Source organism: Rutidosis leptorrhynchoides, chromosome 7 (assembly GCF_046630445.1).
Source record: "Rutidosis leptorrhynchoides isolate AG116_Rl617_1_P2 chromosome 7, CSIRO_AGI_Rlap_v1, whole genome shotgun sequence".
Classification (NCBI taxonomy): domain Eukaryota; kingdom Viridiplantae; phylum Streptophyta; class Magnoliopsida; order Asterales; family Asteraceae; genus Rutidosis; species Rutidosis leptorrhynchoides.
Window position 1 is genome coordinate 100,051,957 of NC_092339.1, and position 72,089 is coordinate 100,124,045.

The 72,089-nt window shown below is 34.7% G+C and overlaps 1 protein-coding gene and 1 pseudogene across 1 annotated transcript; one reads left to right on the forward strand and one right to left on the reverse strand.

The window, feature by feature from the left end:
• The first annotated feature begins 17,252 nt into the window (after nucleotides 1-17,252).
• LOC139859468 (G-type lectin S-receptor-like serine/threonine-protein kinase SD2-5) lies at nucleotides 17,253-28,163 on the forward strand. Its single transcript, XM_071848254.1, has 4 exons — nucleotides 17,253-18,432; nucleotides 20,278-20,283; nucleotides 26,582-27,313; nucleotides 27,718-28,163. The coding sequence occupies exons 1-4, from the start codon at nucleotides 17,253-17,255 to the stop codon at nucleotides 28,161-28,163; spliced, it is 2,364 nt and encodes a 787-aa protein (XP_071704355.1).
• A 626-nt stretch (nucleotides 28,164-28,789) lies between these two features.
• Nucleotides 28,790-36,142, reverse strand: LOC139859469 (uncharacterized; annotated as a pseudogene).
• Nucleotides 36,143-72,089: the final 35,947 nt, after the last annotated feature.

Here is a 72,089-nt window from a genome sequence, read left to right on the forward strand (position 1 = left end):
CTCAATATCACCTTAAAACGACCCTAACATCATGACTTTCGAAAAATTTATTGCCATTCGAGGTCGTCAGGATGCCGCAAAAAGACATTTATCTCATTATTAATGTTTTTTGAACATTTTCAATATATATCGTATTATTACTTTTGAGTATACATGACTTAGCATGGTATATATAGTTTTAAGGTCTATTATTTCACTCACAATATAATTATGTATAACTCATATAATTTTGAGTCTAATGTCACTTCATTAAACATGCTTTTTAAATCATTAATATGCGCCGCCAGATGGAGTAACTTTGGCGGCGTATCACCTTTGGTTTCAGATTGTGCTGAAATTCTCAGGATCACCCTAAAACAGCCCAACGAGCACGACTCTCTGAATGTGCTTGCCGTTTCTGATCGTCTAGATTCCAAAAAAGACATATTTCCTTGTAAATTCATACCACGCACCAAACACCACAGACAGTTCGTGGTGCTTGCTGTTTTTTGTCTTTGGCCAAAATGTTAGATCTATCGTATCGTTTCACTCGTAGCTCCGATTTAGTTACCGTTTTTTAAGTCGTGTATTTTTTCAAGATCTATCCGATGAAAAACTGCCATAGGCGGTTTGTCCCAAATATTTTTCAAAACGAGGCCTTGAAAGCCTTCAATTTTGCCTTATTTTGTTTAATTTTAGACGCTCTTTTGATCGTTTTCAATTTCTATCATATTATTTCTTTTTGTATGCATGACTTAGCATGGTACATATTGTTTTAAAGCCTATTATTTCACTCACAATGTAATTATGTATAACGCATATAATTTTGAATCTAATGTCACTTCATTAAACACGCTTTTTATATCAATAATATGCGCCGCCAAATGGAATACCATTTGGCGGCGCATAACCTTTGGTTTCAGATTGTGTTGAAATTCTCAAGATCAACTTAAAACGACCCTAACATCCAGACTCTCGGAAAGTTTATTGCCATTCGAAGTCGTCAGGATCCCGAAAAAAGACATTTTTCTCATTATTAATGTTTTTTGAAAGTTTTTTCAATATATATCGTATTATTACTTTTGTGTATACATGAATTAGCAGGGTATATATAGTTTTAAGGCCTATTATTTCACTTTCAATGTAATTATGTATAACTCATATAATTTTGAGTCTAATGTCACTTCATTAAACATGCTTTTTAAATCATTAATATGCGCCGCCAAATGAAGTAACATTTAGCGGCGCACCACCTTTGGTTTCAGATTGTGTTGAAATTCTCAGGATCACCTTAAAACGGCCCAACGAGCAAGACTCTCTGAACGTGCTTGCCGTTTCAGGTGGTCTAGATTCCGAAAAAGACATATTTCCTCGCAAATTCACACCACGCACCAAACACCACCGACGGTTCGTGGTGCTTGGTGTTTCTGTCCTTGGCCAAAATGTTAGATCTATCGTATCTTTTGACTCGTAGATCAGATTTAGTCAATGTTTTTTTTAAATCGTGTGTTTTTCGAGATCTATCCGATGGTAAATTGTTATGGGCGGTTTGTCCCAAACATTTTTCAAAACGAGGCCTCGAAAGCCTTCATTTTTGCCTTTTTTGTTTAATTTTAGACGCTATTTTGACCGTTTTGAATTTCTATCAAACTATTTCTTTTTGTATGCATAACTTAGCATGGTACATATTGTTTTAAAGTCTATTATTTTACTCGCAATGTAATTATGTATAACGCATATAATTTTGAATCTAATGTCACTTCATTAAACACGTTTTTTATAACAATAATATGCGCCGCCAAATGGTGTACTATTTGGTGGCGCATAAACTTTGGTTTCAGATTGTATTGAAATTCTCAACATCACCTTAAAGCGACCCTTACATCAAGACTCTCGGAAAATTTATTTCCATTCGAGGTCATCAAGATGCCGAAAAAGACATTTTTCTCATTATTAATGTTTTTTTGAACATTTTCAATATATATTGTATTATTACTTTTGTGTTTACATGACTTAGCATGGTATATTTAGTTTTAAGGCCTATTATTTTTCACTCACAATGTAAATATGTATAACTCATATAATTTTGAGTCTAATGTCACTTCATTAAACATGCTTTTTAAATCATTATTATGCGCCGCCAGAGGGAGTAACATTTGGCGGCGCGTCACCTTTGGTTTCAGATTGTGCTGAAACTCTCAAGATCACCCTAAAATGGCCCAAAGAGCGAGACTCTTAGAACGTGCTTGCCATATACAGTTCTCTAGATTCCGAAAAAGACATATTTCCTCGCAAATTCACACCACGCACCAAACACCACTGACGTTTCGTGGTGCTTGTTGTTTTTTGTCTTTGGCTAAAATGTTAGATATATCGTATCTTTTGACTCGTAGCTCTGATTTGATCGCCGTTTTTTAATCGTTTATTTGTTTCGAGATCTATCCGATGGTAAACTGCCGTAGGCGGTTTGTCCCAAATATATTTCGAAACGAGGCCTCGAAAGCCTTCAATTTTGCCTTTTTTGTTTAATTTTAGACACTCTTTTAACCGTTTTGAATTTCTATCATATTATTTCTTTTTGTTTGCATAACTTAGCATGGTACATATTGTTTTAAAGCCAATTATTTCACTCACAGTGTAATTATGTATAACGCATATAATTTTGAATATAATGTCACTTCATTAAACACGTTTTTTATCAATAATATGCACCGCTAAATGGAGTACCATTTGGCGGCGCATAACCTATAGTTTCAGATTGTGTTGAAATTCTCAAGATCACCTTAAAACGACCCTAACATCAAGACTCTTAGAAATGCTATTGCTATTCGAGGTCGTCGATGCCGAAAAAAGACATTTTTCTCATTATTAATGTTTTTTTGAACATTTTCAATATATATCGTATTATTACTTTTGAGTATACATGACTTAGCATGGTATATATAGTTTTAAGGTCTATAATTTCACTCACAATGTAATTATGTATAACTCATATAATTTTGAGTCTAATGTCACTTCATTAATCAAGATTTTTAAATCATTAATATGCACCGCCAGATGGAGTAACATTTGGCGGCGCATTACCTTTGGTTTCAGACTGTGCTGAAATTCTCAAGCTCACCATAAAACGGTCCAACGAGCAAGACTCTCTAAACGTGCTTGTCGTTTCAAGTCATCTAGATTACGAAAAAACATATTTCCTCGCAAATTCACACCACGCACCAAACACCACCGACGGTTCGTGGTGTTTGGTGTTTTTTGTCTTTGGCCAAAATGTTAGATCTATCATATCTTTTGACTCGTAGCTCCGATTTAGTCACCATTTTTTTAGTTCGTTTATTTTTTCAAGATCTATACGTTGGAAAACTGCCGTAGGCGGTTTGTCCCAAATATATTTTGAAAAGAGGCCTCGAAAGCCTTCAATTTTGTCTTTTTTGATTAATTTTAGACATTTTTTTGACCGTTTTGAATTTCTAAAATACTATTTATTTTTGTTTACATGACTTATCATGGTACATTTTGTTTTAAAGCCTATTATTTCACTCACAGTGTAATTATGTATAATGCATATAATTTTAAATCTAATGTCACTTCATTAAACACGCTTTATTTATCAATAATGTGCGCCGTCAAATGGTGTACCATTTGGCGGCGTATAACCTTTCGTTTCATATTGTATAGAAAATCTCAAGATCACCATAAAACGACCCTAACATCAAGACTTTCGGAAAATTTATTGCCATTCGAGGTAGTCAGGATGCCGAAAAAGGATATTTTTCTCAATACTAATTTTTTTTTTTTTTGAATGTTTTCAATATATATCGTATTATTACTTTTGTGTATACATGACTTAACATGGTATATATAGTTTTAAGGCCTATTATTTCACTCAAAATGCAATTATGTATAACTCATATAATTTTTAGTCTAATGTCACTTCATTAAACATGTTTTTAAATTATTAATATGCGCCGCCAGATGGAGTAACATTTGGCGGCGCATAACCTTTGGTTTCAGATTGTTAAGAAATTCTCAATATCATCATAAAACAGCCCAATGATCAAGACTCTCTGAACATGTTTGTCGTTTCAAGTCATCTAGATTCCGAGAAAGACATATTTCCTCACAAATTCACACCACGCAACACCACCGACAGTTCGTGGTGCTTGGTATTTTTTGTCTCTGGCCAAAATGTTAGATCCATCGTATCTTTTGACTCGTAGCTCCGATTTTGTCACCGATTTTTTAAATCGTGTATTTTTTTGAGTTGTATTCATTGGCAAACTGCCGTAGGCGTTTTGTCCCAAATATATTTCGAAACGAGGCCTCGAAAGCCTTCAATTTTGCCTTTTTTGATTAATTTTAGACATTCTATCATATTATTTCTATCATACTATTTCTTTTTGTATGCATAACTTAGCATGGTAGATATTGTTTTAAAGTCTATTATTTCACTCACAATGTAATTATGTATAACGCATATAATTTTGAATCTAATGTCACTTCATTAAACACGCTTTTTTATCAATAATGTGCGCCGTCAAATGGAGTACCATTTGGCGGCGCATAACCTTTGGTTTCAGATTGTATTGAAATTCTCAAGATCACCTTAAAACGACCCTAACATCAAGACTCTCGGAAATGTTATTGCCATTCGAGGTCGTCAGGATGCCGAAAAAAGACATTTTTCTCATTATTAATGTTTTTTTGGACATTTTCAATATATATCGTATTATTACTTTTGAGTATACATGACTTTGCATGGTATATATAGTTTTCGGGTCTATAATTTCACTCACAATGTAATTATGTATAACGCATATAATTTTGAGTCTAATGTCACTTCATTAAACATGTTTTTTAAATCATTAATATGCGCCGCCAGATGGAGTAACATTTGGCGGCGCATCACCTTTGGTTTCAGATTGTGCTGAAATTCTCAAGATTATCATAAAACGGCCCAACAAGCAAGACTCTCTGAACGTGCTTGCCGTTTCAAGTCGTCTAGATTCCGTAAAAGACATATTTCCTCTCAAATTCAGACCACTCACAAAACACCGTCGACGGTTGGTGGTGTTTGTTGTTTTTTGTCTTTGGCCAAAATGTTAGATCTATCGTATCTTTTGACTCGTAGCACCGATTTAGTCACCATTTATCTAAATCGTGTATTTTTTTCGAGATCTACACGTTGGCAAACTGCCGTAGGCGGTTTGTCCCAAATATATTTTGAAACGAGGCCTCGAAAGCCTTCAATTTTACCTTTTTTTTATTAATATTAGACATTGTTTTGACCGTTTTGAATTTCTAAAATATTATTTCTTTTTGTATGCATGACTTAGCCTGGTACATATTGTTTTAAAGCCTATTATTTCACTCACAATGTAATTATGTATAACGCATATAATTTCGAATTTAATGTCACTTCATTAAACACGCTTTTATATCATTAATGTGCGCCGTCAAATGGTGTACCATTTGGCGACGCATAACCATTAGTTTCAGATTGTATTGAAATTCTCAATATCACCTTAAAACGACCCTAACATCAAGACTTTCGGAAAATTTATTGCCATTCGAGGTCGTCAGGATGCCGAAAAAAGACATTTATATCATTATTAATGTTTTTTGAACATTTTCAATATATATCGTATTATTACTTTTGAGTATACATGACTTAGCATGGTATATATAGTTTTAAGGTCTATTATTTCACTCACAATATAATTATGTATAACTCATATAATTTTGAGTCTAATGTCACTTCATTAAACATGCTTTTTAAATCATTAATATGAGCCGCCAGATGGAGTAACTTTGGCGGCGTATCACCTTTGGTTTCAGATTGTGCTGAAATTCTCAGGATCACCCTAAAACAGCCTAACGAGCAAGACTCTCTGAATGTGCTTGCCGTTTCAGATCGTCTAGATTCTGAAAAAGACATATTTCCTCGCAAATTCATACTACGCACCAAACACCACAGACAGTTCGTGGTGCTTGGTGTTTTTTGTCTTTGGCCAAAATGTTAGATCTATCGTATCGTTTCACTCGTAGCTCCGATTTAGTTACCGTTTTTTAAGTCGTGTATTTTTTCAAGATCTATCCGATGAAAAACTGCCGTAGGCGGTTTGTCCCAAATATTTTTCAAAACGAAGCCTTGAAAGCCTTCAATTTTGCCTTATTTTGTTTAATTTTAGACGCTCTTTTGATCGTTTTCAATTTCTATCATATTATTTCTTTTTGTATGCATGACTTAGCATGGTACATATTGTTTTAAAGCCTATTATTTCACTCACAATGTAATTATGTATAACGCATATAATTTTGAATCTAATGTCACTTCATTAAACACGCTTTTTATATCAATAATATGTGCCGCCAAATGGAATACCATTTGGCGGCGCATAACCTTTGGTTTCAGATTGTGTTGAAATTCTCAAGATCAACTTAAAACGACCCTAACATCCAGACTCTCGGAAAGTTTATTGCCATTCGAAGTCGTCAGGATCCCGAAAAAAGACATTTTTCTCATTATTAATGTTTTTTGAAAGTTTTCAATATATATCGTATTATTACTTTTGTGTATACATGAATTAGCAGGGTATATATAGTTTTAAGGCCTATTATTTCACTCTCAATGTAATTATGTATAACTCATATAATTTTGAGTCTAATGTCACTTCATTAAACATGCTTTTTAAATCATTAATATGCGCCACCAAATGAAGTAACATTTGGCGGCGCACCACTTTTGGTTTCAGATTGTGCTGAAATTCTCAGGATCACCTTAAAACGGCCCAACGAGCAAGACTCTCTGAACGTGCTTGCCGTTTCATGTGGTCTAGATTCCGAAAAAGACATATTTCCTCGCAAATTCACACCACGCACCAAACACCACCGACGATTCGTGGTGCTTGGTGTTTCTGTCCTTGGCCAAAATGTTAGATCTATCGTATCTTTTGACTCGTAGATCCGATTTAGTCAATGTTTTTTTTAAATCGTGTGTTTTTCGAGATCTATCCGATGGTAAATTGTTGTGGGCGGTTTGTCCCAAACATTTTTCAAAACGAGGCCTCGAAAGCCTTCATTTTTGCCTTTTTTGTTTAATTTTAGACGCTATTTTGACCGTTTTGAATTTCTATCAAACTATTTCTTTTTGTATGCATAACTTAGCATGGTACATATTGTTTTAAAGCCTATTATTTTACTCGCAATGTAATTATGTATAACGCATATAATTTTGAATCTAATGTCACTTCATTAAACACGTTTTTTATAACAATAATATGCGTCACCAAATGGTGTACTATTTGGTGGCGCATAACCTTTGGTTTCAGATTGTATTGAAATTCTCAACATCACCTTAAAGCGACCCTTACATCAAGACTCTCGGAAAATTTATTTCCATTCGAGGTCATCAAGATGCCGAAAAAGACATTTTTCTCATTATTAATGTTTTTTTGAACATTTTCAATATATATTGTATTATTACTTTTGTGTTTACATGACTTAGCATGGTATATTTAGTTTTAAGGCCTATTATTTTTCACTCACAATGTAAATATGTATAACTCATATAATTTTGAGTCTAATGTCACTTCATTAAACATGCTTTTTAAATCATTATTATGCGCCGCCAGAGGGAGTAACATTTGGCGGCGCGTCACCTTTGGTTTCAGATTGTGCTGAAACTCTCAGGATCACCCTAAAATGGCCCAAAGAGCGAGACTCTCAGAATGTGCTTGCCGTATACAGTTCTCTAGATTCCGAAAAAGACATATTTCCTCGCAAATTCACACCACGCACCAAACACCACAGACGTTTCGTGGTGCTTGTTGTTTTTTGTCTTTGGCTAAAATGTTAGATATATCGTATCTTTTGACTCGTAGCTCCGATTTGATCGCCGTTTTTTAATCGTGTATTTGTTTCGAGATCTATCTGATGGTAAACTGCCGTAGGCGGTTTGTCCCAAATATATTTCGAAACGAGGCCTCGAAAGCCTTCAATTTTGCCTTTTTTGTTTAATTTTAGACACTCTTTTAACCGTTTTGAATTTCTATCATATTATTTCTTTTTGTTTGCATGACTTAGCATGGTACATATTGTTTTAAAGCCGATTATTTCACTCACAGTGTAATTATGTATAACGCATATAATTTTGAATATAATGTCACTTCATTAAACACGTTTTTTATCAATAATATGCACCGCTAAATGGAGTACCATTTGGCGGCGCATAAACTATAGTTTCAGATTGTGTTGAAATTCTCAAGATCACCTTAAAACGACCCTAACATCAAGACTCTCGGAAATGCTATTGCTATTCGAGGTCGTCGATGCCGAAAAAAGACATTTTTCTCATTATTAATGTTTTTTTGAACATTTTCAATATATATCGTATTATTACTTTTGAGTATACATGACTTAGCATGGTATATATAGTTTTAAGGTCTATAATTTCACTCACAATGTAATTATGTATAACTCATATAATTTTGAGTCTAATGTCACTTCATTAATCATGATTTTTAAATCATTAATATGCGCCGCCAGATGGAGTAACATTTGGCGGCGCATTACCTTTGGTTTCAGACTGTGCTGAAATTCTCAAGCTCACCATAAAACGGTCCAACGAGCAAGACTCTCTAAACGTGCTTGTCATTTCAAGTCATCTAGATTACGAAAAAACATATTTCCTCGCAAATTCACACCACGCACCAAACACCACCGACGGTTCGTGGTGTTTGGTGTTTTTTGTCTTTGGCCAAAATGTTAGATCTATCGTATCTTTTGACTCGTAGCTCCGATTTAGTCACCATTTTTTTAAATCGTGTATTTTTTCGAGATTATATGTTGGCAAACTACCGTAGGCGGTTTGTCCCAAATATATTTTGAAACGAGGCCTCGAAAGCCTTCAATTTTTCCTTTTTTGATTAATTATAGACATTCATTTGACCGTTTTGAATTTCTAAAATATTATTTCTTTTTGTATGCATGACTTAGCATGGTACATATTGTTTTAAAACCTATTATTTCACTCACAATGTAATTATGTATAACGCATATAATTTTGAATCTAATCTCACTTCATTAAACACGCTTTTTTTATCAATAATATGCGCTGCCAAATGGAGTACCGTTTGGCTGCGCATAACCTTTGGTTTTAGATTGTGTTGAAATTCTCAAGATTACCTTAAAACGACCATAACATCAAGACTCTCGGAAAGTTTATTGCCATTCGAGGTCGTCAGAATGCCGAAAAAGACATTTTTCTTATTATTAATGTTTTTTTGAAAGTTTTCAATATATATCGTATTATTACTTTTTTGTATACATGACTTAGCATGGTATATATAGTTTTAAGGCCTATTATTTCACTCTCAATGTAATTATGTATAACTCATATAATTTTGAGTCTAATGTCAATTCATTAAACATGCTTTTTAAATCATTAATATACGCCACCAGATGGAGTAACATTTGGCGGCGCATCACCTTTGGTTTCAGATTGTGCTGAAATTCTCAGGATCACCCTAAAATGGTCCAACGAGCAAGACTCTCTGAATGTGCTTGCCGTTTCAGGTCGTCTAGATTCCGAAAAAGTCATAGTTCCTCGCAAATTCACACCACCGACGCTTTGTGGTGTTGGGTGTTTTTTGTCTTTGGCCAAAATGTTAGATCTATCGTATCTTTTGACTCGGCTCCGATTTAGTCACCGTAGGCTGTTTGTCCCAAATGTTTTTCTAAACGAGGCCTCGAAAGCCTTCAAATTTTCCTTTTCTTGTTTAATTTTAGACACTCTTTTGACCGTTATGATTTTGTTTCATATTTTTTTTATGCATGACTTAGCATGGTATATATAGTTTTAAAGCCTATTATTTCACTCACAATATAATTATGTATAACTCATATAATTTTGAGTCTAATGTCACTTCATTAAACATGCTTTGTCCCAAATATATTTCGAAACGAGGCCTCGAAAGCCTTCAATTTTGCCTTTTTGATTAATTTTAGACAATCTTTTGACCGTTTTAAATTTCTATCATATTATTTCTTTTTGTATGCATGACTTAACATGGTACATAATGTTTTAAAGCCTATTATTTCACTCACTATGTAATTGTGTATAACACATATAATTTTGAATATAATTTCACTTCATTAAATACGTTTTTTTATCAATAATATACGCCTCCAAATAGAGTACCATTTGGCGGCGCATAATCTTTGGTTTCAGATTGTTTTGAAATTCTCACGATCACCTTAAAACGACAATAACATCAAGACTCTCGGAAAGTTTATTGCCATTCGAGGTCGTCAGGATGCCGAAAAAAGACATTTTTCTCATTATTAATGTTTTTTTGAACATTTTCAATATATATCGTATTAATACTTTTGTTTATACATGACTTAGCATGGTATATATAGTTATAAGGCCTATTATTTAACTCACAATGTAATTATGTATAACACGTTTAATTTTAACTCTAATGTCACTTCATTAAACATGCTTTCTAAATCATTAATATGCGCCGCCAGATGGAGTAACATTTGGCGGTGCATCACCCTTGGTTTCAGATTGTGCTGAAATTCTCAGGATCATCCTAAAACGGACCAACGAGCAAGACTCTCTGAACATGCTTGCTGTTTCAGGTCGTCTAGATTCCGAAAAAGACATATTTCCTGGCAAATTCACACCACGCACCAAACACTACCGACAGTTCGTGGTGCTTGAGTTTTTTGTCCTTGGCCAAAATGTTAGATATATGTCGTATCTTTTGACTCGTAGCTCCGATTTAGTTACCCATTTTAAATCTTGTACTTTTTTTAGATCTATCCGATGGAAAACTGCCGTGGGCGGTTTGTCCCAAATATTTTTCGAAACGAGGCCTCGAAAGCCTTCAAGTTTGCCTTTTTTGTTTAATTTTAGACGCTCTTTTGACTATTTTGAATTTCTATCATATTATTTCTTTTTGTATGCATGACTTAGCATGGTACATATTATTTTAAAGCCTATTATTTCACTCACAATGTAATTATGTATAATGCATATAATTTTGAATCTAATGTCACTTCATTCAACACGCTTTTTATCAATAACATGCGCCGCTAAATGGAATACCATTTGGCGGCGCATAACCTTTGGTTTTAGATTGTGTTGAAATTCTCATGATCACCTTAAAACGACCCTAACATCAAGAATCTCGGAAAGTTTATTGCCATTTGAGGTCGTCACGATGCCGATAAAAGACATTTTTCTCATTATGAATGTTTTTTGAACGTTTTCAATATATATCGTATTATTACTATTGTGTATGACTTAACATGGTATATATAGTTTTAAGACCTATTATTTCACTCACAATGTAATTATGTATAACTCATATAATTTTGAGTCTAATGTCACATCATTAAACATGCTTTTTAAATTATTAATATGCGTCGCTAGATGGTGTAACATTTGACGGTTCATCACCTTTGGTTTCAGATTGTGTTGAAATTCTCAGGATCACCCTAAAACGGCCCAGCGAGCAAGACTCTCTGAACGTGCTTGCTGTTTCAGGTCGTCTAGATACCGAAAAATACCTATTTCCTCGCAAATTCACACCACCGACGGTTTGTGGTGTTGAGTGTTTTTTGTCTTTGGCCAAAATGTTAGATCTATCATATCTTTTGACTCGGCTCTGATTTAGTCACCGTAGGCGGTTTGTCCCAAATGTTTTTCGAAACAAGGCCTTGAAAGCCTTCAAATTTTCCTTTTTTTGTTTAATTTTAGACACTCTTTTGACCGTTATGATTTTGTTTCATATTTTTTTTTTGTATGCATGACTTAGCATGTTATATATAATTTTAAGGCCTATTATTTCACTCACAATGTAATTATGTATAACTCATATAATTTTGAGTCTAATGTCACTTCATTAAACATGCTTTTTAGATCATTAATATGCGCCGTCAGATGGAGTAACATTTGGTGGCGTATCACCTTTGGTTTCAGATTGTGCTGAAATTCTCAAGATCACCATAAAACGGCCCATCGAGCAAGACTCTCTAAACGTGCTTGCCGTTTCAGGTAGTCTAGATTCCGAAAAAGACATATTTTCTCGGAAATTCACACCACGCACCAAACACCACCGACGGTTCGTGGTGCTTGGTTTTTTTGTCTTTGGACAAAATGTTAGATCTATCGCAACTTTTGACTCGTAGCTCCGATTTAGTTACCGTTTTATTAAATCGTGTATTTTTTTGAGATCAATCCATTGGCAAACTGCCGTAGGCGGTTTGTCCCAAATATTTTCCGAAACGAGGCCACGAAATCCTTCAATTTTACTTTTTTTTATTAATTTTTGACATTCTTTTGACCGTTTTGAATTTCTATCATATTATTTCTTTTTGTATGCATGACTTAGCATGGTACATATTGTTTTAAAGCTTATTATTTCACTCACAATGTAATTATGTATGACGCATATAATTTTGAATCTAATGTCACTTCATTAAACACGCTTTTTTTAGCAATAATATGTGCCGCCAAATGGAATACCATTTGGCGGCGTATAACCTTTGATTTTAGATTGTATTGAAATTTTCAAGATCACCTTAAAATGACTCTATCATCAAGACTCTCGGAAAGTTTATTTCCATTCTAGGTTGTCAGTATGCCGAAAAAAGACATTTTTCACATTATTAATATTTTTTTTTGAACGTCTTCAATATATATTGTATAATTACTTTTGTGTATACATGACTGAGCATGGTATATATAGTTTTAAGACTTATTATTTCACTCACAATGTAATTATGTATAACTCATATAATTTTGAGTCTAATGTCACTTTATTAAACATGTTTTTTAAAGAAATAATTGTGCCGTTGGTCCCTTCATTTCCTGATAAGCAAGATTCGCATTCATCATACGATATTATATCAAATGATTCTAGAATTCCATCTGACTGGAGTTTGGCTATGCGTTTCTTGTTTATGTGGCCTAAACGACAATGCCATAGATACGTTTTATCCAAAACATCTTTGGATGAATCAACATTGTAGATTGAACTATCATTTAGCTTTGTTGTGGTTTCTAAGATGCCTTTACAAGGACTAGCCTTGAAATAAAACATCCCATTTTTGTGAACAAGTATTGATCCATTATCAAAACTAAAATTAAAACCATCATTAAATAAAGCATCAAAAGATATAATGTTTCTTGCCATTTCGGCACTGTAACAAACATTAGATAAAACAATACATAAACCAGAATCAAAAGAAAGCTTGTATTCTCCAATCATGTCAACAGAGGCAACATTCTTATTCCCCATGATTAGATTAAGCTCCCCGGTCTTCAGCTTCCTACTTCTTGTGAGTCCCTGCACATTTGTACAAATGTGAGTACCACATCCCGTGTCCAATACCCAGGAATTAGAAATAGTAGTATTGTTTAGTTCAATCATGAACAAACCTGAAGGTACGGCGACTCCCTTAGCCCGTAGTTCATTAAGTTCCTTCAAGTACTTAGTACAATTGCGCCTCCAATGTCCTTTATCCCCACAATGAAAGAATATTGCTTCTTCAGGAGACTTGGTTTGCGGGATCTTTGAAGTAGAAGAGTTAGCAATGCCCTTAGGTTTAGGTTTGAAGTTGGACGTGCCAACCTTACCCTTGCCCTTGTTCTTGCCCTTTGCTTTGTTTTTCTTCTTCTTAATCCCACCTTCACGAATGGCTAGAACGGTAGTTGCGGGTTTAGCTTTGGCCATGTTAGCCTCAGCGGTTTTTAACATGCCATGGAGCTCCATGATTGTTTTCTCCATATTGTTCATATTATAGTTCATAATGAATCCTTCATATGCACTAGTCAGCGAGTTCAGGATAAAATCCATTGCAAGCTCCTGACTTATGGAAAAACCAAGGCGCTCCAACCGGTCTATGTACCCTTTCATTTGTAGTACATGGACACTAACACTACTTCCCGTTGCCATTTTGCAAGATACGAGAGCTTTCACGGTGTCAAACCTTTCTTGCTTTGCTTGTTGTTGGAACATGTCCTTGAGTTGGTTAAGCATGTCATATAACCCTAAGCTCTCCATGCCCTTTTGGAGCTCTGGAGACATGGTCGCCAACATCAAGCATGCTACCTCATTAGACTCGGAACGCCGTTTTTCAAACTCGTCCCTAGCCGCTTGAGTAGCTCTCGATCCGGGTTCTGCCGGTAAGGGTTCCTCAATAGCCCTGATCTTTCCTTCCATCCTAAGAGAAATTCTTAGGTTGCGAAGCCAGTCCATGTAGTTCAAACCCGTAAGCTTGTCCTTTTCGAGGAGCTCTTTAAGGCAGAAATTAGTGATTGATGACGGAGTAGGATTTGTGTTTGTTGCAGACATCTGTCATATTTTTATTTTTAAAGTAAGTTGTATTAGTTAGTTTGATATGTTTAAACCTTGTTAAGATAATTACCCAAGTGTGTTTAATATTCAAACAATTATAATTAACAAGGCTAAGATCCATATTTCACTTATGTTAACGACGGGTTCGCCGCGGATCGCCAACCATAAGCTATTTAGGTAGGTAACTATATTACCAATTTCATCCATTATGAAATTCTTAGGTTCTGCGGGATTTAGTGATAATCAATTATTTCACTTGGCATGTTTAATCCCTTCTACGCTAATCCTTCCTCGTGGCGGGTTTGCCGCAAACCACGATTTCAGATTGTAAACCGTCCATGATAGATACACGTGAAATCCGGCCCAAGACTCTCGGGTATCGCGAAATTCACCTCACCCTTCCCAACACCCAATTAAAGTCCGGCCCAAGACTCTCGGGTATCGCGAAATCTAACAGGTAGAAGGTTCGGATGTGTGTACTACTCATGGATAGCGTAAAGTTTACATTTAAAACGGGTTTTTGTTTTCTTTTAGCAAAAGTAGTTTACACCATTTTAAAACATTTGCTAATTATGTATTGCGTGTTGCGTTTGTTAAACTAATTTTAACCAAACCGTTTTATATGATTATTGTCCCTTTTGTTTTTTTTTTTAAACATTTTCTAGCTAGCATGGCATAGACAAATAATAAAACAATAATAATCATGACATGCAATTATCGGTAGTATGCCTCGAGTCCTATGCGTTTTTCCGGTGAGCCAACACACGGAAAAACATGGTCAACTAGGGACATAACCTTGTGTGAGAATTGGCTTCCACTAAAACCGCCATCTCCATAATATGCTCGGATGGGCCGCCTTGTGAACATCGTCTTCTTGATTTCAATCTTGGTTGCATTATCTTACAAAATAACTATTCTATTTTCTATACTATTACAAATACAATATAAATAGAAAGACGACATGCAAGTCGTTTAATAAATTATTACATTCATCCCGAATAAATAATAAATTAAATCATACAACCAAACATCCACACAAGGGTCTTATTGAGGCAAATACTACCGATTTCATACAACAATCACATACATAACAAATGGAGTTCCAACCGTCCATTTTCATATAACATGTTTCGATAAGGATTGATTTAAACAACACTTAATGGCACTTATAATATTCAATCCTTGTTTACATAACATATGTATGTAAACCCACTTCATATTTTGTAAGTATGGTTTTCATGCCAAAACCATCCAAATAAACATATTAAGTGAATCAAAACATGTTGGAGATTTATTCACCTTACCAAAGCATAAAGTCTAAAATTAATAATTTTAATTTTCTCATTTCATGTAAAACATGAAAAGAATTCATGTACTTTATTTTCCTAAACATTGAATCTTTAATAGTCAACATGCAAGTTACCATTAAAATTTTTGGATTTTGGCAGATTCATACATGTAACTTTAAATGGTCATATCTTACTCATTTCTAATCCGTTTTCGATGAATTTGTTTTTCAAATTTAAGTTCTTTCAGTTAGCTTTCAAATGCAATTGGTCTCATACAATAATATTGAGTTTAAAGCCCCGAAACAGTCCATCAAATACGGACTGTCCAGGCTGAAAAAATTTCTTAAATGAAAAAAATGAATTTAACCCATTTTACATTTTGTCAAAATCCAAGATTCAAATTAGTATTTAGGAAACATAAAACATAAATTATGATACTTGTTTTGCAGGTTTGTTATGCATGATCATCTCCAAGAATCATGCACAACGCATCCATCAAAACTAAATATCATAAGAAAAGTTTGTTAAAACTTGTACAAGATGGCTCGGATACCACTGTTGGAGTATGATACAAATTCAAAGCGAGCGGAAGCATTTTTAAAACTTTACAAAATCATACTCTTCCACGGATCATTGTACAAAACTTTAGCAAACAAAACAAAATTAACGAAATTAAACAAGAGAAGATTAGAATACAACCTTTATAGCCTTTTGAAGATCGAATCTGAAAAACTCAAAGAAGAGTTCCTCTAAACGGTAGACACCCAAAGTTCCAACCTTGTTTCAATCTATACCTTCTACTTAACGGATCTTTTCTTTTTCCTTATTTCCACCAAAACCGAACCCAATTATAGATCTCAAAAAAGAGAAAGAGAAATATCATTTTGTATGTGTGTTTTTTGTATCTCAAGTTTCTATATCTTTTCAATACCAAGATTTGGTATTATATAGAATTAAAATTGATACAATAATACATATAATACAAATATAAAGATTTTGAAAGATTTTGAAAGATTTGCAAAATCAAATCTTTATATAAAATAAGATTTACAACTCAAATAAAATCTTATTTATATCAAATCAAATCTTATATATTATATAAAATATGATTATAGTACAAATCTTTATATAAAATAAGATTTATAAATCAAATCAACTCTTATTTATATCAAATCAAATCTTATATATTATATAAAATATGATTTGCAAAATCTAATCAAATCTCTACATATTTAGATTTGTAAGTATATGTACACACATAAAAAAAACTTACTTAATTTATTAAACCATTAACTAATGATTAATAAATTAATTTCCGATTAGAAGGTATATCAAACAATTTACGATTGGCCTTTGTGTGTGACCGAATAGGATAAATGGACTTTTATTATTTAATGTCATAGGCATATCTTCGGAATATATGTACCACGGTCAAACCACGGTCGAACCATAGCCAACCCGAGAACATATTTCCAACACCACCATGCAACAAATTCAATCAAAATATAAAAAAATTTAGACTACCTGTTCTTGTTTATGTTTATGAATATGTTTCTTTCACTCTAGGTTTCAATTTTGTTTAGTCCTTAAGAATTTGACCCAGAAAAAAATGAAAGCTTTAGTATTCTTTTGTCTCATTATGATTTGTTTGTTCTTTCCTGACAAATGTGTATCAATTAATAGAAAAGTTGGCATATTGACCCCTGGTTTCAAAGCGTCTCAGACGAAATACATTGACTATAGTGGTTCGTTTCTTGTATCAAATACTTCGATTTTCGGGTTTGGTTTCACTCCTAGTAGTGATACTGGTATCAATTCATTCATTGCTGTTATCTTTCACATTGTAAGTAGAAGAATCATTTGGTCAGCAAACAGATTGTCTCCTGTAAGCAATTCTGATAACTTTGTGTTTGGTAATGATGGTAATGCTTATATAGAAAGAAATGGTGAAGTTGTTTGGACAACAAACACAAGTGGGACCCATGTTTCCTCTATGCAATTACTTGATTCAGGGAACTTGGTTTTGGTTGGGAGTAATAGGAGTTTTGTTTGGCAAAGTTTTAGTTATCCTACAAATACACTTATGCCAAATCAAGAATTAGGTGTAGCGATGAAGCTTGTAAGCAATTTTAGAAACAATTTGTCGTTTTCGCTTGAAATTAAATCTGGAGACTCGATTCTATCAGCAGGGTTTCGAAACCCGCAACCGTATTGGGCTATGGGGAAGGATAAAAGGAAGATTATTAATAAAAATGGGGGAGGTTTGGTTTCCGCCGTTATCGATGGTAATTTGTGGCGGTTTTATGATAATCAAAGCAAAGTGTTTTTATGGCAATTTGTGTTTGCTGATGGGGTTGATGGTAACGCTACATGGGCTGCGGTTTTAGATGATGATAGTTTCGTTAGATTTTATAATCTTGATGGGAAGATAACTGGGAATCTTGAAATCCCCGGTGATTCGTGTAGTACGCCTTCATCTTGTTCGCCTTATCTCGTTTGTCGTAATGGGAATACGTGTCAATGCCCGTACGCTCTCAATGCAATTAACTGTACACTGAGTGTTGTTTCTTGTAATGTGAACAATTCATATGATCTTATTAATGCGGGTGAGGGTTTGAGTTATTCAGCTCTTGGATTTGTGCAACCCGTTTCAAGAACGAGCTTAGAAGGCTGCAAAAAGACTTGTTTGTGTAACTGTTCTTGTTTGGTTATGTTCTTTGATAACAAGTCTGGGAATTGTTATATATTTGATCAAATTGGGAGCTTTTCGGACGCTGAAAGTAATTTAAGTTATGAATCTATTAGTTCACAGTAATTCAACTATGAACACCAGACTCTTAATTTCACACAAACAATAGGAATTAAAGTGCAGAAAATTAAGAGAACACGAATTAGAAGAAAACCAATAATATATTAAGCACAATCGTGTTTTTGATATTATCTGAAAACTGCAAACATAAACGTGTATTTATACTAGAAGAACCAAATCTTCCAGATTTGGTTTCTTAACAAACTACTCTACAAAATAGGAAAAGATATACAAGGATCAAAGCTAAACTTAAGGAGATTAATTCTGGAAGATAAACACAAAAACGCATCATCATATATCTTCTAAATATAAAAGAGATCTTCCAGAATCTTCAAATGGCTTTATCAACAAGAAATCATTCGGCAGTTGACTTTTGAAAACTTCAGACTCTAACATCATCTGCTCCTCAGACTCTAACATCATCAGACTCTAAAATCTGCAAAATACTTTGACTCATCAGATTAACTTTCCCAACAATCTCCCCCTATCTGATGATGTCAAAACAATTCAAGCTACTAACCCATCAACTTCTTGACCTCTCTTTCAATCAGCTTGCACTTATGCTTCATGTGTGAGATCTTCTTCATCATACTGATCTTGCTGTACAAGTGCATCAACAACTTTCTTCGAAAAGGTAAGGTCTGCAGAGATTCACACCTTGTCATCAAACTTAATAGCAGCTCAATATTAGCATCCTCAAACTGATCCACTCTAATCAACATTCTCCTTCCATTAGAAGTTTTAACCAGCAATGCATCCAAATACTCAACATAAAAATCATCTATAAACTCCATATGTTCAGGAACAGCATATGTATCAACTATCCTCTTGACCCTTCTTTCTTTCTTTCTCAAATTAAAGGCTTCACAGAAAACTTCATAATCCTTCAAACTAATAAACCCTTCTTCAAACACCAGATGCACAAACATAAAAATCCTCTTAAACACCTCACTTAAAATCACCCTGTCACCTTCACAACCTCTCAAACCAAATGCAATTCCTCTCCATTCACAAAATCCTAACCTCAATATTTGATTCAACTTCACCCTTAATCTTTTATCAGAAGCATGAGATAAAGTCAGAAACAAACACACTCCATCATACTCAGTCCTATCAATTTCAACCTTCAACACTTCTCCTTCATACCTTCTAAATCTAAACCTTTTATTCAACTTAGCTCTCAGATCATTCAAGACCGCAGGATTTTCAGAAATATCACCAGCAGATTCTGCAATCATCTCACCAACAGCTGCAACATTTTTACCCTTATCCTTAACACCACCAGCAACAATTTCATCACCAACAGTAACATTCTCAACCACATTTTCTGAAACCACAACCTCATCAACAACAATGTGCTCCCCCTCAATGTGATTCTCCCCCTCAACAGCAGCTCTCTTATTCTTATCACCAGCAACCTCTGCATCATCAACTCTCTTTCTTTTCTCCCCCTTTTTGACATCATCCACCTGAAGAGAAGATATGATTTCCCAGATTTCAGCTTGTTGATTTTTTAAAGTAACCAAATCAGAAGCAAACCCTGTAAAACAACTTTCTACCCCATCAACTTTCTTTTCCAATACATCCAACCTGTCATTAAACATCACCACAGAATTTGAATTACCAGCACCACCCTGCAACTCCCCAACCAACCTCCTCACCTCCATCAACTCTGATTTTGAAACAAAATTATTATTAAAGTTTTTAGAAAGATCAGACTGCACAACAGATAGTTTGTCATCAAACTTCTTAGTCAAATTAGTCAAAGCCTTATTCAAGCCAACCAATTCAACTGGTGCCCCAGTCTGACCTGCAGTGTCAATAGATGTGGGTATGGTTGGTATATCCTCATGACTTTCCTGTTGTGAAGAAAAGCAATCCTTGGATAAAGAAGGTGTTGAGGCCTGTACCACACCCTGTGACATGAGTGTGGCATTGGCAGCCTGTGCAAGAGTGTGTAAGGATGACATGCTCTGGAAAGGTAGTGACAGACTTAAGTCTGAGGTAGAAATAGGTTTGGCCATTTCAGTAGGTTGTTGAATTTGGTTTGATGAGTCCAGGATTGGGACCTCTGTTTGTAAGTTAACTGAGGGGGTTGCATCAGTAACTGTAATGTGGGTATCCAAGTTAACTAACCTATCAGGTTTGGTTAAGGTCAAAGCACTGCTTGCAACAACCTCTAGCAGAGGTGAAGAAACAGTACTAGCACCATCTTGCCTAGTGAATTGTAATGGTGAATTCACAGGTGCTGAATCATCTAAGGGTTCAAGTATGGTGGTATTCTCTGTATGAACTGGTGAGTTCATAAGGTTGTTTGATGAAGATATTTGCTCAGTAGCAGTGGGTGAAGATGGGTTAGATTGAAGTGGTGTTTCTTCAACCATATCTTCAGCCTGCTCTGTTTGATTGACAATATGGGGTGGAGTAATTGGGGGGGTAGAAACTGAATGTTCAGATTCTGTTGAATGTTGTTGACCATTGTTGTGACCTTCTTCAGATTCTGATTGCTCAGATCCTGAAGAAGATGCCCCTTCAGATTCTGATTGCTCAGGATCTGCAGGTTGGTCTGCACGGCCCAAATTGACCCAATGCATCATAGCAGCTGTAAGAGGGACTTCTTGACCATCAACAATGTGCCTATGAAACATTTTGACACTGCATTCAGGTAAATACCTGTACTCATAGACATTAAAAGTTTGCAAACCATTGTACAAAATTGGTGTCATTGCTTGTTCAAACATTAGACTCATAAATCTTATGAATGGCACATTGTGATCTCTTAAAGGTTTTTCAGTAAGCACTAAGAGTTCATTAAAATACAGACGTGCAAAGTCTATATTTCTCCCTGTTACCATGGCATCAAAAATATGAGCCTCAAAATCATTTATTTCAGTTAGACTCCCACATTTAAAACTCAAACTTCTGATTATATTTGACAATAGAAACATCCACCTTGGACTGAACATACTGATTTTGACACTAGAATTGGTTAAGGGCTGACCAACTAGGTTAAAACAATTTCGTACAGCAGATTTTGCTGCTGTTCGAACAAAATTCTCATTAAAAGGAAGGTTTAAAGCAGCCCTTAAATGATTTTCAGTAATTGTTAAGGTGTTGTTACCATTCCTGTAAGTACCAGTAATTGACCTTGCTTCTCTGTTCCCATTACAAGTGTACCAGAACTCAGCCAGCATCTCAGGATACATCACCGTTGTCTTAAAGAAGGCATCCTTCAAAGGATGATTCCTCATAAACAGCATCAATTCCTCATATCCCTCATTAGCAAACCCTTCTGGAATTCTACCACAAGCTACCCTATTGTTCACCGATACCTGTACCTCCTTATTACCTCTAAAATCCTTTGCTCGATGCATCCTTTCAGTTGGTTCCAGAACAAAAGGGATGAATTTCATGTTCGCCATTGTAATCGCAAGAGAATTTCGAAAAACAGATGAGGGTTTTGAGATGATCGACTGATTTGACAAAAAAATTTAAAATTTAAACCCTATTAAATAATTCTGACACCGCCAAAAAATTTTACCATTTACCTCCTCAAAAAGTTACAGTTTTGACCCTTTTATTATAAGAAATAGAATAAAGAAAAATAAACTTACCTAAAACAGAACAAGAAAAAAAAAAAACTTTATTTGACTCAAGATAGAAAATAATTTACACAAAATTACATCAAAAATACACCAGAGTCACACCATCTCAGACTCTGAAATAGCATTACCTCATCCAGACTCATTAAAACATCAGACTCCGGAAGAGTCATCACTAGACAACATTTCACTAGATGGATTTAACATTCCAAGTTGTCCAAGAAGATAAAAATGCCTTTCTTCATTAAGTGCCTTAGTAAAAATATCTGCCAATTGATCCTTTGTACCAATATGCTTCAAATACACTTTGCCCTTTTCAACACAATCCCTTATAAAATGATGTCTGATTTCAATGTGCTTTGTTCTTGAGTGAAACACTGGATTCTCAGTAATAGCAATTGCACTCTCATTGTCACACATGATTGGAGTGTTGGACAATGTCAACCCAAAATCCAAAAGTTGATGTTGCATCCAAAGTAATTGAGCACAGCAGCTTCCTGCAGCAACATATTCAGCTTCTGCTGTAGAAGTAGCAACAGAGTTTTGCTTCTTACTAGACCAGCTAACCAGTTTTCCACCTAACAATTGACATCCACCAGAAGTGCTTTTCCTGTCTAACTTGCAACATAACCAGGAGGTTGTTTCACATACACCTCTTCTTGCAAAACTCCATTCAAGAAAGCACTCTTCACATCCATTTGAGATACCTTAAACCCTTTGTGAGCAGCATGAGACAAAAACAATCTGATAGCTTCAATTCTAGCCACAGGAGCAAAAGTCTCATCATAATCTATCCCTTCTTCTTGCCTGTACCCTTGAGCAACCAACCTTGCCTTATTTCTGATAACAATACCATCTTTATCCACCTTGTTCCTGAATACCCATTTTGTGCCAATGATAGTTTTATCATCAGGCTTTGGAACCAATTCCCATACTTCATTCCTTTCAAACTCTGTAAGTTCTTCAGTCATAGCCTCATTCCAGTCATCATCACCTAGTGCCTCATCAATCTTCTTAGGCTCAATAAGTGAAAGAAAACTTGAAAACAAACAGAAATTAGCTATGGCAGATTCAGACACAGCAGCCTGATTAGAAGAACTAGTCTTGGGTAACCCTGTAGTATCCACAACATAATCATCAAGATGCTTTGGATGAACTATGCTTCTTGAAGATCTTCTGATAGGTACAATGGGATCTGAGGTGGTATCTGATGATTGGCCACTCTCTTGATTAACAACAATCTCTTCTTCTTGTGTAGATTCTTCTGTATGAACACCTTCAGCAATAATATTTTTAGAGTCTGACCACTGTTCATCAGACTCAGACTCTGAATCCAGAGTCTGAACAATGTTCTCTGAAATTAACTTAGACATTTCTTCAAGTGCAGAATTCTCAGAATTGGATGATTGATCCATTTCTAAGGAGCTTTCATCAAAGTAACACTACCAGCTTTCACAGTACCATAACCAACTGTCTTTGCAACAGAATTATCACCATATCTCACAGGAGGACCCTTCTCTTCTACAAACTCTACAAGATGTTCTTTGCATCCAGTCATATGTCTTGAGCAGCCACTATCCAGATACCACTTACTACCCTGCTACACAAGACACAAACAACTACACAATTAATTCTTGGAGGGAACCCACTTTTCAGTGGGTTCAATAGGAGAATCTTTTACTCTCCATACAAAAGCTTTGTTACCAATCCAGATCAACTTGTCTTTAACAGATTTCAAAACACTTTCACTTTCACAGACTTTGGGTTTCCAACACTTTTCAATTCTCTTTGGAAGACAACATGTACTCTTAACAGGAGATTTCTCTTTACTTTTGATTACATTATTAAGTTTTGAAATTTCCTTTTTAAGTTTTCGAATAGTCTTAGTCTGTTTGGACTTTGACTTTCTTTTTGACCTTTTAGAATCTGGACTGGTACTAGTAACAGAAGATAAATCAGATATGTCCTTGCAACTTGACTCATGGGTGATAGACTCCTGGTCAGAACATTCACTTTTAATTTTCAAATCTAAACTGTTAGAGTCTGAAGATTTCTCAAGTTCAGACTCTGATTGACTTTTACTTTCTGACCAGTTAGAGTCTGATGGTAACAAAATTTCAGACTCTAAAGGATCTCTGCTCTCAAGTACAATGATGTCTAAAGGCTCAACAGGATCTAATGATTTTACAAAAGCATTTGTCAAAATCTTTTTATCACCATCAAACTTTACAAAAGTATCTGGTAAAATATCAGGTTTAAATCTATTAGGATCAGCTTCCACATTATTGTCTAATATGTAGTTTTCACCTAATATAGCCTTAACATCATCTGGAATTTGTTTGGCAATAGCATCAGAATTCTTTTTAGAAGATACACACCAAGATCTACAAATTGACTCATAATGTTTTGACCTTTTAATTGATCTTCCTAATTCTGTATTTAATCTTTTAGTTTCTTCTGCATATGCCATTTTATAAGTGTCTAATTCAGCCTCACACGATTTTAATCCTTTAATTTCAGCATCTTTTTCCATAATTGACTGTTTAAGATCAAAGATTTGTGTTCTTAACCTATCAATGTCTTCTAAACACCACTTAAAGTCAAGCAACAAGTACTGAAACATTCTCACTTTTTCATTATCAAAATAGTTCACAAAGTTTTGTACCTTATAGGCAGAAATTTTATTACAAGAACTATCCATATCCATCTTCTCAATAGCCTTCAGATCCTCTTCAAAATTACTGGATCCACCAACCATTTCAGTTAAAGCCATAAAACACTTGTCTTCCTCATCATCTGATGATGAATCTTCATCCTCCCATGTTTCAGTATACAAAGCCTTCTCCTGTTCTTTACCCTTTGCCTTCTCAGCTTCATTCTTTAATTTCTTGTACTTCAACTTGTACTTTCTTGCTTTGTCAACAGACTTGTAGGAATCTGAACCTCCTTCAACCTTAGACCAGCAATCAGCAGCTATATGCCCTATCTTACCACACTTGAAACACTTAGCTTTCTTTGGATCAAATGAACTCTTACCTTTACCCTTCTTAAAACCAAACTTTCTTTGCTCAACTCTCTGAGCCAAAAGAGCTATCTGGGCCTCCAGATCATCATCTTCCTCATCTTCTTCAGATTCACTATCATCAGAAGTTTCATCATCCTCAGATTCAACCTTACTAGAGTAACTGGAGAACAACTGTTTGTTCTTCTTTGTAGTAGCCACCAAAGCTGCCTCTGGATCTTTAGCAACCTTCTTAACATTGATCTTGTTCTTCAACTGTGTTTCTTCAAAATTTGATAGAATACCAAACAACTCACTTAGCTCATACCCTTCAATCTTCTCACTTATTACCATAGAAGTAATAACCGATTCAAAGTTTGAAGGTAGTAATTCAATGAACTTTTGACACAAAACTTGTTGTGTCTTTTCTATACCAACACTTTCAAGATCATTTATCAAAACCTGAAACCTTGAGTGGAGATCACTTAAGGATTCTTTAGGCTCAGCAGCAAAGTTTTCATAGCATCTGATCAGATTCTTTCTCTTTTGAGTCTTAACAACTGTGACTCCTTCATAATCATTAAGTAAAAGATCCCACATAGCTTTAGCAGTCTTGGCATGACTAATTTTCCTGAGAATAGGAACAGTGACAGCATTACCAATAATACTTCTTATTTTGCTGTCAAGCTTAAACTTTATAGCTTCTGCTTCTGTCCATCTTTCTCTTGGAGTTGAACGAAAATAAGCAGGTTGTGCAGCAACAGTATCTGATCCAGGAACAGCATCGACCATTTGACCTGGTGTAATGGGTCCTGTGGTAAGGACAGTTTCTGCATCTTCATGAACAGATCCAAGAAACCATAGAACTTTTAGCTTCCATGTTGCAAAGTCTGTGCCATCAAAAATCGGCACACCTTTTCCAGCCATGACTGGAGTAACAATTGTACTGGTAGACATCTTGATTTCTTCAAAGATGAAAAATAGATCGTTTTAAAGATTACCTTTGACGGATTTACACCTTACCCGCTCTGATACCAGTTATTAGTTCACAGTAATTCAACTATGAACACCAGACTCTTAATTTCACACAAACAATAGGAATTAAAGTGCAGAAAATTAAGAGAACACGAATTAGAAGAAAACCAATAATATATTAAGCACAATCGTGTTTTTGATATTATCTGAAAACTGCAAACATAAACGTGTATTTATACTAGAAGAACCAAATCTTCCAGATTTGGTTTCTTAACAAACTACTCTACAAAATAGGAAAAGATATACAAGGATCAAAGCTAAACTTAAGGAGATTAATTCTGGAAGATAAACACAAAAACGCATCATCATATATCTTCTAAATATAAAAGAGATCTTCCAGAATCTTCAAATGGCTTTATCAACAAGAAATCATTCGGCAGTTGACTTTTGAAAACTTCAGACTCTAACATCATCTGCTCCTCAGACTCTAACATCATCAGACTCTAAAATCTGCAAAATACTTTGACTCATCAGATTAACTTTCCCAACAGAATCGTTTGTTAAGGTTTCAAAAACTTCACCAATGAAAAAGAAAAATTTGACTGTGGTCGCCGTTGCTATAGTTATAGCCACGTCGTGTGTCATTATTAGCCTCATGTGTATCGGGGTCCGTTGGCACAAGAAGAGGAAAAATGCACTTATCGAGGATGAAACATCTGAAGAAAATAAGTTTTTGGACAGTATATCGGGGATGCCCGTTCGATTTAGTTTCAAAGATCTTCAACAAGCAACCAATAACTTTAGTAAAAAGCTTGGGCAAGGTGGGTTTGGGTCAGTTTATGAAGGGGTGTTAAAAGATGGGTCGAAAATAGCGGTTAAACAATTAGAAGGAATAGGTCAAGGCAAGAAAGAGTTTCGGGCCGAAGTGAGCAGTATCGGGTCAATTCATCACCACCATTTGGTTAGGCTCAAAGGGTTTTGTGTAGATGGTCTACATCGGCTTCTTGTTTATGAGTACATGGCTAACGGCTCACTAGATCGGTGGATTTTCAAGAAAGATAAAACAGAGTTGTCGTTAGATTGGGACACACGTTATAAAATTGTGGTTGGTACTGCGAAAGGACTTGCGTACCTTCACGAAGAATGTGATGTGAAAATTGTGCATTGTGATATAAAACCGGAAAATGTACTACTTGATGAACACTTTCGGGCCAAAGTGTCGGATTTTGGTTTGGCTAAGTTAATGACAAGAGAACAAAGCCATGTCTTCACAACTATGAGAGGTACTGCTAAATACTGGTGATGATATATCCACCACCATTTTTGATACATTCACCATAAAATATGCATTAACATATTGATACAACTTATTAATGTATAGTAACGGTGGATGTATCAAAAATAATGGTGGATAATATCAATGCCTTTAAAATATATGTATAAAATACATGTCTTACTACTGTATGAACACACACAAGATGAAGTAGAACCACAACCTAATTTCTATTTGTGAATCCGAATAATGAATAATTCAGAAAACAGAACTCTATATATGTTTAAACTGAAAAATGATAAATAAAACTCGTGGACCCTTCAACTTTTGTATTTTGTCACATTTGGTCCCTGAACTATAGATATAGGATCAACTACGTCGCAACTGTGTGTTAACTTAAGAGCTCTTTGACAGGTACTAGAGGTTATTTAGCACCAGAATGGATCACTCGTCGTGCGATATCTGAAAAGAGTGACGTTTATAGTTTTGGAATGGTGCTTCTTGAAATCATTGGAGGACGAAAAAACTATGATATGTCGATGATTTCCGAGGAATTTAATTTTCCAACTTACGCGCTCAAGATGATGGAAGAGGGAAAAATTCTACAAATTTTCGATCAAGAAATGAAAATTGACGAAAAAGATGAACGTATGAGTGTGGTTATACAAGTGGCTTTGTGGTGCATAAAAGATGACATGAACTTGAGGCCTTCTATGAGTAAAGTGGTTCAAATGCTAGAGGGCTTATGCCCAGTGCCTGCGGCGTCTCAAATGGGTTCAAGTTCTGGCTTGTTTAGGTCGACTGGGGAAGAAGGTGCTTCATCAGGTAACAGTGATTTTAGCCTTTCTGGGCCAAGATAGTATATGTATATGTAAACTAATATGATGATTGTAAATCATATTTGTACGTAAACTTTGTAATGTTAGTTGTAAAATTACTCATATTATTATTATTATTATTATTATTATTATTATTACTCGTAATACTATAAAGAACCCCGATAATTGTCGTATAAAATACTCAGATGACATTTTGCATTGGAGGCGTAACACTATGGCCTTTTGAATAATCTTTTTTTCTTCTTAAGAAATAGTTAAGTAATGTGATTGAATTCCCAAGTGATTAAAGAACCCCGATAATTGTCGTATAAAATACTCAAATGACATTTTGCATTGGAGGCGTAACACTATGGCCTTTTGAATAATCTTTTTTTCTTCTTAAGAAATAGTTAAGTAATGTGATTGAATTCCCAAGTGATTACCAAGTTTTCAATGAAGGAGGAAACCTGAGTTCAAATTTTGGTAACGGCCAAGATTAAATTAATTGGGCTCTTGACTAAACGAGGCGCCAATGTGCGCGACTCACTCGGTCACGGGTCTCGTCACTCAGGGGCTCGTTATATTCTATGCTATATGTTGGAATAAAAAGATTTGCGTGAGTTTTTTGTTTTTAACATCAAGTATTTTTAATAATAAAAAAATTAAAATTAATGAATATGGGGACCCAGTGTTGGCTGAGTACTCACCGGGTTGCAAAAACCGAGTACTCGCCAAGTAAGTCCGAGCTGTGCAACACTGTCCAAACTCATAAACAACAATTTTCAATCAACAAAATATGATTATATTCACACTGACCGTTCAAAAAGCCTCTCAATGCTCTGAAATTGTTTCTCCGAAGAAAGGAGTGTTTCTCTGACGTTAACGAGACTCCTAACACAAGATTTTAATGATTCAGAATCCTGTTTGACACGAGTAAGCTCTTGTTTGTTTTCAGGTGCTCGTTGCCTCTGTCTAGAAGTTTCTTCAACTAAATCCTCAACCCTTTGTCTCATTTCATTCAAAATACAATTTGTACCCATTGCAAAGCGATCCATTTAATCTAACTTTTCAGACATGGTATTCAATCTGAATCGCCTTTTTTAATCTCTTCTTGACCTAAACTTACTTTCTGTTTTGCATACCTACTTTCAGATTCAGCCACTAGTACCCTCTTTACTAACAAAACCATTACATCACTAAGTAAACTGTTTTTACACTATTTAGTTTTTACCCATATGCGACCCGGCTTGTTCATCAAGCACGCCATTTTGACAATTAACAGAAATCAACGTTTCAAATTCCCGAGAGTCAAAGTTAGAAATTCTGACATCTCCAGACCAAGTAGACACAGGTGTGCCAGTTCTATCAATGAATCCTTCAACATCTAATTGTTTGATGCCACACGACTTGACGGCCAACTGAGGAATCGTCATTATCCTTGATTTTGATTCCAAATACGTCAACAACGTCGTGGTTGTTTTTACTCTTCGCCAAAGAAGCTCCGCTTAATTCCTGTATACATGAAGTGATTTCACCAACTTTTGTTTGCAACAGATCCACTTTAGACTTTTCTCGCTCCAATTCCAGGCTCTAAACCGTTTGTGCTTGGTCTAGTTGAGAGTTCAAGTTATCTTCCTCACCGGCCATTACTTTTCCAAATAAGAAACCACCGCATATTAGAACCGAATTTATGCATAAAAACTCGAGGCGAAAATCACAGCTTGTGATAAATCCAATATGTGTGCCAAGACATATAAATCGGATTACTGCAAGCAAACGCCAACAAATATGTAGGGTTAAAGCTACAAATCGATCCTATACTTTTATTTTTGTTCCGATAGAGGCTATATACCTAAAAAAGTATAGTGTAGGCTATAAACATATTATTCATATGTCATTATTAACATATTTAAAGTTTTGACATGATTTTAGAAAGCTTATGTAGCGATGATTTGGCGCATACATAGCATTTTGGTAGAATTTTATTGGTGGAGAATAAAGTTAATAGAACTTTCTGTTGGTTTATTTTGGCTAGTAGAAGATATGTTTATCCCACATTGGTGGGAGGAAGATGTGAGGGGTGAGTGACTTGGTTATATAAGAGGGGCTAAGTCTTCATTCCAAATTGCACCAATCAATACACTTTAAGTATTTGATTATTTCTTTCTTTCTTACCCTTGTTTGAGAGTGGTATTAGTTAAATATTTTGGAGAGTGTAGTTGGCTTAAGAGAGTCGTCTATATCATTGTAACAATTTGTGATATAGTGTATTTCTCTCTTTGGGGGCTGGTGGTTTTTCTCCTGTTTTGGAGTTTCCACGTTAAATCTTGTGTTGTGTATTGTTCTTATTTCTTTACTACTATTTTTGGGCTGGGTGGTGGGAATTAGTGAGACCGTAATTTCCCAACAACTGGTATCAGAGCGTCAGGTTTGACGGGGGTCTCGGTTATAGGAGTCGGAGTATGCTCTGTGGTTGCCACGGGAGTGGATCGTCCACATCAGAAACGAGTTCTATTGATCGTATAGGGTATCTGGTTAGACAATATTTTTTCTGATTCGTAGTAATAGTTGGATTTTTTAGTGGCGAGTTGTGGATTTCCGATTTAAAGGGTCCTGGCTACCTGCTACATCTTTTGGCTATTCGAAACGTGAGCAAAATCAGAGAAAGTGTTGTTTATAGGATACGTATACGATGTCGAAGTTCAGTCCAATGAGGTTTGATGTAGAGAAATTTGATGGGAGGATCAATTTTGGCTTATGGCAGGTTCAAGTCAAGGATGTGTTGATTCAGTCCGGGTTACACAAGGCATTGAAAGGTAAACCCACCTTTATTCCCGGCAGTGATTCTAGCAGTAAGTTCGATGAAGAAGAATGGGATGATATGGATTTGAGGGCAGCAAGTGCGATTCGTTTGTGTCTTGCAAAGAACGTGCTTGCAAATGTGCACGGGTTATCAACGGCAAAGGAGCTTTGGGTTAAACTAGAGCAGTTGTACCAGGGCAAGGGCATCTCAAATCGGTTGTGTCTTAAAGAACAATTTCATACTCTGCGTATGGATGGGGGTTCAAAGATTTCAGATCGTCTAAGTATTCTTAACGGTATTGTTTCAGAACTGGAGGCTATTGGAGTTAAAACGGATGATGAAGATAAAGCTTTGAGGTTGATATTATCTTTATCATCGTCTTATGAACACATGAAACCTATTTTGATGTATGAGAAGAAAACTCTGAAGTTTGAAGACGTTACTAGCAAGCTCCTATCCGAGGAGAAAAGACTGGAAGGTAACGGGGTCTCGTCATCAGGAGATACGATAGTGTTGTGTTCGGATAGGCGAAAGAGAAACTCTGGGAAGAATCTGGTATGCTGGAGGTGCGGGAAGACTGGTGTGATGACCCGGAAATTTCTGACCAAATTTAAACTTAATCTTTGTATGATTAACATTTCCGACACGATAAGCAAAGTCTGTAAAACTGAATCTCAAAATTTTTGAACTACTTTTATATATTCAAAAACCCTTCGATTGTTTTCGACGATTCGCGAACAATTATATGTAAATAGATACATATATACTATAACTTGAAAAGGTAACAATGTTTTAATTGCATGATACCGTACATTAAACTTATTGGTTTATATATCTAATTGAATATATATGATTTAAAGTTATTTAGTAAACGATAGTAACATTCGTTTATTGATTCGATTGATATTCAGATAAGTTAACTAAAGCGTTTAAGATGAACCAGTATGCTACAGTATTTTCAAATTGCTACAGTACCCAAAATGCTACAGTGTTTTCGAAAATCACTACTTGCTACAGTGAAATTGAATTTGCTACAGTGAATTTGCTACAGTGAATTGCTACAGTAAACACTATTTTAAAATGTATTTTACCAAATAGCGAGACGATGATTTATAGAAGTAAATGACCAAAACATTTGAAAGTTTAAGTTATACTATGAGTGGTATAGTTTATGAATAATTTAAGGCTATATTTTGACAAAGGTACGTGACACGAAACGTAAAATGCAAGTGTTCTAAAGGTACGAAAGGACATTCGAAAAACCGGAACCGGGACATAAGTCGAGTGATGACGTACGACTTATCGGAACAAAAATTACAAGTCAACTATGCACGTGAATTTAATATAATATATAATTAATTATATAAATTATATATTATAAATATAATATAAATAAATATGTCGACAAGAGTCATGACAAAATCATATGTGAGCTGGAAAAGCTTCCCATGCGATCGCATGGGAATTACACTGTCCAGCCATGCGATCGCATGGCAACCCTGGACAGGCCACATCTATAAAAGCCGATGTTTTGTGCTTATGATTTCATCCCTACTCCGTATTATATTTATTAATTATATTATTATTATTATTATTATTATTATTATTATTATTATTATTATTATTAAGATTAATATTATTATTAATCTTATTATTATTAGTAGTATTTGTATTATTATTAGTATTATACATAAAATACTACGACGAGGTCATGAGCGTGTCACTTTCAAAATATGTTTTCAAGCGGGATAGAGTTAAGGAAATTATGGGTTATGGCCATGGAGGTTATGGATAATGTTCGGGGGTATATTTATGAATCAAATCTAGTGTTTATTATCCCCGTTACGACTTTATATGCTGCTAAGGTGAGTTTCATATGATCCCTTTTACTCTCTACATTTTTGGGCTGAGAATACATGCAAATGCTTTATTAACCGATATACAATATTTATATGCGTGAGTTTCATTTGCTCCCTTTTTAATTGCTTTTGCAATCTATATTTTTGGGCTGAGAATACATGCACTTTATTTTAAACGCAATGGATACAAGTACATACTAAATTCTACACCGAGTTTGAACCGAAAATCCCTTAGCTTTGGTAATTAGTAACTGCCGGTTATAAGAACTGGTGGGCGCGAGTAGTAGTATATGGATCCATAGGGCTTGATATCCCCGTCCGAGCTAGAGCACTAGCCTTTTAACGGACGTATGCTATTTGAGAAGCGTACACGTTGGTTTTCGTGTATTATTAAGATGATTATACAAAGGGTACAAATTATATAAACGTTAAAGTTTAGTTACCAGGGTGCTCAATTTTGTAGAACCGATTGATAAACGTTTCGGATGAAACAACTGAAATCTTGTGATCCACCTTTTATGTAAAACCTATTGATAAACGTTTTGAATAAAACAACTGAACTTTTGTAATCCACATTGATATACGGATTATGTGTAATATTAAAACTATGAACTCACCAACCTTTGTGTTGACACTTGAAGCATGTTTATTCTCAGGATTCTAGAAGTCTTCCGCTGTTTGCTTATACGTGATACAAGATATGTGCTTGGAGTCATACATGCTATATACAAGAAACTTGCATTCACCAAACCATTACCATGTATCTTATTTTGACTGTATTGTCAACAGATGTATTATTGTAAACCATTTAAATGGTGATTGTCTATACGTAGGAATCATCAGATGTTAAAAACCTGGAATTTATATATTCATTTATGAAATACCTTTTCAAACGAATACAATGTTACAAAATGTATCACATAGAGGTCAAATACCTCGTAATGAAATCAATGAATGACGTGTTCGTCCATATGGATTTGGAGCGATCGTCACAACTGGGCATGTAAGGGTTAATTGTCCAGGTGGAGCTAATCCGGCAAATGGCTCCAAAGACGCTAACATTGTCTCCATTGTTACGGAGAGTGACGAATTCCTCTGAAGTCATACCATCCTCATGGTGTGTCCGCGCCACCGTGGAAAGGGATGTTCGTTAGCGGTTCCACAATTACACATGGGCATTGGTTTGGCGTTGATGCAGGTTGTGTGGTGGAAACTGATGTTGTAGCTGATGGGACTTTCGGGAAAGCCAAACAGGGAAGTTGCACCATAAAGTTTCAGCTGGTTGTTCAACAACATGTGCCAAGGTGAAATGCTTGGAATGTGATATTTTAAGTGCTATACTCTTAATGGTGGAGTATGATAATTCTTGTTAAGAGTTATGATTGTCTGTGATGACAATGATTGTCGGTTTAGACAATGTTCGATGAAGATGCAAGTTTTGTCTCTTGGGAGATAATGTCAACGGCATAAAGATGAGGATCTTGAAGTTGTCGTCGAGGAAGCGTCTACATCGATTATCCTTGCAATGTGGAAGCATGGTTATCTTCTTCTATCCAAAAGGTGGAGATTTGTTGGTTTATTTTGGCTAGTAGAAGATATGTTTATCCCACATTGGTGGGAGGAAGATGTGAGGGGTGAGTGACTTGGTTATATAAGAGGGGCTAAGTCTTCATTCCAAATTGCACCAATCAATACACTTTAAGTATTTGATTATTTCTTTCTTTCTTACCCTTGTTTGAGAGTTGTATTAGTTAAATATTTTGGAGAGTGTAGTTGGCTTAAGAGAGTCGTCTATATCATTGTAACAATTTGTGATATAGTGTATTTCTCTCTTTGGGGGCCGGTGGTTTTTCTCCTGTTTTGGAGTTTCCACGTTAAATCTTGTGTTGTGTATTGTTCTTATTTCTTTACTATTATTTTTGGGCTGGGTGGTGGGAATTAGTGAGACCGTAATTTCCCAACAACACTTTCTAAAAGTCAGTGTAATTTAATTGTGGACATTTTTAATGGACCAAGAGAGTAATTTTTCTACTCTCTCCGTCCCAGATTAAGTGTCCCACATTTGACCTTCAGAGTCTTTCTTTGTTAACTTTGACCGTAAATATATTTAGTTGTGTTATGTAATATTTGATAAAATTTATATGAATGGATTGGGTTTTCAAACGCGGTTTTATTTATATAACTATCATTAAATAATATATAACAAAAATAGATATATTTACGGTCAAAGTTGACAAAGATTGACTTTGAAAGTCAAATGTGGACACTTAATCTGGGACGGGGGGAGTATTAAGTAAAAGAAGAAAAATATTAACACTTAAATTTCATAAATTATATTAGTTTTCAACATTTAATAGCTACATTTTTTTAACAAAACATTTTTTTTTCTTTTTCTTTATTTCTCTTCTTCGTGTTTATCCAAAAAATACCACATAAAATTCAAAAAATGCCAAATAATTAGTTTTACCAGTTCAACAGGTAACCAGCCAGAATTTATTACATTAAAACACATTTTGAAAGTTTATGACCTACAATGTTATTTTTGAGGTGTATAGCCTACATCGAAACAAAGTTAAAAGTATATGATCGATTTGTAACTTTAACCCAAATAGGTATACAATCAACATACTATTTAAGATTTGGGATTTATGATTAACCTTCCATCAATTTCATCACCAATTGTGAGGTTGTTCATTATCAATCTTAACCATCACAAAGCAGCACTGGTTGAGCCCAACTATCATTGAAAGACGTCTCAAGTTCGAATCATTGACAGCTGGGTCAAACACTAATAATTTATAGTATATTTTTTTAATGTATATTTTTTTTCTTAAATCCAGCTGGCGCAGGTGCCCCGCCCTGCTCCCACAATCTTCCGCCCCTTGTGGTGAAGCGTAGGAAATATCAACGGAATAATCCTACTGGGCTGCGTGTACAGTAGAGTATGTGTTGGATTCCTCGCTCTCTCGGGTAACCCTAACTGGAAAAAAACCTTATAACTTTACCTTACTAAATTTAGTTAACCGTCTTTGTATGTTGAAATACTACTGTAACTAATACTATAAACAACTGAGAAATTTTTTTGTTTTTCGAAAGGCAACATATTATTAACACCAGAAATTAAGCTACAATACGAAAGCACCCATTACAACGATTTGGGCACTTTAGACGAACTCGACCTATAGTTGCAACTGAAGCAACTTAAGAAACAAAAAACGGAAAGACATAACATTACGAATACAATCAAACAACTAATCTATACAATAATCAATAGGAATGGATAGCCATTGAAGCCATTCAATCTTTTTGTCTTTAAGGCGTGAAGATATCCAATCAAACGAAAGAAGTTGAATTTCCATTAAGCCACCCGGACCGGACCAACACGAATTTGTAAATACTTTCCGGTTACGGTTTTTCCATATAAAGTAGACTGAAAAAATTAAGGCTTCTTAAATCGAATTCTTTAACAGGCAATTGGTTCATAAATTTGAAAACTTAATAAAGTTCATGCATCTTAAGAGCACTGGGAGTGGTGACTGAGGTCACTTGGCATGTCAGGCCTGACTTGCTGAGTCAGAAAGAGTGGAGAGTGGTGACCTCTGTCAGTTAGGCATGTCAGTTTATATTTTTATTATTTTTTTATGATTTTAAATATAACATAAATTAATATAATTATAAAAATTAACATAAATAGAAATAACTTCCATTAAAATAAAAAAAAACATTACAATTCCTAAATAAAAAAAAAACATTACAATTCCTATTTGTTAAGAACAAATACGAAACGATTCAATTTCCACTTCGAAGCTTGGCCCGAATCGCCGCTTTCTTCGCTTGAAGAACCTGTGCATCTTCTTCATCCATTCCCGCGGTTGACATTTGTAGTATTTTCAAATCAAAGTAACTAGTCATTGATGCAAAAGTGCCGCTTGCACTTTCATCAAACGAGGATCTTGCGAAAGCGGCGGAGCTCGAAGACGTCTTTTGTGATTTTGATTTTCTTGATTTTCCGGGAGGTCGTGGTGTTGCATCCTTCCCATATAGCTCCGCATTTGGATTCTCTTCCGGTTCCTCATCAAGATCACAATCATCCAAACTAATACAATCACGTTTGGTTGTTTTAAGTGGAGTCGGATTGTTCCACTTTTGCTTGTCTTTTAGGAATTCTCATGCTAGGTAATTGTTAAACTTCTTAAATGTCTCCACCTTGTATTGTGCATCACAACGTTCTTTGAAATTGACATCACCCTCGCCACTACGTGGAACTCGTTTGAGATGACTCACGATTCCACCATACTTTCTGCAACATTCATTCATTTTTGTCCATTTTGAGGTCAACATATCCTTTGTTCGTTTGTAAGGTGGACCCCTAGAATGGTACTCATTCATAACTACGTTCCAAAACGAAGATGACTTTTGATCAATGCCTTGGTTTGGATCTTCAGAAGCCGCAATCCACGATTGAGCTAAACGTATCTCATCTTCGGGTTCCCACAAATACTCAGTTCGTCTTCTAGGTTGAGACGAATCGACCGCAACTTCTTTTCCTTTAGCCTTTGCTCGCGACTTGCGTTTTGGTGCTTGTGGTGTTTGTTGTGTTTGTTGAACTTGTGTTTGTTGTGTTTGTAGAACTTGTGATTGTTGTTGTTGTTGTTGTTGTTGTTGTTGTTGTTGTTGTTGTTGTTGTTGTTGTTGTTGCCATAACATAAACACTTGCATTTGTTCGGGAGACATTTGTGGAAATGATTGTTGTGAATTGGCAAAATTTGAAAAACCGAGATTAGCCTCACCACAACCACTAGCCGAACCTTGAGCCGATCCGGGAGAATAGGGTGAGAGTGGACTCCATTGTGAATAATAATAATTTGACATTTTTTTTTGTGTGAATGAGATTTGTGTTTGTGTTTGTGTTTGTGTTTGTGTTTGTGTATATGTATATGTTGTATATATATAGAAAGTAAGAAAGAAAAAAAAAACAGCAAAAAGCCCAACGGCTATGTATGTATCCGTTGTGAATTTTTGTTTTTTATTCGATGTCCATTTTCTCCGTCGCCACCGCGACTGACCCATGTGCGACGCAACAAGGTGACGAGGGGAGGGAGTGGGGTGACCTGCGACTTGCCTCAGAACGAACTTGGGGACGGGCTCCACTCCCATTGCTCTAAGCACGTTAATAACATTGTACCAAATCAATAAAAACGCCAAAAGAAACATAATTTTAAATCCAAATAGAACATCAAGTTCACCCTAAGTTTCAATCAAAAACATATAAATGAAGATCATACTAGTTGAGTAAAATACAACACCCGTTGTGTAGTACCTAATCGTGTAGTAAAATACAACACCCGTTGCACAATAAGAAGATATTAGAGCACTGGGAGTGGTGACTGAGGTCACTTGGCATGTCAGGCCTAACTTGCTGAGTCAGAAAAAGTGGGGAGTGGTGACCTCTGTCAGTTAGGCATGTCAGTTTATATTTTTATTATTTTTTTTATGATTTTAAATATAACATAAATTAATATAATTATAAAAATTAACATAAATAGAAATAACTTCCATTAAAATAAAAATAAAACATTACAATTCCTAAAAAAAAAACATTACAATTCCTATTTATTAAGAACAAATACGAAACGATTCAATTTCCACTTCGAAGCTCGGCCCGAATCGCCGCTTTCTTCGCTTGAAGAACCTGTGCATCTTCTTCATCCATTCCCGCGGTTGACATTTGTAGTATTTTCAAATCAAAGTAACTAGTCATTGATTCAAAAGTGCCGCTTGCACTTTCATCAAACGAGGATCTTGCGGAAGCGGCGGAGCTCGAAGACGTCTTTTGTGATTTTGATTTTCTTGATTTTCCGGGAGGTCGTGGTGTTGCATCCTCCCCATATAGCTCCACATTTGGATTCTCTTCCGGTTCCTCATCTAGATCACAATCATCCAAACTAATACAATCACGTTTGGTTGTTTTAAGTGGAGTCGGATTGTTCCACTTTTGCTTTTCTTTTAGGAATTCCCAAGCTAGGTAATTGTTAAACTTCTTAAACGTCTCCACCTTGTATTGTGCATCACAACGTTCTTTGAAATTGACATCACCCTCGCCACTACGTGGAACTCGTTTGAGACGACTCACGATTCCACCATACTTTCTGCAACATTCATTCATTTTTGTCCATTTGGAGGTCAACATATCCTTTGTTCGTTTGTAAGGTGGACTCCTAGAATGATACTCATTCATAACCACGTTCCAAAACGAAGATGACTTTTGATCAATGCCTTGGTTTGGATCTTCAGAAGCCGCAATCCACGATTGAGCTAAACGTAGCTCATCTTCGGGTTCCCACAAATACTCAGTTCGTCTTCTAGGTTGACACGAATCGACCGCAACTTATTTTCCTTTAGCCTTTGCTCGCGACTTGCGTTTTGGTGCTTGTGGTGTTTGTTGTGTTTGTTGAACTTGTGTTTGTTGTGTTTGTGGAACTTGTGATTGTTGTTGTTGTTGTTGCCACAACATAAACGCTTGCATTTTTTCGGGAGACATTTGTGGAAATGATTGTTGTGAATTGGCAAAATTTGAAAAACCGAGACTAGCCTCACCACCACCACTAGCTGAACCTTGAGCCGATCCGGGAGAATAGGGTGAGAATGGACTCCATTGTGGATGATAATAATTTGACATTTTTTTTGTGAATGAGATTTGTGTTTGTATTTGTGTTTGTGTTTGTGTATATATATAAAGTAAATAAGAAAAGAAAAAAACAGCAAAAATCCCAACGGCTATGTATGTATCCGTTGTGAATTTTTTTTTTTTATTTGATATCCATTTTCTCCGTCGCCACCGCGACGAGGGGAGGGAGTGGGGTGACCTGCGACTTGCCTCGGAACGAGCTTGGGGACGGGCTCCACTCTCATTGCTCTTATTAACTTTTTGTTTTAAAATTTCATTAAACCTGATGAAGACGCGATCCGTCAATACAGAAATAACGAAATACGAGTACTGAAAAAGTAGCATTAATATATAAATATTGATTGATTGGCGAAAATAAGAAATTAGGGTTACCTTTGTGTTTGTGGACTGAAGAACTGAGAGGTATTGATTTCCGATTGGGAGGGTACAGATGAAGTAATTGGGTTAGATACTTTTAATTTTGTTACTCCGTATTACGATTGCTTCTTGTTTAATCTTTGTTGACTCAACTATGTTGTAGTTGTTATTTATGGTCTTTAACATTTCCTCCTCATTCTTCAATTTTTCATTTTACACGATTTTGGAAAGGTTTTATTACTCTAATTCATTTTTTTCTATTTTTTTTACAGCGATTGGGATCACCTGAGGGGACTAAATCACCCATTACGATAATCTCCCATTTCGACTATGCCGATGCAGCGATAATAACCCTACCCCCATCGCTGCCCCGGAGGAAACCTTGAAACCGATCCAAGGGCACGTCCAAGTAAAACCCTCTCCCCTTTACACCCCACACGATATGTGAATGTGTCATGGGTGGATACTTCATGACATGGATGAAATTGTGTTTTTAATGTGTAGCCAACGGAGGTCGAACTCCTGACCTCCCCTAAAGGAGGCAAGCAACCAACCGCTGGACTACATCACAACTTCTACTCTAATTGTTCATTTCACTACTTCATTTTTAATTTTAAACACTTAATTAAATTATTTTAAAGAAATCCCTAAGAGTTGTCGTTAACGTACATAGAAGAGTTTTACAATTTAATAACCGTCACTGTAAAGTCAATATTTAACTGTCATGTACCACCCTTTTATGCATGTTAACAACAAAAGCTATCGTTGACAAATCCTTATTTATCCTACCTCTGACAAACTATAAGTCTTAAAAATATATAACGTCATATAGTTAAATTTAGTTGTGTTATATATAATTTCAAGATTACTTTGTAAAAAAAAAAAAAGTGCAAATGAGCGATATAACGATAACACCACAATACATATAACCTTGTGGTTAGTAGGTTTTCATTTGGTGTTAGGACATGTTTTTATGGATGTGTTAATCATTGTTAGTTTTGATAATTTTTTGTAAATTTGTATTAACATGTTTTACGACATATAACTTGTTAATTATTTTGGTGGATTTATAAATTAAATACTAAAATTGTCATTTAATGATCATTTTGTGAGTAGGGTCGACGAGCACTATCGAGCTGATTTTTCTCCCGACATATTTAACTATCTAATTTGCCTTGCTAGTTGACTAATCTCATTACTAAATTATTAATATATTTCATCAAGATAAATACGGCGGGGTGATAATAAGGTCGACCGCATAGAGACAACTACCAGTCAAATTTGGCCCTTTTATGTATTGATTCAACATGTTTATAAGTTACAAAAGTAGTATATTATACTAGTTGAAGGACCACGGAATCACGGGTTTGTTTAAAAAAAAATGTTACATGATATATTATAGTTGATCAATATTATTAAACAAACACGCTAGTCAGCTAAATATAATTTGATTATCTACCAGTAATATATAACTTTATAGTTATTATTAAGTACTCCGTATCTAATAATTTCTTCAACCTGCCCAATTAGCAACATAGAGTAAATGGAAATGATAAGCTAAAGTTAATGACGTTCATTTGGAAGGTTATTTGTTTAGAATCAACAACCACCACGTAAACACACCAAATAAAAATCAAAACATATAAAATAAAACAAACAAAACATAACAACTTATTAACATCAATCACAAAAAATCATTAAGATAACTGAATCAAACCTTATGGCTATAATATTTGAACTCTCCCGAGGACGTGATGAGAAGGTAATCGATTCATTATTTACTCTAAAACCTCGAAAACTTAAAAAAATATATAGTATGAAATAAATAGAATTTTTACATGAATTCGTTGATTCATAGAGAATGAAGATGAAACTTTACCCGAATAAGCATAGTGTCTATTTTACAAAATTTTTACAGGCCATCTCAATTTACGTGCATTATGAACATAAGCAAATCTCTTTTGTCTTTTATTAAAAAGAATAATAAAATTAAAATAGAGAATGAAGAAGATCGAATTGCAAATGTGGCTAACAAATCTAAGAGTTTACTCTGGCTGAACATATAGTAATTAGGTTGCTAGCTTTACACCCTATCTTAGCCGTTGTAGATTGTTGTATATAAAGTGTGTGGTGGGTATTATTACCCGTACATACTAAATGTCATGGGGTATTTGGTCGTTTTAGTTATAACGCGATGTTCTTTTGCGTTTGCGTTCACACTACAAAGAGCTCCCCAACTTTCGCACAATTTACACATCGCCCCCTCAACTTTACACTTTTTCAGAGGTAAAAAATGTAAATATATAATTTTATTAAAATAAAAAAAACTTATTCCACCCAAATTTATAACGGGCCCCATCTTCTTACTCGGTGCGAGTTAAATTTTTTCAAGGCCACCGTTCAACTCGAAAAAATCTCACGAACCCAACGGGACTAACTATATGCGAAACGGACATCGTTAAAAAAACACTAAATAACGGGCCCTATATTCACGCTCAGTGCGAGCTAAATTTTTCCGAGACCACCTTTCAACTCGAATTAATTTTACGAACACAACGTGACTAACTATAACCGAAACGGATATCGTTAAAAAAATTAAATATTTCGGGCTAAATTACATACATATACATACACGTCCAACAAACAACCCAACCTATTAGATATATTAAGTACCAAACAAGGTATATTAAAATTCGACCGCGCGCCGAATACAACCGCAGCAACGCGCGGTCAAATTTTTTTCTAGTTATTACTATGTGGGTTTTGTTAGGATATAGTGCAAACGAGAGCTGAAGCAGCTCGCGCGATGCGACGGAATCTTTCGGATTGCATATTCATATTCAAAGTAGCGTTATATATTTGCTGAATTAAAAATGCGTTGTTGCGGGTGTGTTTGGATACACGTGGGTAGTACCTAGTATACTTAATGGTGTGCGCTTTTTTGATGCCGGGAAAATTGCGTAATAAAGGGGGGGGGGGGCGAGACTCTAACGACCCGTCCTAATCCATCTGGACGAATACATTACAATTGATTCCTCTATATGATACATTTTACAAACATTGCATTCATTTTTTAAAAGACAAATTTTCTTTACATTGAAGGTTGACGGCATGCATACCATTTCATAATATATCCAACTATAATTGACTTAATAATAATCTTGATGAACTCAACGACTCGAATGCAACATCTTTTGAAATATGTCATGAATGACTTCAAATAATATCTCTAATATGAGCAATGCACAGCGGAAGATTTCTTTCATACCTGAGAATAAACATGCTTTAAAGTGTCAACCAAAAGGTTGGTGAGTTCATTAGTTTAACATAAATAATTATTTCCATCATTTTAATAGACCACAAGATTTTCATTTTCAGTTCTCATAAATATACGTCCCATGCATAGAGACAAAAATATCATTCATATGGATTGAACACTGGTAATCGAAATTAACAAGATGCATATAAGAATATCCCCTATCATTCCGGGAAATCCTTCGGACATGATAAAAACGAATTCGAAGTACTAAAGCATCCGGTACTTTGGATGGGGTTCGTCGGGTCCATAGATCTATCTTTAGGATTCGCGTCAATTAGGCGTGCACTAATTCTCAAAATTAGTGATGTTCCCTAATTCTTAGGTTACCAAGTAAAAAGGGGCATATTCGGCTTCGATCATTCAACCATATAATGTAGTTTCGATTAGTTGTGTCTATTTCGTAAAACATTTATAAAAATTTCGCATGTATTCTCAGCCCAAAAATATAAAGGGTAAAAAGGCAAATGGAACTCACATAACTGTATTTTGTAGTAAAAATACATATGACGACATTTAACAAGTGTAGGGTTGACCTCGGATTCACGAACCTATATCAATTATTTAGCAAGTAATATTAACACACATAACAATAGTAAACAAATATTATAATCATATTTAATATTTATATATATCCAATTATTATTAAAATATTTTAATTAGAATGTATATATATATCATTTATTATAATTTTTATATATACTTAAAATATTATATAATGTATCAAAATTAATATATATATATATATATATATATATATATATATATATATATATATATATATATATATATATATATATATATATATATATATATATATATGATTATGTTAAAATATATATATATATATATATATATATATACCATATGTAAATTAAGTATATGTAAAATTATAGATAGTAATATTTATAAAAATTTTGTAGTATTAATATAGTATATGTAATAAGTATACTTTTATATACCAATTAATTATTTGTTATAATAATAATGATACTAAAAATGATAATACTTATAATGATAAAGATGATAATAATAATGATAATTTTAATAATAAAGGCAATCTTATTAAAAATGATATTTTTAATATTTTTAATGATAATAATAATAATAGTAATAATGATAATAACTTTAACATCTAAAATAATCATAATAACAATAATAATAAAGATAATAATAAAAATGATGATAAGTGACTACCTCAAAATAGAAAAAAAAAAAAACTGCCCGCGACAGGACTCGAACAACGACCTCTCGCTAAACAACCATACTCCGAAACCATTGTTCTGCCCACGCCTTTATGAAATAATTCATAATATAAATCTATTTAACTTAACTGTTCCTGTTACTACTTCTCCTTCTTCAAGACCCATAACTTATTCATCATCATCAAGTTTCCACCACCATCATCATCTATCATTTATCATCATACTCCATCCTAATCATAATCATACTCATATTCATATTCAAGACCCATAACTTATTCATCATCATCAAGTTTCCACCACCATCATCATCTATCATTTATCATCATACTCCATCCTAATCATAATCATATTCATATTCATAATCATTTATCTTCACTACCGTATCATCATCATCACTTCGTCGACACCCGATATCATCATCTTCTTTCTAACATCTAAGCTCGTCATCATCATCATTTAAAACAGCATCACCACGATATCATCACCATCATGCTCATGATTCCTCATCCTCATCATCGTTATCATAATACTTAACTATCATCATCATTCATCTTATCGTTCATCATCATCAAATTGTTACTATCCTCACGATATAACTTTTACCTAATCATCATTATGATTATCATATCCGAATTCAGCTGAAACAGGAAGAAGAATTGGTGCAGTTACAGAAAATAGAAAATGCGATGTGGTGATGGTTTACGGTGATGGTGACTGTCACAGAAAATAGAAAACGCGATGTGGTGGTGTTCATTGCAGCTGAAACAGGAAGAAGAATTGGTGCAGTTATGGTGTCATGGTGATGACAAGATAGTGATTTGGAGATGGTTAAAAGGGAGGTGATGGTTTATGGTTTGTGTTAACCCACAACATAAAAACAGAAACGTGCTGTGGTAGTGACGACTATTGGGTTGTGGATTATTCTTGCTTGATAGGAACCCGTAAACAAAAGTAATAGCAGCAGCAAACCCAAATGGTAGATGTTTTGGTGATGGTTGTCGTGATAGATTTGTAGGGTGGTGTTCGTGGTGGTGATCATTATTTATGGTGGTTTGAGAGTGGTGAAGGTGGCGGTTGATATCGGGCAAAAAGTCACGTTTTTACCCCCTAAATCAGGCCCTAAAACTATAAAGATTAAAACTTTGTCAGCAAAATTATCGTTTTTTCGGTTGATTTTGTAGCTTAAGTAATTAAAAAGGCGATGCAAAAAGAATCAAGTAAAACGGAGCTAAAACGAAGATTCTAGAGCGAAAACGGTGAAAGACAAGAAATCAAGTTACGATCTAGTAAATCAGGCCCTGATCAGCAAGCCATACTGCCTGCCATACGGCCTGCCATACGGCCTGCCAGATACGTGCCACCACACGAGCCACCAAACGGCTTGCCAAGAATACGGCCTGCCAAATACGGCCTGCCATACGGCCTGCCAAACGGCCTGCCAGGCGTATTTGGCAGAATTCCAAGTCTATTTAAAGGGGCTTTCTCCATTCATTCCAACACACACTCTACTTGAAACACAATTTATATTTTCAATATTTTTAGGTAGTTTTTAGTAGTAGTTAGCTTAGCTTTTATTTTCCGGAGGATATCCCGGCGAGTCCCTGCAATCCCGGGCAGATTAGTTCGGCTTTTTCAGGTTTTATTCGAAACGCTTGTCTTTTGTATTAAACATGTATTCTTATCTTTTATGTTTAATAATGCGTTCCGATATTGCCATGATAGCTTAATTTATCTGTATGTTGCCATGATAGAAGTTTGGGTTAGCGTAATTATGTTAATTTAGTACGGTTACTGTTATAATACTGAATTAGGAAGTCTGATAGATTTGTATGCTAGCATCTTAAGGAGTGACCAACTTAGGTTATGATCAGGACTTTTCCACCTATATGAAATTAGCTATTTCATAGGATTAAGACCCCTGGTTATACTGTATCTGAAGATTCTATGAACTCGGTATGGTCGGAGTTCCCGAGAGGCATCTAATGCACTTTTAGGACACGGAACCTAGGAATTGAGACATGAATGACCTAGTATGCCTATTGACTGTTCCGAAGAGACCTCTTAGGAGATGTTAAGATCTAGTTAATGCCTTCACTGTATGACCCAAGCCTATTGCATGTTCTTGTCTGATTGTTGCCCTAGGTCTTAGTCATATCAACTGTTTAGGTACTTATTAGGCTTCTATCTGCTTTACTATCAGTATATTAACTATAATGCTGTATAATGTTTGATTTGTTGTGATCTCACTAGTATGATGAAATGGTTGTTAGTTTTCATTTAAGGTTTTGCCAACTTAAACCGACGGACTCCTTCCGTTTGTGATCAGTGTTCAATCAACACGGCACGTTGTTATTCGGTTATCTAAACTGATAACGAGGGTTAGGATTAAAGCTTAACTCACTAATGAACCTAGTACTCTACTGAGGATAACCTCCGAGGTATTATTACACTTCAGTTATACGACCAAGTGACATACTTCTCACTGCTCAAAGAGAACTCCGAGAGTTCAGAGATAAGTAGGTCTGTGTAATTGGCTCATCCAACCAGATCAACATCAATCCAAGCATAGTCTTAACATAAGCATAATTACCTTTCCCTAACCCAATACTGATATCTTGGTCAACATTTCCTTGATCTGCATACTCTGGATATCCTCCCACTTTATTTACTTTTTCTGCATTTAGGACCTTTAGCTAAAATCAACTACTATCTTTTATCCAGGTAATTTAACTAAAATACAATTGTCCACTTGATCTTCAATTCGTTAATCAGCATAAAATTCGACACTAGGTTAACTTACACCTTCTACACCTTAGAAAGTAAAGTAAATTTAGGCCCCGCAATATATAAATAAACGAAGACGCTGTGTGCTACCGAATCGGACACCGTGCGACCTAACGACACCGCACAAAATAAAAACCGTCCATTAGTCATATCAGTAGTAACACTTCTTCTTTGGCGCCGCTGTCGGGGAATCGAATATTTTGATCGAGAAAGATTTTAAGCAGACAAAGTGTTGTTTGGTGGTGTCTAAGAAAGACAATTATACACGGACTTGGTTATTGGATTTTCTGAAGAGTCTCCAATTATATTGGAACCAAAAGGATCCTGCCTCTCCGTAGTCGGCCTGGCCACCTCGATACGAGTAATCTGTGAGAAGTCCTATCAGTTAAGATATCCGATCTGGTTAGCTACCGAATTTCAAGAATAATTATTTTTATTAAATTATCAATCCTTTTAGTAAATTAATATTTTCTAAAAGTTACTTTTAAGTCTTTTAATTAACAGGAAAGTAGAAAAAAAAATGGAACAACAAGACACCCTTGCTTCTATGCATAAGTCATGCTTAGAGGAAAGAGGAGGACCAATCACCTTAGGAACCGAAGGAATTCCTGAAATCAGTTCACACATGATTAAACTAGTCAGTATGATCTGTAAATTTCAAGGATTACCGACTGACGACCCTAATTTTCATATAAACAAATTTATCAGTCTGGTTGACTCTTTTAAGAAGGAATCAAACGAGAAAAACATTTTAAAACTTCACCTTTTTCAATATTCACTTTCTAAACACGCTTCAGCATGGTTTGACGCACTTAACCCGAATTCAATTCATACATGGGAGGATTTAGCCACTACATTTCTAAACAAATTTTATCCACCCTCCCTGCAAACCTGTTTAAGAAATGACATCACTAACTTTTCTCAAAAAGAAAATGAGTCATTGTGTCTAGCATGGAATAGAGTAAATATGATGCTTAAAAGATGTCCGAATCATTCGTTAAGTCGTTAATCACTAATTTTCAGCTTACACTTAAACGTTTAACCACTAAAATTGATATAGAGTGTAGTGAGTTTGATGCCCTAGTAATTACTAGAGGATGAAAAGAAACAACTGTCAATATACCCATACAAGATTTTTCCGATAAGGAACCTGTGCCAATTGACCCAGTCGTCAATCCACCAGAACCTATCTCTCCTAAGGTCCCGGAAATCATTCCGCGCGCCCGCATACCTTTCCCAGGTAGGCTTAGGAAGGAAATACAAGAAGCACAATTTGCTAAGTATTGGGATATTATTAAGAATTTGCATTTGAATGTACGTCTAGTAGATGCTTTAGTAGAAATGCCAAACTGCGCTAAATTTTTCAAAAAACTGCTTTCAAACAAAGAGAGATTAAGAGAGATAGTTAGCTTGCCCTTAAGTGAAGAATGCTCGTTAGTGTTACAGCATGGAATTCCCCTTAAGTTAGGAGATACAGGAAGATTTACGGTACCTTGCTACTTGCAAGATGTCCACATTAGTAATGCGTTAGCAGACTTAGGAGCCAGTGTAAACCTAATACCCTATTCATTATTCAAGAAGCTAGGATTAAATGACTTAAGGCCAACCAGAATGACTATCTAACTCGCGGATAGATCAGTTAAGATTCCTCGGGGAATAGCTGAAGATGTCCTAGTTAGAGTGGATAAGTTTGCATTTCCCGTTGATTTTGTCATTATGGATATTGAGGAAGACACGAAGGTCCCACTCATTCTTGGCAGACCATTCCTAAATACTGCCAAGGCCGTAATTGATGTTTACGAGAAATCATTAAAGTTAAGGGTTGGAGGAGAAGAAATCACATTCAATGTTGATCGCCTCATGAACCATCCTGCGGAAGAGAATGTGAATCTCTCTGATTCTTTTCAAGAACTCGTCAATGAATACCTTGAAGAGACTATGGCTATTTTCAGTCAAGATCAAATTTCTAAGGATCTGTTCTTTACACCTCCTGAAGGAAATCTCGACAACCATTCAGCCATAGACCTTAGTCATCCCATATCTCCCCTCTCTGAAAGTAACCTTCTTAGCCATACTATTCAAATAGCACCGCTAGGACAAGGCATTCCTTTACCTCTACTAAGGAGAAGACCGAATGAAGAAACAGATTTCATTCTGGTACATCAGGAACCCCAGTCAAGGGAAGACTGTGAGGAGTTTCCAGAACCTACCTTCGAAACTAAAGAAGACATTTCTGAAGAGGAAGCATTAAGGAGGACAATTTCCAGAAATGAAGAACAGATAGCATCAATGACCGCTACTGAAGAATCAGAATTCCAGGAGAGGTAACACTCGTTAGACCGTAAGGAGATAGCTAGAATGAAGCCATCTATTGAGGAGCCTCTGGAATTAGAATTGAAGAAGTTACCCGATAATCTGGAGTATGCATTCTTAGAAGGAGAATCGCAACTCCCTGTGATCATATCGAAAGACCTCATGCCACAAGAGAAGGCAAAATTGATTCAAGTGCTGAAATCACATAAGAAGGCAATTGCTTGGAAGATCTCCGACATCAAAGGGATCAGCCCTAACTATTGCACCTATAAGATCTTCATGGAAGATGATTTCAAGCCATCAGTTCAGAGGCAAAGAAGGGTCAACCCTATGATTCAAGAAGTCTTCAAGAAAGAAGTAATCAAACTTCTGGACGCCGGTCTGATCTATCCCATCTCTGATTCACCATAGGTCAGTCCTGTTCAAGTGGTACCCAAAAAGGGAGGGACGACCGTAATTCAAAATGAGAATAATGAACTTATTTTAACTCGGGAAGTCACCGGTTGGAGGGTTTGCATAGATTATCGTAAATTAAACGATGCAACCCGGAAGGATCATTTTCCATTACATTTCATTGATCAAATGTTGGAACGTCTACCAGGAAATGAGTACTACTGTTTCCTAGACGGTTTTTCCGGCTACTTTCAAATTCCCCTCGATTCAAAGGACCAAGAGAAAACAACCTTCACCTGTCCTTATGGAACATTTGTCTATTGACGTATGACCTTTCGGTTATGCAATGCACTAGCTACATTTCAGCGATGCATGGTAGCAATATTCCACGACATGATTGAACATTGTATGGAAGTCTTCATGGACGACTTCTCAGTCTTTGGCAGTACCTTTGATTCGTGCCTAGTAAACCTTGACAAGATGCTCACTCGGTGTGAAGAGTCAAATTTAGTTCTTAATTAGGAAAAATGTCACTTCATGGTAAAAGAAGGGATAGTTTTAGGACATAAGATCTCTAAAGAAGGAATAGAAGTTGATAAGGCTAAGATTGAGACCATCACTAAACTTCCAGAACCTACCATGGTAAGAGCAATAAGGAGTTTCCTAGGACACGCTGGTTTCTACCGACGTTTCATTAAGGATTTTTCAAAGGTCACACGACCTCTCACTCACCTCTTAGGAAAGGAAGTCCCGTTTATCTTCAAAGAAGAATGTCGAAAAGCATTCAACTATCTGAAAAAGCAGCTAACACATGCATCGATCATGATAGCTCCTGATTGAATTCTATCATTTGAGATCATGTGTGATGCGAGCGATTTCGCAGTTGGATCAGTGCTTGGATAACTGGTAGAAAAACACTTTCATCCAATCTATTACGCAAGCAAAACCTTAACCGGAGCTCAAGAGAATTACACTACCACGGAGAAGGAGCTACTAGCCGTAGTATTCGCCTTTGACAAATTTCGTTCCTATCTTATCTTGTCCAAGACTACGGTCTATACAGATCATTCAGCCCTCAAATATCTATTCACTAAGCAAGATGCGAAACCAAGACTCCTACGATGGATCTTACTCCTTCAAGAATTCGACATCGAGATTAAAGACAAGAAAGGAGTAGAGAACGTTGCAGCAGATCATCTTAGTCGTTTGGAAAACCCAACGATGGAAAAACTTGCAGAACAAGATATCAGAGATAAATTCCTGGAAGAACAGCTTATGAGTTTAGGACAAACTCACATAGGATCACAGTTTAATGACGCTCCTTGGTATGCCGACATGGCCAACTATCTAGTTTCCGGAGTAGTACAAAAGGGTATGAGTACCTCCCGGAGAAGGAAGTTCTTCAGGGATGCCAAGTACTACTACTGGGAAGATCCTTATCTGTTTAGAATTTGCCCTGATCAGATAATCAGGAGGTACGCAGATGAGAAGCAAGCAGCAGGGATTCTTCACCAATGTCACCATGGACCAAATGAGGTCGTCATGGAGCAAATTTAACTGCAAGGAAAGTCTACGAATCAGGATTCTACTGGCCATCTATATTTCGAGATGCGCAAGAGCTTGTAAAGCGTTGCGACGCATGCCAAAGACATGGCAATATCTCTATGAAGAACGAGATGCCTCGGACTAATATCCAAGCTTGTGAGATCTTCTATATATGGGGATTAGACTTCATGGGCCCATTACCAAAGTCTTACGGGAAAGAATATGTCCTCGTAGCAGTAGATTACGTCTCCAGATGGGTCAAAGCTCAAGCATTTCTAACTAATGATGCCAAAGTCGTCACAAATTTCCTGAAGAGACTATTCTGCAGATTTGGAGCTCCCCGTGTGATAATAAGTGATAGAGGCGCACACTTCTGTAACACTCAGTTTATGAAGGTGATGCAACAATACGGAGTTACCCACAAGATGTCCACTGCCTATCATCCGCAGACCAACGGACAAGCAGATGTCACGAACGAAGCACTTAAAAGAATCTTAGAATGCACTGTCGGCCATCATGGAAATAAATGGGCCGAGAAGCTAGATGATGCTCTGTGGGCATTCCGAACTGCTTACAAGAATCCTCTAGGAACTACACCCTACCGAATGATCTATGGAAAAACTTGTCACCTTTCGTTAGAACTCGAATACAAAGCTCTCTGGGCACTGAAGACCTGCAACCTCGATCCCTCAGTTACCGGAAGACATAGAAAAATGCAATTGAACGAACTCGCCGAATTGAGAGACCAAGCATATGAAACGTCATACATCTACAAGGAATGAACGAAACTTACGCATGATGCAAAATTAATACTTTCAAAGTTCACCCCTAGAGATGAAGTTCTTCTCTTCAATTCTCAGTTCAAGAAGTTCGTGGGAAAATTTAGATCAAGATGGATTGGCCCATACAAAGTTGTACACGCTTTTCCACACAGAGCTGTGGAATTGGAAGGACCTACTGGTAATTTCAAAGTCAATGGCCACTGGTTGAAAGCCTATTTAGAAGACCACGATAAGGAGGAGCACCTCTTCTCCTTTGATCCATTCTGAAGATCTGACAAGGAAAAGTCAAGCTGTAACGACTTGATAAACAAAGCGCTCTTGGGAGGCACCCCTTGCTTATCCTTTTTATTATCCTTTTTATTATTTCCTTTTATTTTCATTATTTTCAGTCTTAAGATATTATTTCTGTACTAACAAACTAAGCGCCATACTTGCGCTTAGTGCTTACAAGTTTGTTGAATATGTTTAGGCGCAATGCTAAGTTCAGGGGCATCAGCTTACATTCCCGTTCGCAGGAGGAGAACTCCTGTAGTTTACTCATCCGGAAGCAGTGCTAATCAGAACAGGCCGTGAACAGGGCAATTAGGCCCAAGGAGATTAGTATTAGAGATCATTGAGGAAGATATCGGCACAACACCGCCATCTCCTCCCGTCCAACGATCTAGACGTCTAGCCAGGAGACCGGTCGAGCATATACAGTTGCCAGATGCGCATGAGCCACAGATGGTGATTCATTACGGAGCTACTTTGAGTGACCCTGATGTTGCATGGGTACTACTTAGAGATCAGCAGAGCCTTTACAAAGCTCTAAGAGCATACCTCCGGCGTGATGGGATGCCACGCACTCTGGGCCCATTTTCATTTAGGCTAGCACGCCGTGTTCAACCGACACGACAGTCTATGCCCTGGCATTCCACACCAGCTTCAGTTCACTCTGTTGCCATGCCTGCACACGCTACTCCTACTCCCATCGTGCCGCCTGCCCCAGTTACAGAGCCAGTTCCAGTTGCTGAGTTGCCAGAGGGTTATAATTTAGTCACTATTCCTATTTCAGTGGAGTCGCCAACGGCCCAGGCATTTGAGATCACTGGGAGCATGCCTGACGAGGAGCTTTTCCCAGACTTATCCCACCTGGAGATACAGACAGACTTATGTCTAGAGTCTTTACTAGGCCCTGAGATGGATATAGGGCAACCTTTCGAGCACATGCCGAACTTGGAGGATGACGTTTTCAGATACTTTGCAGAGCCGACACACATTGACCAGGATAGTATCCCATAGACTACTTTATCTTTATTTTATGTTTTAGTTTTTATCTTTTTGAAGCATTGTATAAAAAGTTATATATAGTGGAAATGCTGCCTTTCTGTTTTTGTTCTTCATGTAGAAATATTATTAAAAGAGACTGGTATGTAGGAGATGGACCGTAGGAAGGCCCAGCACTAGAAAAGTAACACGACCATAGGGAAGTAATCCTTCCTCAAACCTATTTCAATTATAACGCACTAAAATCTCTAAATGTGGGGTAACCCCCGCAACCAACTTAGAATTTTAGAAGTCATGTCCTTAATTTATTTAGCATAAATATTCTTTCTAGAGAACATTAGGGACAATGTTCTTCTAAGTGTGGGGTAATGGGTAAGGTTTTTAAGGTCAAAAGTTTTAAGACAAGTAACCATAAAACGCCAGGTTTTGAAAAATTCTTTTGTCCAAAAGTAATTAAGCAATGGATATTGGGTAATTTTGTAAATTCTTACTTTGTTTTTGCCCAAAAGATCTAATAATTAGAACGGAACGATTAAGCTGAAACTAATGTTTTGTGTCAAAAGATTTCTTTTAAGAAAATATGTTAAAGGCTACGCATGATCAAGCACGACCCCTACTCTAAAAAGTGAGGAATCTTGGACCCAAAGTATCTGTATGACCCATCAAATCTACAGTACTTTGTTATTTTAATTGATGAGCGTGCCGGTGTACGGTTCAAGTTAGAACTTAGTTCAGTCATATGTTTCAAGGCCAATGGTTAGTGAGCGTCATACGTGGTGCAGGTGCGATACTCCATCCAAAATCATTTCGAATAGAGAAGACAAAAAGCCATCCGTTTCCGTTTCCACTCCACGTATTTCAACCCGACCAACTCACATAAAGAGTTGATGAATCAGAAATATTCACCGCAAATTCACTCCCAAAATACACCATTCACATTTCATTCCCCTTTCCATTTACCAAAGATCCAGAGATCAATGAAGAGATAGATCGATCAAATTCGCTTCAAAAGCACTAGTCGAAAGATTCTTAACCCCTGATTGTTTTTGATATGTCAAAGACCTATTTTCAGTGGATTATCACTTCCTCTCTGGGCACCAGGAATGAAAGACAAAAGTTATGAAGAAAGGGTATGCCGAAAAAAAAAAAAATTTATGAAAGAGCAAAGTCTCTAAGAGCAAAGTCTCTAATAAGGCAAAAAAAATACCCAAGGAGATGCCCTGAAGAAGAATGAAAGAAGAGCAAAAGAAAATTCTAGACAAAGTCTTAGCATAATCCGCCTCTTCCAAAGAAAACCTTTGCGGAATTCTCAGCCATTATCTATCCAAAATGGATACTCTGAAGAATTAAAGTCTATCAAATCTCTTAAAATCAAAAGATCTGGATACCTTTCACCAAAACTCATAAATTTCCAACCAAACCCTATAACCCGTCTTCCTCTTGAAAAAATGCTTAGGAAGAAGATCAGTGCCGTCCTTACTTAACCGGTGGAGATATCGATGCTTTACCAAGCCTGTGATGCGAACTATTACACGATTGGCTTCTGAGCGACAATACAATTAGAATAGGACACCCTAAACACTTGAGTGATATGAGTGATCCGTCAGTGAGGAGCTTGATCATGTATACTCTACATCTGAGAGTTGGAAAGTACGCCTTTTTCCACTATGGACGCAATTGAAATCTAGCGACCAAATCATCGAAGTTCAAAACTTTTTCTAATACTTTCGAAAGATGAACCGACTTCTGATGAAGGCATAATAAAAAGATCTACGGGTGGGACAAGTAAGAATCTATTAGAAAGATTCTGATATTCCCGCTTTCTTGCTTGAGGACAAGCAAAGCTAAGTGTGGGGTATTTGATATCGGGCAAAAAGTCACGTTTTTACCCCCAAATCAGGCCCTAAAACAATAAAGATTAAAACTTTGTCGGCAAAATTATCGTATTTTCAGTTGATTTTGTAGATTAAGTAATTACAAAGGTGATGCAAAAAGAATCAAGTAAAACGGAGCTAAAACGAAGATTCTAGAGCGAAAACGGTGAAAGACAAGAAATCAAGTTACGATCCAGTAAATCAGGCCCTGATCAGCAAGCCATACGGCCTGCCATACGGCCAGCCATACGGCCTGCCACTATGGAAACGGCCTGCCAGATACGTGCCACCACACGAGCCACCAAACGGCTTACCAAGCATACGGCCTGCCAAATACGGCCTGCCATACGGCCTGCCAGGCGTATTTGGCAGAATTCCAAGTCTATTTAAAGGGGCTTTCTCCATTCATTCCAACACACACTCAACTTGAAACACAATTTATATTTTCAATATTTTTAGGTAGTTTTTAGTAGTAGTTAGCTTAGCTTTTATTTTCCGGAGGATATCCCGGCGAGTCCCTGCAATCCCGGGCAGATTAGTTCGGCTTTTTCAGGTTTTATTCGAAACGCTTTTCTTTTGTATTAAACATGTATTCTTATCTTTTATGTTTAATAATGCGTTCCGATATTGCCATGATAGCTTAATTTATCTGTATGTTGCCATGATAGAAGTTTGGGTTAGCGTAATTATATTAATTTAGTACGGTTACTGTTATAATACTGAATTAGGAAGTCTGATAGATTTGTATGCTAGCATTTTAAGGATTGACCAACTTAGGTTGTGATCAGGACTTGTCCACCTATATGAAATTAGCTACTTCATAGGATTAAGACCCCTGGTTATACTGTATCTAAAGATTCTATGAACTCGGTATGGCCGGAGTTCCCGAGAGGCATCTAATGCACTTTTAGGACACGGAACCTAGGAATTGAGACATGAATGACCTAGTATGCCTATTGACTGTTTCGAAGAGACCTCTTAGGAGCTGTTAAGATCTAGTTAGTTCCTTCACTGTATGACCCAAGCCTATTGCATGTTCTTGTCTGATTGTTGCCCTAGGTCTTAGTCATATCAACTGTTTAGGTACTTATTAGGTTTCTATCTGCTTTACTATCAGTATATTAACTATAATGCTGTATAATGTTTGATTTGTTGTGATCTCACTAGTATGATGAAATGGTTGTTAGTTTTCATTTAAGGTTTTGCCAACTTAAACCGACGGACTCCTTCCGTTTGTGATCAGTGTTCAATCAACACAGCACGTTGTTATTCAGTTATCTAAATTGATAACGAGGGTTAGGATTAGAGCTTAACTCACTAATGAACCTAGTACTCTACTGAGGATAACCTCCGAGGTATTGTTACACTTCAGTTATACGACCAAGTGACATACTTCTCACTGCTCAAAGAGAACTCCGAGAGTTCAGAGATAAGTAGGTCCGTGTAATTGGCTCATCCAACCAGATCAACATCAATCCAAGCATAGTCTTAACATAAGCATAATTACCTTTCCCTAACCCAATACTGATATCTTGGTCAACATTTCCTTGATCTGAATACTCCGGATATCCTCCCACTTTATTTACTTTTTCTGCATTTAGGACCTTTAGCTAAAATCAACTACTATCTTTTATCCAGGTAATTTAACTAAAAGAAAATTATCCACTTGATCTTCAATTCGTTAATCAGCATAAAATCTGACACTAGGTTAACTTACACCTTCTACACCTTATAAAGTAAAGTAAATTTAGGCCCCGCAAAATATAAATAAACGAAGACGCTGTGTGCTACCGAATCGGACACCGTGTGACCTAACGACACCGCACAAAATGAAAACCGTCCGTTAGTGGCATATCAGCGGTATAGAGTGTGTTTATCGATTCTAAAACAGAAATATAAAATGGGATATGGTCGTGCACATTCATGAGAAAGAAGATGGGTTTCTTGATTAAGAAGGAAGAGAAAATAGATAGATGATTTTTATTTTTATTTCTACACCAATTACAGCAGGTTATAAAGTGTACCAATTCTTGAGTGATGCTGTAACAATAATCATTCAATTTTTGTTCTATATTGGAAATGATGTCGACATATAACAACTTGTAGACAATAAGTACATAAATTTTCAATCATAGAAAATAAAATAAAAAAAATAAAAAAATAACAGATATAGGTGGCAACAGAATTCGATAGCAGTTGTTTGGTAGTGATTAAGTGTGGTCTACAAGGAATCTTAAGCAGGAAAGAAAATATATAACAATTGTGACATGAATCAATTCATTTACTGTCTTTATAATTTATATTTTTAATTAATATTAATAACTAATAAATATATTAATAATAATCATAATAATCACTAAATTCATAATTTTTCTACTAATTATGATAACAATAATATTAGTGATATAACAAATTAAATGTATAATTTTTCATATATCTATAAATTATGTATTGAAACTAATAATATAACAAATTTTATATAACGGCTTCACATTATAAGTTTAATAATACTAATAATACTAATATGAATATTAATAATAATAATAAATATAACAACTATAGTTAGTCTTGTAATATATAAATATTACCATTTATTAGTTAGCTATTATTGTATGATAACATTTATTTTATTATTTATATATTTTATATGTATTACAAAATAATAATATTTATTAATAGAAATCATTTATATCCATATAGGTTCATAATAATATCATATGTATATATATATATATATATATATATATATATATATATATATATATATATATATATATATATTCATTTTTAATAGTTCTTAATTATTCTGTATATTATTTTACTTCCTTAATTTCAAATTGTTTAAAGTATATATTTTATTGATTTAAAATATTATATATACACTTATATACAAATATAAATATATATTTATACATACATATTTACTTACACACAACGGTTCGTGAATTGTCGGGATTTGGTCGAGGTTCAAATGATTACATGAATAGAGTTTAAATTGTTTTGTGACTCAACATTAAAGACTTTGCTTATCGTGTCGGAAACGTATAAAGATTAAGTTTAAATTTGGTCGGAAATTTCCGGGTCGTCACAGTACCTACCCGTTAAAGAAATTTCGTCCCGAAATTTGAGTGCAGTCATCATGGTTATCAATAAAAATGTTTTCATGATGAATATGAGTTGATATAGAGGTTTATCATCATTAAGTAATATGGATAAAACAATTCGATTACTCGAAGCGTACGAGTGAAGCTATCACAAAAGAATGAAATTGAATAAATAAAGTTTCATCTTAACTTTTGACGTTGTCTTGGTTGAATTCCGGAATTCAAGGGATTTAAAGGAAATCTTCAAAATCTAAAAGATTTGATTCTTCGGCGAGTAAGGAAATTAAGATCTCTATAATTAAATACAGTGATCTGCCTCGATTACTCTGTCTGATATTTCCATTATAAATTAAACTTTTTCCATTCCATTATTCTCACCATTCCTATATTTTCTTTCTTAGTTCATACATCCAAAAGATTGTGAAAATGCTTAATCCATTTCTAATCATTGATATTTTTCTAATTATCATTTCTGTCATCCCTCTTTTCAATCTTTCCACCAGAAAAATCTGTTTATTTCTACTATTACCTTGGGGTGACATTATTCTTAATTCTACCTTGTCCTTATATTGCTATTCATATTAATATCCATGGTTTGTAACCTCCGTGTTGTTATTGGGCTTCATATTTTCTCTTATATTTTGTAGCTCTTTGCCTTTTTATTATCCTCCCGACCTCTATTAAAGCGAGTAACGGTCCAGAATTTGTAGGTATGGAGTTTCGAATGATCCTAATGTTCTAAGTAGAAAGGGACATAATAGCACGATCTGATTTGTTAAATTACCACACATCATGGAAAAGATAGAACTATCAAGAAATATGTTTTTGATATGTTTATAAGTTAGATAGAATGTAAGAGTCGTGTAACATGGCACATGATGACGTTATGATCTGTGAATCATCACGTTCCAATAGAAACTCGGCATAACTTACTGTAATATAATTACGTTGATCAAGTGTCATTATATTATACTAACTCATGCTTCAGTTCCCAACACCATGAAAGGACCCGTTCATATACATTATAAACGATTCACAATAGTTGATTACATCGCGAGGTATTTGACCTCTATATGATACGTTTTACAAACATTGCATTCGTTTTTAAAAGACAAACTTTCTTTACATCAAAAATTGATGGCATGCATACTATTTCATATTACATCCAACTATAATTGACTTAATATTAATCTTGATGAACTCAACGACTCGAATGCAACGTCTTTCAAAGTATGTCATGAATGACTCCATGTAATATCCTTAAAATGAGCTAATGCACAGCGGAAGATTTCTTTAATACCTGAGAATAAATATGCTTTAAAGTGTCAACCAAAAGGTTGGTGAGTTCATTAGTTTATCATAATCAATCATTTCCGTAATAGTAATAGACCACAAGATTTCAGTTTCCATAAATATCCGTACACTCGCAAGTGTTTAAAAGTATTCTATAAGTTGTAGGCACCCGGTAACAAGCCTTAACGTTCATGTTTTACCCTCTGAAGTACACCAGATCAGGTGTGTTTAAAATAACCTCGAAGTACTAAAGCATCCCATAGTCAGGATGGGGTTTGTCAGACCCAATAGATCTATCTTTAGGATTCGCACCTACCGTACATAGACAAGTAGTTTAATGTTACCAAGCTAAGGGTATTTCTGGTTTAAACCCACATAGAATTAGTTTTAGTACTTGTGCCTATTTCGTAAAACATTTATAAATCAGCGCATGTATTCTCAGCCCAAAAATATATATAAAAAGGGAGCAAATGAAACTCACAATACTGTATTTCGTAGCAATTATGTATATGACGGCACTGAACAAGTGCAGTGTTTGTCTCGGATTCACGAACCTATATTAAGTATATATATTTATATGTTGGTCAATATCTGTCTAATAATTTTGGTCAAGTCCTAGTGTATCACAATCCTAATGCTCGAGACCGACATGCAAAAGTCAACAAAAGTCAACTTGACCCAAAATGACTTTCAAAATCTATACATGTTTATTATATAACTTATATATAGTAGTTTTATATATTTAAATATATTTATCAGATCTTATTATACTAAATAATACAAGTCATTTATTAATAAATAAAAATATATATTAAAATTCATATATGATAAAAATATACTTTTATATATCTCAAATAATAAAATTTATAAAATTTACTTAATATCATAAAAATATAGTGGTATGTATTATTAATGTAATTACATTACGTGTGGTAAAAATATCTTTGTACGCATATTTATTTGATAAAATAATATTGATAATAATAATAATGATAAAAATAATAAAATGATAGTTTCAATAAAAATATTAATTTTTAGTAATAAAGATAATTTTAGTAATAACATCAACTGATAACAGTTATAATAATCGTTTTAATAATAATATTAAAATTAATGATAATTCAGTTGACCATATCTTTTAATCCGTTCATCGAAATCACACGATTTCTAAATGAAAAGTTATTAATTTTTTTCTTCAGATTTTCAACGACATGCATATCATATAACTTATCTCAGTAGCATATGTATCAAATTCGTGATTTATCATAAACTATTTAACGACGAAACTAAGCATACAAACATGCATAATCATATATACTCGAGCACTAGTCAGGGATACACTATTAATATATAAAAGATAAGATATGAATGCTCACGTATCAATATTGTGATTCAATATTGCAGGAAAGTACGTAGACGCAACGAAAATGATAAACGTTAGGTTGACCTCACGAGCAATACCCTCGATCAATACCCATAACCGTCATAGCTATAACCTATAATTTCCTTAGCTCTATCCCATTTGAAAACTTATTTTGAAATCGTCTGAATATAACTCCGTCGTAGTATTTTATGTACACTAATAATATCTTGAAATAATACTAAGTAAATATATATATATATATATATATATATATATATATATATATATATATATATATATATATATATATATATATATATATATGTAATTCGATTGAGAGAGTTTAGAGAAATATATTTTCAAGTTTCTATGAAATAATGAAACCTATTAAATTCTATTTATAATAGATTTTTGAATTATTAAAGTAAATTATTAAAGTATGAATTATTAAAGTGAATTATTAAAGTATGAATTATTAAAGTGATTTATTAAAGTATGAATTATTAAAGTGAATTATTAAAGTATGAATTATTAAAGTGAATTATTAAAGTATGAATTATTAAAGTGAATTATTAAAGTATGAATTATTAAAGTGAATTATTAAAGTATGAATTATTAAAGTGAATTATTAAAGTAAAAGTAAAGTAAAAGTAAAGTAAAGGTAAAGTTAAAGTATAGTAAAAGTATAAAACTATGTACGTATAATACGCGTATAAAAATATATATAATATTAATTTAAATCGTTATATATATATATATATATATATATATATATATATATATATATATATATATATATATATATATATATATATATATATATATATATATATATATAATAAAATAAAATATAAATATCGTTATCTTTATCATACTGGTTAGGTAATGAGTTGTCAAAAAAAAAAAAAAATAGATTTCTTAAATCACAGTGGACCTCATAACATAGGCCCGTAATCATATCATAATGTATCTGATAATTCAATCATTTGATATTATCTCTTAATTCTGTCGATAAATATATCGAAACAAATATGTTTATGTAAAGTATCATATATCTAATACTTTGTTAATGTTTTCAGTTAATATTATATATTATATATACATATCTATATACACATAATTGTTCGTGAATCGTCGAACACGGTCAAAGGGTAATTGATTACATGAATGTAGTTCTAAACTTTTTGAGATTCAAAATTACAAATTCTGCTTATCGTGTCAGAAACATATAAAGGTTAAGTTTAAATTTGGTCGGAAATTTCCGGGTCGTCACAGTACCTACCCGTTAAAGAAATTTCGTCCTGAAATTTGATCGAGGTCGTCATGGCTAACTATAAAAATGTTTTCATGACGAATATGAGTTGATAAATAGAGTTTTATCATCGTTGAGTAATATAGATAAAACAATTTGATTACGCGAAGAGTATAAGTGAAGCTATCGCAAGAGAGTGAAATGAGTAAACGTATATTCGTTTTAACCGATGACGTAGTTATGATTGATTTCCGGAATTCATGGGATTTAAAGAAAATCTTTGCAATAAGATTTGGTTCTTCGGTGATTAAGGAAATCAGGATCTTCTTTGATTAAATGCGATAATCTATCTCGATTTCTCTGTCTGATATTTTACTATAATTCCACCCCCTTCGTTTCTTTATTTCCACAGCTCACACCTTCTAGTCTTTCTCCCCAATTCATACTTTAAAGTAGTCGTTAATATGCTTCATCCAGTATTGATTCTTGATATACTTTTAACTTTCATATCTGTCATTCTTCTTTTTCATCTACCACCGGAGGAAGTTATTTTCTTCTACCATTACCTTGGGGTTATTGTGTTTTTCATTCTCCCGTGTCTTTATATTGCTATACGCATTTATATACACGGTTTGTAATTTCGGGGTTGTTATCGGGCTTTATATTCTCCATTATATTTCGGAGCTTCATGCTTTCGTTTTCTCTTCCCGATCTTAAGTCAAGCGGATAATAGTCCAGAATTCGTAGATATGAATTTTTGGATGAACATAGTTAATGTTCCAAGAAGAAAATCGTAATGGCACGATCTTGATTTGGTAAATTACCAGAATATCCGAAAATATAGAGCTATCAAGATGATATGTTCTTAATATGTTTGAAAATTGGGTAGAATGTAAGAGTCGTGTAAACAGTACATGATGACGGTATGTTATGTGAATCATCACGTTCCATTTGAAACTCAGCATGACTTACTGTAATATAATCACGTTGATCAAGTGTCATTATATTATACTAACTCATGCTTCAGTTCCCAACACTACTTCAAAAACATTCCTATTTTAAATTCAAATTTTTTTTTAAATTTAGAAACTAACACAGTTTCTTTTTATGTTGTAACGCAGATATTGCGAAGAGATAAAAGATATCGGATAAGAATAGTTGTGAAAATATCTTCAGGAATATCGAAGATATTATAATAAAAGATACGATAATATGGATGATGAAGAAGATTTGTCTGTGAAGGTTTAGAATAAGAAGTAATGTGTTTGCTAACGATTTCAGTAGACACTGAATCATTTGGATCCTTTGAAGGCAGGTTTAGTCTTTGTGATTTGTCCACAGCCTCCTTCATGGTCTGCTCAATCCGTTTCCCAGTTTCAAACCTTCTCTTTTTCTCAGCTTTACAACCATACTATTCTTTATCATCAAACTTTTAACTGTTAAAGTCGTTTACAGTTTTTGCTGCTTCATCAGCATTTTTCCAATTTCGGATAACTAGTTCATAGTTTGGGATGTTTTTCAGAAAATTCACATTCGAAGTATGTAAGTCTAGGAGATAGACGTTATATGTATAACTTTTGACGTAAAATTGTCGCGAAATTCAAAATACTGATTGCTAATTCCCAGTAGTTGGTGTGACAATTATTGTTACAGGATGTAGGTGAGTACATGATGGGGTTTTAATGAATAAGTATAGTGGCTTTTTGGAGAGGCTTAAGTCGAAGGTTAATGAAGTTGTTGATAAGTTTACTGCTAATGTGGCGAGATATGAAAGGTTCCCCGGTAACAATGATGAAGGGGTAATTGTTATAATAAGGTTTATTCATATAAACAAATGAAGGTGATTCGCTGGAGCTGTGACAAAACTGTCTATTTTGGAAAGAGATTGAAAAATTATATTTGGTAATAAATATCAAAGGATCTGACACGGATACGTGTTAAACTATAACTTTGGTTTCGAGAGCTTTTCAGATGCATGACAGTGGGTAATATGTGGTTGGATCATCATCTGGCATGTCTTTAGGAATTTCGAAGTGTTTGAACACATATTGTAATTGTTAATATGCATATGATGTTCTAAGATTTTGAATGATACAAATATTTTTGTGAGTTCCATGAATAGAAATGAAGTTCTAGGACAGTTTTGAAGTCAAAGTATAGTTTTGAAAGATGTAGGAATCTAAGAGTGATGATTTCGGTTATATCTTGAATCAAATTCTGAGATTTCAAAATCAGAATATGTAATTAGATTTTGAATGAGTATGGTTGTTTTGATTTCTATAAAAGAATGTATATTGTTGTGAAAGTAGGGAGTATAATGGATGATTTGCTGAATCAGATTCGAAGAATGTAACATATTAATTGTGAATTTATATATCTCTCGGGTATTACCTACCCGTTAAAAAAAAATTTCACAATTAATATTTTGTACACAAGAATTTTATTACAGTCTTTATGAAAATATATATGTGTATATTTCTTCAGATGTAATATTGATTTAATGAGTTAATATTAAATTAAACTCATTTGATTTATGGTTAAGGCTAAGATAGATAATTTCTAAACTTTAGAAATTACATAATCGCCGTAGAATATTTCCCCAATGAAGTTATGAATCAATACTTCATCGTTGTGGTATTCCTTGGTATCTACATGGCGTATGACGTCGATGCTCGTGGGACAGATTGTGAAGTTGAGGTTTGCGATGCGGTTGTTGTTGGTGGTGGTAATGGTACTGTTGATGTTGTTGATGGTGGTACTTGTTATATTGCTGGTGCTGCTGCTGGTGTTTGTAACCTTTGCACCATATTCTCCAAAGCCACTACCCGAGCGCGAAGCTCGTTGACTTCTTCTATTACACCTGGGTGATTGTCGGTTCGGACGAGCGGATAAATAAGATCTAGAATTTAGTGTAGTATATAATCATGACGAGATACTCTGGAAATGAGAGAAAATGGTGTTTCGGACAGGTTCGCCGGTAAGTGCTTCAGGTTCATTGCCAAGAGGGCAATGTGGTGGATGAAAGGGATCGCCTTCTTCTTGTCTCCAATGGTTAAGTAGATTACGAACCCATCCCCAATTCATCCAGAATAGATGATGGCTAATTGGTTGATCCATTCCGGTCACGCTGCTTTCGGAGCTCATGTGGAAATCCATATCGGCATAGCTGTCGAAATCCGAGGAACTCGAACTGGTTGAGGAATCCATCATGTATGATCAGGAAAAGAATTTTTTTTGGTAAAAAATAGATTGTAGAATTTAGATTTGGTATTCTTCAATATATAATTTACATATGTATATATAATACCAAAATCCCATAAATTACGGAGGAATCTTTGAAAGATGTCAGTCAAAGTTCACAGTAACAGATATGCTAAGATAAGAATTCGTCTATACACTATTATGCAATAAATGTAGGAAAACGCGTCTAGACTTAAGAATGATAAGCAGGTAATTTCCTAAGGATGGTAAGTCGATGATTTCCAACTAAAAATGATAAGCAAAACTTTTGACATGCAGACACGGTCGAAGTCCAGACTCACTAATGCATCTTAACAACTATCAGTTAGACACACTAATGCAAGACCTGGTTCGCTAAGACCACCGCTCTGATACCAACTGAAAGGACCCGTTCATATACATTATAAACGATTCACAATAGTTGATTACATCGCGAGGTATTTGACCTCTATATGATACGTTTTACAAAGATTGCATTCGTTTTTAAAAGACAAACTTTCTTTACATAAAAAATTGACGGCATGCATACCATTTCATATTACATCCAACTATAATTGACTTAATATTAATCTTGATGAACTCAACGACTCGAATGCAACGTCTTTCAAAGTATGTCATGAATGACTCCATGTAATATCCTTAAAATGAGCTAATACATAGCAGAAGATTTCTTTAATACCTGAGAATAAACATGCTTTAAAGTGTCAACCAAAAGGTTGGTGAGTTCATTAGTTTATCATAATCAATCATTTCCGTAATAGTAATAGACCACAAAATTTCAGTTTCCATAAATATCCGTACACTCGCAAGTGTTTAAAAGTATTCTATAAGTTGTAGGCACCCGGTAACAAGCCTTAACGTTCATGTTTTACTCTCTGAAGTACACCAGATCAGGTGTGTTTAAAATAACCTCGAAGTACTAAAGCATCCCATAGTCAGGATGGGGTTTGTCAGACCCAATAGATCTATCTTTAGGATTCGCGCCTACCGTACATAGACAAGTAGTTTAATGTTACCAAGCTAAGGGTATATTTCTGGTTTAAACCCACATAGAATTAGTTTTAGTACTTGTGCCTATTTCGTAAAACATTTATAAATCAGCGCATGTATTCTCAGCCCAAAAATATATATAAAAAGGGAGCAAATGAAACTCACAATACTGTATTTCATAGCAATTATGTATATGACGGCACTGAACAAGTGCAGTGTTTGTCTCGGATTCACGAACCTATATTAAGTATATATATTTATATGTTGGTCAATATCTGTCTAACAATTTAGGTCAAGTCGTAGTGTATCACAATCCTAATGCTCGAGACTGACATGCAAAAGTCAACAAAAGTCAACTTGACCCAAAATGACTTCCAAAATCTATACATGTTTATTATATAACTTATATATAGTAGTTTTATATATTTAAATATATTTATCAGATCTTATTATACTAAATAATACAAGTCATTTATTAATAAATAAAAATTTATATTAAAATTCATATATGATAAAAATATACTTTTATATATCTCAAATAATAAAATTTATAAAATTCACTTAATATCATAAAAATATAGTGGTATGTATTATTAATGTAATTACATTACGTGTGGTAAAAATATCTTTGTACGCATATTTATTTGATAAAATAATATTGATAATAATAATAATGATAAAAATAATAAAATGATAGTTTCAATAAAAATATTAATTTTTAGTAATAAAGATAATTTTAGTAATAACATCAACTGATAACAGTTATAATAATCGTTTTAATAATAATATTAAAATTAATGATAATTCAGTTGACCATATCTTTTAATCCGTTCATCGAAACCACACGATTTCTAAATGAAAAGTTATTAATTTTTTTTCTTCAGATTTTCAACGACATGCATATCATATAACTTATCTCAGTAGCATATGTATCAAATTCGTGATTTATCATAAACTATTTAACGACGAAACTAAGCATACAAACATGCATAATCATATATACTCGAGCACTAGTCAGGGATACACTATTAATATATAAAAGATAAGATATGAATGCTCACGTATCAATATTGTGATTCAATATTGCAGGAAAGTACGTAGACGCAACGAAAATGATAAACGTTAGGTTGACCTCACGAGCAATACCCTCGATCAATACCCATAACCTTCATAGCTATAACCCATAATTTCCTTAGCTCTATCCCATTTGAAAACTAATTTTGAAATCGTCAGAATATAACTCCGTCGTAGTATTTTATGTACACTAATAATATCTTGAAATAATACTAAGTAAATATATATATATATATATATATATATATATATATGTAATTCGATTGAGAGAGTTTAGAGAAATATATTTTCAAGTTTCTATGAAATAATGAAACCTATTGAATTCTATTTATAATAGATTTTTGAATTATTAAAGTGAATTATTAAATTATGAATTATTAAAGTGAATTATTAAAGTATGAATTATTAAAGTGATTTATTAAAGTATGAATTATTAAAGTGAATTATTAAAGTATGAATTATTAAAGTGAATTATTAAAGTATGAATTATTAAAGTGAATTATTAAAGTATGAATTATTAAAGTGAATTATTAAAGTATGAATTATTAAAGTGAATTATTAAAGTATGAATTATTAAAGTGAATTATTAAAGTTAAAGTAAAGTAAAAGTAAAGTAAAGGTAAAGTTAAAGTATAGTAAAAGTATAAAAATATGTACGTATAATACGCGTATAAAAATATATATAATATTAATTTAAATCGTTATATATATATATATATATATATATATATATATATATATATATATATATATATATATATATATATATATATATATATATATAATAAAATAAAATATAAATATCGATCTGGCACAAGGTCTTGTCTTTGACCATGCTATGCAACCACCGTTCTTACGGTTGACACCCGATTTGGTTCAGGTGACCTAATGAATTCCAGGTGAATTCCTAGGATTTTACGTTCAATGGTAATGATCGCATTGAAAATAGGGTTTTCAGAAAACAAATCGGTTTGTAATTTTGATCAAAATATTTTCTCGTTCAAGCTCGAGTTTAGATATCATTGAATTCCATGAGTTTGAATTCTCAATCTTTAAGGTCAATCTCTAGGATTGAGTAATATCAGGCTTAAAAACTGATTTTTAATCTTTAAGGAGATTATCCTTTCTGGGGATCTGATTCATTAGTCTTATCCAGCTAATTTGCATGGTGCCCCCCCCATTTTACAAGATAAATCCTTCTCATGGTTAGGATAAATTTGACCACTTGGCGACCCTGTTTAATGCTGAGGTCCGTGGATTTCCTGCTGATTTTAGTGATGACTTTTCTAGATTTTTCGTCAACCTACAGCTGGTCTGGACGACAACTTCCTGACCTAAATCAAGAAGCGCGTGTCTTTTTCGGAAGACTTTACTTCCTTTTAATGATGGAATTGATTCATTGTGTAGATCCATCTTTCTTACAGTAAATCAGGTAAAACTTTTTAGTTTAGTCCAAAGCAAAAGTATTTTCAGTTATTTGTACAAAAATATGTGGCATATGTTTAAGATAACTTGGTAATTTTTCCCACACTTGGCTTTTATTTTCCTTTTTTTATCGTCCTCTATTCTATTTTAAATGAATTTTAACATTTTGGTTTGTTTCTCAATTTATGTCATTTTCGAGGTAACAATAATTTCGGTGTTATAACCTAGTTTTATCGTTCATAAATATGTATAAACATGATTTTGAGTTCATTTAATTGAAAATTTTGTAAAATTTTACTAGAATTGGGTAGTCAGTATATAAGACTAGGGCTGTTCTTTATTATCAGAGAGCACTAGATTCTAATACAACTACTGCTTTACTAGTATTTTTAATGGTAACCCAGTGTTTAAAGTAAAAATTTTAAAATCCGAAAGAATTTAACCCCTTCCCACACTTAAGATCTTGCAATGCCCTCATTTGCAAGAAATCAGTAACAATTTAAATTATTGAGGGTGATTTGTGTGAAAATGATTAAATTTTTACCAAAGTTTCCAAATATATTGGCGTTTGTTTGCTGAATGATAAATGGTGCACATCATTTGTTCATTCCGTCTTGTTGTTATTTCACATATATTTTGCATCTTGTCGTCAAAATTAGTTGCTTTTGCTGAACTTAATGCCAGTCTTTGAAAATGCGTTGTTTTACCCTGTTGTGTACATAAGATAAACTGCAAACATATATACATATTTTTGAAGTTTGGTATATTACCCCACATTCAAAAATTATTAAAATCTAGGAATAAAAGTTAGAAAATTATAAAAACTATTACAATATTAACATAAGTATTAAATGTATCAATATTACAAATTACAAAATAAATAAAACTAAGTAGACTAGGGATGATACTGGTACCAATAGGGGTTCCAGGCATAACCATAGGTGCTATAGAATGCTTCGGCAGGGTTATACGTAGGATACGGTGGTTGCATCTCTATAGACCAGGGAGGGAAGATGGGTTTTGGTGTAGGAATATAGTTTCTACCTATATGTTGGCAATGAGCTATGATTTGGTTCTGATGAACTTGCCAATCTTCAAATGCTCTATGTCTAGCATTTTTGTACTCCTGTGAAGCTATAAACCTTTGCATTTCTTGCATTTCATTTCCCCCTCCTACATTACCTTGCTGTTGGTTTCTCTCAACCTGTGGATGTCTACCATGGTATTGTACTGCGGCGTTATTTCGCCTCTTCAAAACTTTCGCACCATGGTATACATTTAAACCTATAGTATCGCGGGGTTCTGGTTCTTCTACTAATAATCCCCCCCGACTTATATCCACACCGAGATATTCACCAATTAAAGTAATAAAAATACCACCTCCTATTATGCTATGCGGTCGCATCCCCCTAACCATAGCTGATAAATAATAACCCACACAATAAGGTATACTTACAGCGCTTTGTGGGTCTCGAATACACATATGGTAAAACAAATCCTGTTTATTTACCTTTTCCTTGTTCTTACCTCTTTGTGTAATCGAATTAGCTAAAAACCTATGAATCACTCTTAATTCGGCTCTATCTATATCCAAATAAGAGTAATTTCCCCCTTTGAAACGGTGATGGCTTGTCATTTGACTCCACACACCGTGTGTATCAAAATTTTCATCTATCTTTCTACCGTTTAGTATCAACCCTCTACAATCGGCAGATGCTAACTCCTCAGGCGTATATATACGTAAAGCCTGAGCCATGTCTAGTAAAGACATGTGGCGCATCGAACCTCCTAACAAAAATCTAATAAATGATCGGTCGGTTAAACTAGCTACCCGATCATTTAATTCTATACTACATAACAATTCTTCACACCATACTTTATATACAGGTCTACGCATGGTGAATAAACGTACCCAGTCATTAAAAGTAGAATTACCATACCTCTGTACAAGTAATTCCCTAATTGGCCCGGCCAATTCTACAGCTTCTAAGGGTCCCCATTCTATGACCCTCGGTACCTCAACAACCTTAGAATGAAGAGTATGCAAACCCCTTTGGTATTTTGGATAATCTATCCAAAGTCTGTCAAATCTCAGGTTCGGGTGCAACTCTTCCAAGTGCATATCAGAAAAGGTCATGACTGGATGAGGTATATCCTGCTTGTAGTAGTTATCCACCTCCTGTTGTTCCGCATTCTCAGCAGGAGCATTGCGAGCTTGGGATGAAGATTCACCCTTTTCAGTCTGCAAAACACATCAAACACAATTTTTGTGCATCCAAATATGCATTAGTGTCAGCAAAATCATCAATCAAAATAATTACAATGACATGATCAATTTATATCAAACTTAAGCTCATTTTCACATTTTTATCAAATCCACACTTTTTCAAATAAGCATATACGAAAATGTTCGCCAAGTTCATAAGCATTCAACTCAAATAACATGTCAAAATAATCATTACTAGCAATTAAACAAGTTTCAAATGGCATTATCTTTCAAAAATCAAGTTCATGAATTTTAGACTTGAAAAAGTCCACTTTAATTCTCAAAATCATGTTTAGGCTCAAAGTTTGGATCATTTAACTACCTAAACATGTTACACTACTTAATTTAGCAACAATTCATGACAAAAATCGGCCATAACCTGTTTATATCAAAAAGCCCCAAATTTGCTCAAGAACACAAACCCTAGATTACTCAAAATTTGAAGTTTAAGGCTTCTAATCATGTTAAATAGCATCAATCTAGGTTATACAAGCATAATACATAAACAATTTAAGCATAATTACACTAAAAAGCATCAAAATCAAATTGGGGAAAAAATTGCTCAAGAAAACCAAATTTCGGATTAAATGGTGTTTAGGTGTAGAAATTTACCGTTTTTCTTGAGTAATTCCTTGATAGCATCCTTCTCAACATGATTTTAGTAAAAAATTTGGTGATTAACGGTTAAAAATTGTGATTTTGGGGTGTATTTTTCGGGTTTTTCGGGTTTTTTTTCGCAGTGTTTTTTTTCTGTTTTGGGTTGTGTGGACTGAGAC

Bases quoted from the DNA above. Each gene is read 5' to 3' on its own strand.
- LOC139859468 (XM_071848254.1), top strand. From the start codon at position 17,253: ATGAAAGCTTTAGTATTCTTTTGTCTCATTATGATTTGTTTGTTCTTT. The intron at 27,314-27,717 runs GTACTGCTAAAT...GCTCTTTGACAG, and splicing joins TGTCTTCACAACTATGAGAG to GTACTAGAGGTTATTTAGCA.